Raw genomic sequence first — 72,089 nt, 5'->3', positions numbered from 1 at the left:
AACTATGTTGACTTTCACAAAATCCACTTTTGGCCTCTTCCAAGTCTGAAATGTATTTTAAGAGCAGAAAAGGCTGAGAATGTACCGTAAACCAGTAAAGGTGGGTAATCATCAGGTTCTAATGAAAACATCATGAAACTGAACTGCCCTGAGCCAGTTTTTTGATGAAAACCTTTGAAAGTATTTTGACTGTCACAAAATCCACTTTTTTTTTTTCTTCCAAGCCTGAAACATATTTTAAGAGCATAAAAGGCTACATTAAACCAGTAAAGGTGGGTACACATCAGGTTCTAATGAAAACATCATGAAACAATGAAATCAACTGCCCTGAGCCAGTTTTTTAAAGAACATCCTTGAAACTATGTTTACTTTCACAAAATCCACTTTTGGCCTCTTTCAAGGCTGAAATGTATTTTAAGAACATAAAAGGCTACATTAAACCAGTAAAGGTGGGTACGTATCAGGTTCTAATGAAAACATCATGAAACAATGAAATCAACTGCCCTGAGCCAGTTTTTTAAAGAACATCCTTGAAACTATGTTGACTTTGACAAAATCCACTTTTGGCCTCTTCCAAGCCTGAAACGTATTTTAAGAGCATAAAAGGCTGAGAATGTACCGTAAACCAGTAAAGGTGGGTAAGCAGGTTGTAATGAAAACATCATGAAACAGTGAAATCCACTGCCCTAAGCCAGTTTTTTGAAACTCTGTTTACTTTCACAAAATCCACTTTTGGCCATTTCCAAGCCTGAAACGTATTTTAAGAGCAGAAAAGGCTGAGAATGTACCGTAAACCAGTAAAGGTAGGTAATCATCAGGTTCTAATGAAAACATCATGAAACTGAACTGCCCTGAGCCAGTTTTTTGAAGAACATCCTTGAAACTATGTTGACTTTCACAAAATCCACTTTTGGCCTCTTCCAAGCCTGAAACGTATTTTAAGACCATAAAAGGCTACATTAAACCAGTAAAGGTGGGTAAGCATGTTGTAATGAAAACATCATGAAAGAGTGAAATCAACTGCCCTGAGCCAGTTTTTTGAAGAACATCTTTGAAACTATGTTGACTTTCACAAAATCCACTTTTGGCCTCTTCCAAGCCTGAAATATATTTTAAGAACATCAAAGGCTACATTAAACCAGTAAAGGTACGCATCAGGTTCTAATGAAAACATCATGAAACAATGAAATCAACTGCCCTGAGCCAGTGTTTTGAAGAACATCCTTGAAACTATGTTTACTTTCACAAAATCCACTTTTGGCCTTTTCCAAGCCTGAAACGTATTTTAAGAGCAGAAAAGGCTGAGAATGTACCGTAAACCAGTAAAGGTGGGTGAGCAGGTTGTAATGAAAACATCATGAAACAGTGAAATCAAGTGCCCTGAGCCAGTTTTTTAAAGAACATCCTTGAAACTATGTTGACTTTCACAAAATCCACTTTTGGCCTCTTCCAAGCCTGAAACGTATTTTAAGAGCATAAAAGGCTGAGAATGTACCGTAAACCAGAAAAGATGGGTAAGCAGGTTGTAATGAAAACATCACGAAAGAGTGAAATGCACTGCCCTAAGACAGTTTTTTAAAACTATGTTTACTTTCACAAAATCCACTTTTGGCCTCTTTCAAGCCTGAAACGTATTTTAACAACATAAAAGGCTACATTAAACCAGTAAAGGTAGGTACGCATCAGGTTCTAATGAAAACATCATGAAACAATGAAATCAACTGCCCTGAGCCAGTGTTTTGAAGAACATCCTTGAAACTATGTTTACTTTCACAAAATCCACTTTTGGCCTTTTCCAAGCCTCAAACGTATTTTAAGAGCAGAAAAGGCTGAGAATATACCGTAAACCAGTAAAGGTGGGTAATCATCAGGTTCTAATGAAAACATCATGAAACTGAACTGCCCTGAGCCAGTTTTTTGAAGAACATCCTTGAAACTATGTTTACTTTCACAAAATCCACTTTTGGCCTTTTCCAAGCCTGAAACGTATTCAGCAGAAAAGGCTGAGAATATACCGTAAACCAGTAAAGGTGGGTGAGCAGGTTGTAATGAAAACATCATGAAACAGTGAAATCAACTGCCCTGAGCCAGTTTTCTGAAACTATGTTGACTTTCACAAAATCCACTTTTGGCCTCTTTCAAGCCTGAAACGTATTTTAACAACATAAAAGGCTACATTAAACCAGTAAAGGTGGGTACGCATCAGGTTCTAATGAAAACATCATGAAACAATGAAATCAACTGCCCTGAGCCAGTGTTTTGAAGAACATCCTTGAAACTATGTTTACTTTCACAAAATCCACTTTTGGCCTCTTCCAAGCCTGAAATGTATTTTAAGAGCAGAAAAGGCTGAGAATGTACCGTAAACCAGTAAAGGTGGGTAAGAATCAGTTTCTTTCGAAAACATCATGAAACAGTGAAATCAACTGTCCTAAGCCAGTTTTTTGAAACTATGTTGACTTTCAGAAAATGCACTTTTGGCCTCTTCCAAGCTTGAAACGTATTTTAAGAGCATAAAAGGCTTAGAATGTACCGTAAACCAGTAAAGGTGGGTAAGCAGGTTGTAATGAAACAGTGAAATCAACTGCCCTGAGCCAGTTTTCTGAAACTATGTTGACTTTCACAAAATTCACTTTTGGCCTCTTCCAAGCTTGAAACGTATTTTAAGAGCATAAAAGGCTGAGAATGTACCGTAAACCAGTAAAGTTGGGTAAGCAGGTTGTAATGAAAACATCATGAAAAATTGAAATGCACTGCCCTAAGCCAGTTTTTTAAAACTATGTTTACTTTCACAAAATCCACTTTTGGCCTCTTTCAAGCCTGAAACGTATTTTAACAACATAAAAGGCTACATTAAACCAGTAAAGGTAGGTACGCATCAGGTTCTAATGAAAACATCATGAAACAATGAAATCAACTGCCCTGAGCCAGTTTTTTGAAGAACATCCTTGAAACTATGTTTACTTTCACAAAATCCACTTTTGGCCTTTTCCAAGCCTGAAACGTATTCAGCAGAAAAGGCTGAGAATATACCGTAAACCAGTAAAGGTGGGTGAGCAGGTTCTAATGAAAACATCATGAAACAGTGAAATCAACTGCCCTGAGCCAGTTTTTTAAAGAACATCCTTGAAACTATGTTGACTTTCACAAAATCCACTTTTGGCCTCTTCCAAGCCTGAAACGTATTTTAAGACCATAAAAGGCTGAGAATGTACCGTAAACCAGAAAAGATGGGTAAGCAGGTTGTTATGAAAACATCATGAAATAGTGAAATCCACTGCCCTAAGCCAGTTTTTTGAAACTATGTTTACTTTCACAAAATCCACTTTTGGCCTCTTCCAAGCCTGAAACGTATTTTAAGAGCATAAAAGGCTACATTAAACCAGTAAAGGTGGCTACGCATCAGGTTCTAATGAAAACATCATGAAACAATGAAATCAACTGCCCTGAGCCAGTTTTTTGAAGAACATCCTTGAAACTATGTTGACTTTCACAAAATCCACTTTTGGCCTCTTCCAAGCCTGAAACGTATTTTAAGAGCATAAAAGGCTGAGAATGTACCGTAAACCAGTAACGGTGGGTAATCATCAGGTTCTAATGAAAACATCATGAAACTGAACTGCCCTGAGCCAGTTTTTTGAAGAAAACCTTTGAAAGTATTTTAATTGTCACTAAATCCACTTTTTTTTTTCTTCCAAGCCTGAAACATATTTTAAGAGCATAAAAGGCTGAGAATATACCGTAAACCAGTAAAGGTGGGTGAGCAGGTTGTAATGAAAACATCATGAAACAGTGAAATCAACTGCCCTGAGCCAGTTTTCTGAAACTATGTTGACTTTCACAAAATCCACTTTTGGCCTTTTCCAAGCCTGAAACGTATTTTAAGAGCAGAAAAGGCTGAGAATATACCGTAAACCAGTAAAGGTGGGTGAGCAGGTTGTAATGAAAACATCATGAAACAATGAAATCAACTGCCCTGAGCCAGTGTTTTGAAGAACATCCTTGAAACTATGTTTACTTTCACAAAATCCACTTTTGGCCTCTTCCAAGCTTGAAACGTATTTTAAGAGCATAAAAGGCTTAGAATGTACCGTAAACCAGTAAAGGTGGGTAAGCAGGTTGTAATGAAACAGTGAAATCAACTGCCCTGAGCCAGTTTTCTGAAACTATGTTGACTTTCACAAAATCCACTTTTGGCCTCTTTCAAGCCTGAAACGTATTTTAACAACATAAAAGGCTACATTAAACCAGTAAAGGTAGGTACGCATCAGGTTCTAATGAAAACATCATGAAACAATGAAATCAACTGCCCTGAGCCAGTGTTTTGAAGAACATCCTTGAAACTATGTTTACTTTCACAAAATCCACTTTTGGCCTTTTCCAAGCCTCAAACGTATTTTAAGAGCAGAAAAGGCTGAGAATATACCGTAAACCAGTAAAGGTGGGTAATCATCAGGTTCTAATGAAAACATCATGAAACTGAACTGCCCTGAGCCAGTTTTTTGAAGAACATCCTTGAAACTATGTTTACTTTCACAAAATCCACTTTTGGCCTTTTCCAAGCCTGAAACGTATTCAGCAGAAAAGGCTGAGAATATACCGTAAACCAGTAAAGGTGGGTGAGCAGGTTGTAATGAAAACATCATGAAACAGTGAAATCAACTGCCCTGAGCCAGTTTTTTAAAGAACATCCTTGAAACTATGTTGACTTTCACAAAATCCACTTTTGGCCTCTTCCAAGCCTGAAACGTATTTTAAGACCATAAAAGGCTGAGAATGTACCGTAAACCAGAAAAGATGGGTAAGCAGGTTGTTATGAAAACATCATGAAATAGTGAAATCCACTGCCCTAAGCCAGTTTTTTGAAACTATGTTTACTTTCACAAAATCCACTTTTGGCCTCTTCCAAGCCTGAAACGTATTTTAAGAGCATAAAAGGCTACATTAAACCAGTAAAGGTGGCTACGCATCAGGTTCTAATGAAAACATCATGAAACAATGAAATCAACTGCCCTGAGCCAGTTTTTTGAAGAACATCCTTGAAACTATGTTGACTTTCACAAAATCCACTTTTGGCCTCTTCCAAGCCTGAAACGTATTTTAAGAGCATAAAAGGCTGAGAATGTACCGTAAACCAGTAACGGTGGGTAATCATCAGGTTCTAATGAAAACATCATGAAACTGAACTGCCCTGAGCCAGTTTTTTGAAGAAAACCTTTGAAAGTATTTTAATTGTCACTAAATCCACTTTTTTTTTTCTTCCAAGCCTGAAACATATTTTAAGAGCATAAAAGGCTGAGAATATACCGTAAACCAGTAAAGGTGGGTGAGCAGGTTGTAATGAAAACATCATGAAACAGTGAAATCAACTGCCCTGAGCCAGTTTTCTGAAACTATGTTGACTTTCACAAAATCCACTTTTGGCCTTTTCCAAGCCTGAAACGTATTTTAAGAGCAGAAAAGGCTGAGAATATACCGTAAACCAGTAAAGGTGGGTGAGCAGGTTGTAATGAAAACATCATGAAAGAGTGAAATGCACTGCCCTAAGCCAGTTTTTTAAAACTATGTTTACTTTCACAAAATCCACTTTTGGCCTCTTTCAAGCCTGAAACGTATTTTAACAACATAAAAGGCTACATTAAACCAGTAAAGGTAGGTACGCATCAGGTTCTAATGAAAACATCATGAAACAATGAAATCAACTGCCCTGAGCCAGTGTTTTGAAGAACATCCTTGAAACTATGTTTACTTTCACAAAATCCACTTTTGGCCTTTTCCAAGCCTCAAACGTATTTTAAGAGCAGAAAAGGCTGAGAATATACCGTAAACCAGTAAAGGTGGGTAATCATCAGGTTCTAATGAAAACATCATGAAACTGAACTGCCCTGAGCCAGTTTTTTGAAGAACATCCTTGAAACTATGTTTACTTTCACAAAATCCACTTTTGGCCTTTTCCAAGCCTGAAACGTATTCAGCAGAAAAGGCTGAGAATATACCGTAAACCAGTAAAGGTGGGTGAGCAGGTTGTAATGAAAACATCATGAAACAGTGAAATGCACTGCCCTAAGCCAGTTTTTTAAAACTATGTTTACTTTCACAAAATCCACTTTTGGCCTCTTTCAAGCCTGAAACGTATTTTAACAACATAAAAGGCTACATTAAACCAGTAAAGGTAGGTACGCATCAGGTTCTAATGAAAACATCATGAAACAATGAAATCAACTGCCCTGAGCCAGTGTTTTGAAGAACATCCTTGAAACTATGTTTACTTTCACAAAATCCACTTTTGGCCTTTTCCAAGCCTCAAACGTATTTTAAGAGCAGAAAAGGCTGAGAATATACCGTAAACCAGTAAAGGTGGGTAATCATCAGGTTCTAATGAAAACATCATGAAACTGAACTGCCCTGAGCCAGTTTTTTGAAGAACATCCTTGAAACTATGTTTACTTTCACAAAATCCACTTTTGGCCTTTTCCAAGCCTGAAACGTATTCAGCAGAAAAGGCTGAGAATATACCGTAAACCAGTAAAGGTGGGTGAGCAGGTTGTAATGAAAACATCATGAAACAGTGAAATCAACTGCCCTGAGCCAGTTTTTTAAAGAACATCCTTGAAACTATGTTGACTTTCACAAAATCCACTTTTGGCCTCTTCCAAGCCTGAAACGTATTTTAAGACCATAAAAGGCTGAGAATGTACCGTAAACCAGAAAAGATGGGTAAGCAGGTTGTTATGAAAACATCATGAAACAGTGAAATCCACTGCCCTAAGCCAGTTTTTTGAAACTATGTTTACTTTCACAAAATCCACTTTTGGCCTCTTCCAAGCCTGAAACGTATTTTAAGAGCATAAAAGGCTACATTAAACCAGTAAAGGTGGCTACGCATCAGGTTCTAATGAAAACATCATGAAACAATGAAATCAACTGCCCTGAGCCAGTTTTTTGAAGAACATCCTTGAAACTATGTTGACTTTCACAAAATCCACTTTTGGCCTCTTCCAAGCCTGAAACGTATTTTAAGAGCATAAAAGGCTGAGAATGTACCGTAAACCAGTAACGGTGGGTAATCATCAGGTTCTAATGAAAACATCATGAAACTGAACTGCCCTGAGCCAGTTTTTTGAAGAAAACCTTTGAAAGTATTTTAATTGTCACTAAATCCACTTTTTTTTTTCTTCCAAGCCTGAAACATATTTTAAGAGCATAAAAGGCTGAGAATATACCGTAAACCAGTAAAGGTGGGTGAGCAGGTTGTAATGAAAACATCATGAAACAGTGAAATCAACTGCCCTGAGCCAGTTTTCTGAAACTATGTTGACTTTCACAAAATCCACTTTTGGCCTTTTCCAAGCCTGAAACGTATTTTAAGAGCAGAAAAGGCTGAGAATATACCGTAAACCAGTAAAGGTGGGTGAGCAGGTTGTAATGAAAACATCATGAAACAGTGAAATCAACTGCCCTGAGCCAGTTTTCTGAAACTATGTTGACTTTCACAAAATCCACTTTTGGCCTCTTTCAAGCCTGAAACGTATTTTAACAACATAAAAGGCTACATTAAACCAGTAAAGGTGGGTACGCATCAGGTTCTAATGAAAACATCATGAAACTGAACTGCCCTGAGCCAGTTTTTTGAAGAAAACCTTTGAAAGTATTTTGATTGTCACTAAATCCACTTTTTTTTTTCTTCCAAGCCTGAAACATATTTTAAGAGCATAAAAGGCTAAGAATGTACCGTGAAGCAATAAAGGTGTGTAAGAATCAGTTTCTATCGAAAACATCATGAAACAGTGAAATCAACTGCCCTAAGCCAGTTTTTTGAAACTATGTTTACTTTCACAAAATCCACTTTTGGCCTCTTCCAAGCCTGAAACGTATTTTAAGAGCATATAAGGCTGAGAATGTACCGTGAACCAGTAAAGGCGTGTAAGAATCAGGTTCTAATGAAAACATCATGAAACTGAACTGCCCTGAGCCAGTTTTTTGAAGAAAACCTTTGAATGTATTTTGACTGTCACTAAATCCACTTTTTTTTTTTCTTCCAAGCCTGAAACGTATTTTAAGAGCATAAAAGGCTAAGAATGTACCGTGAACCAATAAAGGTGGGTAAGCAGGTTGTAATGAAAACATCATGAAAAAGTGAAATCCACTGCCCTAAGCCAGTTTTTTGAAACTATGTTTACTTTCACAAAATCCACTTTTGGCCTCTTCCAAGCCTGAAACGTATTTTAAGAGCATATAAGGCTGAGAATGTACCGTGAACCAGTAAAGGCGTGTAAGAATCAGGTTCTAATGAAAACATCATGAAACTGAACTGCCCTGAGCCAGTTTTTTGAAGAAAACCTTTGAATGTATTTTGACTGTCACTAAATCCACTTTTTTTTTTTCTTCCAAGCCTGAAACGTATTTTAAGAGCATAAAAGGCTAAGAATGTACCGTGAACCAATAAAGGTGGGTAAGCAGGTTGTAATGAAAACATCATGAAACAGTGAAATCAACTGACCTGAGCCAGTTTTTTGAAACTATGTTTACTTTCACAAAATCCACTTTTTTGAAGAAAATCTTTGAAACTGTGTTGACTTTCAGAAAATCCACTTTTGGCCTCTTTCAAGCCTGAAACGTATTTTAACAACATAAAAGGCTACCAGTAAAGGTAGGTACGCATCAGGTTCTAATGAAAACATCATGAAACAATGAAATCAATTGCCCTGAGCCAGTGTTTTGAAGAACATCCTTGAAACTATGTTTACTTTCACAAAATCCACTTTTGGCCTTTTCCAAGCCTGAAACGTATTTTAAGAGCATAAAAGGCTGAGAATGTACCGTAAACCAGTAAAGGTGGGTAAGCAGGTTGTAATGAAAACATCATGAAACAGTGAAATCAACTGCCCTGAGCCAGTTTTCTGAAACTATGTTTACTTTCACAAAATCCACTTTTGGCCTCTTTCAAGCCTGAAACGTATTTTAACAACATAAAAGGCTACATTAAACCAGTAAAGGTGGGTACGCATCAGGTTCTAATGAAAACATCATGAAACAATGAAATCAACTGCCCTGAGCCAGTGTTTTGAAGAACATCCTTGAAACTATGTTTACTTTCACAAAATCCACTTTTGGCCTCTTCCAAGCCTGAAACGTATTTTAAGAGCAGAAAAGGCTGAGAATGTACCGTAAACCAGTGAAGGTGGGTAAGAATCAGTTTCTATCGAAAACATCATGAAACAGTGAAATCAACTGCCCTAAGCCAGTTTTTTGAAACTATGTTGACTCTCAGAAAATGCACTTTTGGCCTCTTCCAAGCTTGAAACGTATTTTAAGAGCATAAAAGGCTTAGAATGTACCGTAAACCAGTAAAGGTGGGTAAGCAGGTTGTAATAAAAACATCATGAAACAGTGAAATCAACTGCCCTGAGCCAGTTTTCTGAAACTATGTTGACTTTCACAAAATCCACTTTTGGCCTCTTCCAAGGCTGAAACGTATTTTAACAACATAAAAGGCTACATTAAACCAGTAAAGGTGGGTACGCATCAGGTTCTAATGAAAACATCATGAAACAGTGAAATCAACTGCCCTGAGCCAGTTTTCTGAAACTATGTTGACTTTCACAAAATCCACTTTTGGCCTCTTCCAAGCCTGAAACGTATTTTAAGAGGTTAAAAGGCTGAGAATGTACCGTAAACCAGTAACGGTGGGTAATCATCAGGTTCTAATGAAAACATCATGAAACTGAACTGCCCTGAGCCAGTTTTTTGAAGAAAACCTTTGAAAGTATTTTGATTGTCACTAAATCCACTTTTTTTTTTCTTCCAAGCCTGAAACATATTTTAAGAGCATAAAAGGCTAAGAATGTACCGTGAACCAATAAAGGTGTGTAAGAATCAGTTTCTATCGAAAACATCATGAAACAGTGAAATCAACTGCCCTAAGCCAGTTTTTTAAAGAACATCCTTGAAACTATGTTGACTTTCACAAAATCCACTTTTGGCCTCTTCCAAGCCTGAAACGTATTTTAAGAGCATAAAAGGCTGAGAATGTACCGTAAACCAGAAAAGATGGGTAAGCAGGTTGTAATGAAAACATCATGAAACAGTGAAATCCACTGCCCTAAGCCAGTTTTTTGAAACTATGTTGACTTTCACAAAATCCACTTTTGGCCTCTTCCAAGCCTGAAACGTCTTTTAAGAGCATAAAAGGCTGAGAATGTACCGTAAACCAGTAAAGATGTGTAAGCATCAGCTTCTAATGAAAACATCATGAAACTGTGAAATCAACTGTCCTGAGCCAGTTTTTTGAAGAAAACCTTTGAAACTATGTTTACTTTCACAAAATCCACTTTTTAGAAGAAAATCTTTGAAACTATGTTTACTTTCACAAAATCCACTTTTTTGAAGAAAATCTTTGAAACTGTTTGCTTTCACACAATCCACTTTTGGCCTCCTCTCTGCTTGAAACGTCTTTTAAGAGCATAAAAAGTGAAAATGCATCTCTAGCCCTTGTGTTGTCCTGAAGAAATATTTTGCTGTCAAAATATGTTTTTTATTCATCAAATGGTCTGAAAATAATGGGGGGCGTTCGATACTATGCTCTTCATGATGAAAATAAATTTGAGGTAATTTGATTGAATTAACGGTGATTTATTGAATTGAATAACTTCTGTTGTCCTCTGGGGTCAAAAAGACCCCGCAGCACAAAGTGGCTCAATGAGGCAAGTTGTCACACCATACTGCTTTCCAAAACATCTTTGATCTTGGATGTTTGATGTGTGGGGTCAAGCAATGGTTATGACAATAAAAAAATAGGTCTTTTCTCACAGGTGTTGGGGCATTTCACATTTTAGAGAGAGACAGGCAGCACAATGAGGAGGCAGAAGCGCTATACTGCACAGGAGGCTTGTGAGGTAATTTTGAACTATGATGTGGAAAAGAATAACCAGGAGGACAATGCTGAACATAATGAGGAGGAAGAATCAACTGATGAGGACGATTCAGGGTCAGAAGAGACGGAAAATAATGATGAGGCGATGGATCCAACCTACAGACCACATGCTACTACTTCCTCTGAAGAAGCCCCCACATCGCCCGCTGAAATGGAAGAAGGGCATGAAGTGAAGGAAAATGATGACCATGATGAGGTAGAATCTGAAGCTGAAATGGAAGAAGTGTCAGAAGTGGAGAACTGCACTTATTATGATGAAGAGGAAGAATCAACTGATGAGGTAAAATCTGAAGCTGAAATGGAAGAAGTGTCAGAAGTGGAGGACTGCACTTATGATGAAGAAGAATATTTCCAGTCAAAGGATGAAAAAATGATCTGGTCTTCCATCCCTCCCAGTGACAGACGACGCATGTTGACAGTCGAGAGAGCAGAGAGAGAGACAAGCCACCATGGTCCAACCGCATATGCAAGGTCTCGTATTGATGACATAAAGTCCACTTTTGACCTGTTTCTGCCCAAGCCTATTGAAGAGGTGGTGCTGAACATGACAAACAAGGAGGGGCGACGTGTGTATGGCAACAAGTGGAGAAAGATGGATCGAATGGACCTGCAGGCATATGTGGGTTTGTTGATTCTCGCAGGCGTGTACCGATCCAGTAAAGAAGCTACATCTAGTTTATGGCATGCCGAGTCTGGTAGGGCAATTTTCCGTGCTACCATGACACTCAAGATGTTTCATAAAATCTCAAGAGTGATTCGATTTGATGATAAAGACACAAGAGAAGACCGCCGTGCACGAGACAAACTTGCTCACATTCGAGACGTATGGGACAAGTGGGTGTCTCTCCTGCCATTGATGTACGATCCAGGCACAAATGTGACTGTGGATGAGCGCCTGGTCCCCTTCAGAGGTCGCTGTCCATTCAAACAGTACATCCCGAGTAAACCAGGGAAATATGGGATCAAAATATGGGCAGCATGCGATGCCAGGTCCAGCTATGCATGGAACATGCAAATATACACTGGCAAACCTGCTGGTGCGCAGTCAGAAAAAAATCAGGGCATGCGAGTTGTCCTTGACATGACAGGAGGTCTCCAGGGGAAAACGATCACCTGTGACAACTTCTTCACTTCACATGCCCTTGGCCTGCAGCTGCTGAAAAGAAAGCTGTACATGATGGGAACAGTACGGAGGAATAAGCCTGAGCTTCCCCCTGCACTGGTGTCAAAAACGGACAGGGCTCTGTTCTCATCGAAGTTTGCCTTCACCGAGACCCATGCTCTGGTGTCCTATCACCCCAAAAAACAGAGAAATGTTCTTCTGATGAGCACTCTGCATCGGGATGCTGCTGTGAGCAACAGGGATGACAAAAGGCCAAAAATCATCGAAGATTACAATCACAACAAAGGGGGTGTCGATAACCTTGACAAGGTAATGCACATTTATTATTCATAATATTTATAATATTATATATGGAAAGGATAATGCATTGAATTTGTATGTAGGAAAATAAACCTACATTTCTGAATATTTGTTGGTTGTTTCTTTTGTTTCAGGTTACAGTGTGTACACGTGCAAAAGGAAGACAGCCCGTTGGCCCCTCGTTGTCTTCTTCAACATTCTCGACGTGTCTGCATACAACTCATTTGTCCTGTGGTCTGAGATCAAGCCAGCCTGGAATCAGGGGAAGTCCAACAGGAGGAGACTGTTCATGGAGGAGCTTGGGCGACAACTGGTGATACCTCACATCAAGCGACGCATGGTCAGCATTATGTTGCTCTTCCTTCTGTAGTGACCTCACAATTTGAACTATTTGTATTTGTACTGTGATTTGTTATAATAAAGTTTGACTTGACTTGACAGGTTATTCCCCGCACGCCAGCCGCTGCCAGAATGGTTATGTCTATCCAGCAGCTCTACTCCAGCTCTACCTCTGCAGCAGCTCCCCCTCGCCCAGCTGCCCCTCCATGCAAAAGGGGAAGGTGCCAATTGTGCCAGAGTGATCTCAAAACAACACAAACGTGCCAAAAATGCAATGCATACATCTGCAAAAGTCATGCCATTACAACCTGCCTTGCATGCATCTGATGTACGATACAGGCACACATTCACATTCAGACTGTTTTTTTCTGAAAAGTTAGTTTTGAAAAGTTAAATGTTTTGGAAATGAATGTTGACATGTTTTATGTCAGTAATGAGTTGGAATAAAGTTGACTAAAAAGTTGAAAACACAACTTCAACTAGTTCAACTAGTATTGAACTAGAACTAGTTCAATACACATTCACGTCATCAATTATATTCTTTTAAACAGAGAACACAGGACAACACAGGACAGGGTGATAATTTATACTTTATAAACAGTCAAACCAGACGGGGTCATTTTTGACGCCAGAGGACAACAGGTGTTATTATTTGCTGCCATTAAAAAAATTCAAATGATTCAAGAACAGCATCCTCACTAAACTTTGATATATACCTCTCTGTGATAAGTCAAACAGTCAAAAATAATATAAAGTCAAAATAATTCATTGTTTCATTGTATTTTCACTCAAAAACAGGGTATACTATTATGGAAACAAGGTCTATTGGGCCTAAATTCCAAAACGAAGGTGTTGGACTGAAGTAAGACTAAAGGTGTAAAACAGAATTGATTGACAATTTATACTATATGCTTTAAAAACAGTCAAACCAGGTGGGGTCATTTTTGACCCCAGAGGACAACAAGTGTATGGCAATCGGGAGGACAACACAAGGGCTAGCCAGCAAAGTGCTGAAAGCTGCAGATATTCATGAACATGACATCAGACTGTGAAATCAACTGTGCTGACGTAGTTTTTTGAAGAAAATCTTTGAAACTATGCTTACTTTCAGAAAATCAACTTTTGGCCTCCTCTCTGCCTGAAACGTCTTTTAAGAGCATAAAAAGTGAAAATGCATCTCTAGGCAGGAAAGTGCTGAAAGCTGCAGATATTCATGAACATGACATCAGACTGTTAAATCAACTGTTCTGACGTAGTTTTTTGAAGAAAATCTTTGAAACTATGCTTACTTTCACAAAATCAACTTTTGGCCTCCTGTCTACCTGAAACGTCTTTTAAGAGCATAAAAAGTGAAAATGCATCTCTAGGCAGGAAAGTGCTGAAAGCTGCAGATATTCATGAACATGACATCAGACTGTGAAATCAACTGTGCTGACGTAGTTTTTTGAAGAAAATCTTTGAAACTATGCTTACTTTCAGAAAATCAACTTTTGGCCTCCTGTCTACCTGAAACGTCTTTTAAGAGCATAAAAAGTGAAAATGCATCTCTAGGCAGGAAAGTGCTGAAAGCTGCAGATATTCATGAACATGACATCAGACTGTGAAATCAACTGTGTTGATGAATTTTTTTGAAGAAAATCTTTGAAACTATGCTTACTTTCACAAAATCAACTTTTGGCCTCCTCTCTGCCTGAAACGTCTTTTAAGAGCATAAAAAGTGAAAATGCATCTCTAGGCAGGAAAGTGCTGACAGCTGCAGATATTCATGAACATGACATCAGACTGTGAAATCAACTGTCTTGAGGAAGTTTTTTGAAGAAAATCTTTGAAACTATGCTTACTTTCACAAAATCAACTTTTGGCCTCCTCTCTGCCTGAAACGTCTTTTAAGAGCATAAAAAGTGAAAATGCATCTCTAGGCAGGAAAGTGCTGAAAGCTGCAGATATTCATGAACATGACATCAGACTGTGAAATCAACTGTGTTGATGAATTTTTTTGAAGAAAATCTTTGAAACTATGCTTACTTTCACAAAATCAACTTTTGGCCTCCTCTCTGCCTGAAACGTCTTTTAAGAGCATAAAAAGTGAAAATGCATCTCTAGGCAGGAAAGTGCTGAAAGCTGCAGATATTCATGAACATGACATCAGACTGTGAAATCAACTGTCTTGAGGAAGTTTTTTGAAGAAAATCTTTGAAACTATGCTTACTTTCACAAAATCAACTTTTGGCCTCCTCTCTGCCTGAAACGTCTTTTAAGAGCATAAAAAGTGAAAATGCATCTCTAGGCAGGAAAGTGCTGAAAGCTGCAGATATTCATGAACATGACATCAGACTGTGAAATCAACTGTCTTGAGGAAGTTTTTTGAAGAAAATCTTTGAAACTATGCTTACTTTCACAAAATCAACTTTTGGCCTCCTCTCTGCCTGAAACGTCTTTTAAGAGCATAAAAAGTGAAAATGCATCTCTAGGCAGGAAAGTGCTGAAAGCTGCAGATATTCATGAACATGACATCAGACTGTGAAATCAACTGTCTTGAGGAAGTTTTTTGAAGAAAATCTTTGAAACTATGCTTACTTTCACAAAATCAACTTTTGGCCTCCTCTCTGCCTGAAACGTCTTTTAAGAGCATAAAAAGTGAAAATGCATCTCTAGGCAGGAAAGTGCTGAAAGCTGCAGATATTCATGAACATGACATCAGACTGTGAAATCAACTGTCTTGAGGAAGTTTTTTGAAGAAAATCTTTGAAACTATGTTTTTTTCACAAAATCCACTTTTGGCCTCTTCCAAGCCTGCAACGTAATTTAAGAGCAGAAAAGGCTACATTAAACCAGTAAAGGTGGGTAAGCATGTTGTAATGAAAACATCATGAAAGAGTGAAATCAACTGCCCTGAGCCAGTTTTTTGAAGAAAATCTTTGAAACTATGTTGACTTTCACAAAATCCACTTTTGGCCTCTTCCAAGCCTGAAATGTATTTTAAGAACATAAAAGGCTACATTAAACCAGTAAAGGTACGCATCAGGTTCTAATGAAAACATCATGAAACAATGAAATCAACTGCCCTGAGCCAGTGTTTTGAAGAACATCCTTGAAACTATGTTTACTTTCACAAAATCCACTTTTGGCCTTTTCCAAGCCTGAAACGTATTTTAAGAGCATAAAAGGCTGAGAATGTACCGTAAACCATCATCAGGTTCTAATGAAAACATCATGAAACTGAACTGCCCTGAGCCAGTTTTTTGAAGAAAACCTTTGAATGTATTTTGACTGTCACAAAATCCACTTTTTTTCTTTTCTTCCAAGCCTGAAATGTATTTTAAGAGCATAAAAGGCTAAGAATGTACCGTAAACCAATAAAGGTGTGTCAGAATCAGTTTCTATCGAAAACATCATGAAACAGTGAAATCAACTGACCTGAGCCAGTTTTTTGAAACTATGTTTACTTTCACAAAATCCACTTTTGGCCTCTTCCAAGTCTGAAATGTATTTTAAGAGCAGAAAAGGCTGAGAATGTACCGTAAACCAGTAAAGGTGGGTAATCATCAGGTTCTAATGAAAACATCATGAAACTGAACTGCCCTGAGCCAGTTTTTTGATGAAAACCTTTGAAAGTATTTTGACTGTCACAAAATCCACTTTTTTTTTTTCTTCCAAGCCTGAAACATATTTTAAGAGCATAAAATGCTACATTAAACCAGTAAAGGTGGGTACGCATCAGGTTCTAATGAAAACATCATGAAACAATGAAATCAACTGCCCTGAGCCAGTGTTTTGAAGAACATCCTTGAAACTATGTTGACTTTCACAAAATCCACTTTTGGCCTTTTCCAAGCCTGAAACGTATTTTAAGAGCAGAAAAGGCTGAGAATGTACCGTAAACCAATAAAGGTGTGTAAGAATCAGTTTCTATCGAAAACATCATGAAACAGTGAAATCAACTGCCCTGAGCCAGTTTTTTGACATTATGTTGACTTTCACAAAATCCACTTTTGGCCTCTTCCAAGCCTGAAATGTATTTTAAGAGCATAAAAGGCTGATAATGTACCGTAAACCAGTAAAGGTGGGTAATCATCAGGTTCTAATGAAAACATCATGAAACTGAACTGCCCTGAGCCAGTTTTTTGAAGAACATCCTTGAAACTATGTTGACTTTCACAAAATCCACTTTTGGCCTCTTCCAAGCCTGAAACGTATTTTAAGAACATAAAAGGCTACATTAAACCAGTAAAGGTGGGTAAGCATGTTGTAATGAAAACATCATGAAAGAGTGAAATCAACTGCCCTGAGCCAGTTTTTTGAAGAAAATCTTTGAAACTATGTTGACTTTCACAAAATCCACTTTTGGCCTCTTCCAAGCCTGAAATGTAATTTAAGAACATCAAAGGCTACATTAAACCAGTAAAGGTACGCATCAGGTTCTAATGAAAACATCATGAAACAATGAAATCAACTGCCCTGAGCCAGTGTTTTGAAGAACATCCTTGAAACTATGTTTACTTTCACAAAATCCACTTTTGGCCTCTTCCAAGCCTGAAACGTATTTTAAGAGCAGAAAAGGCTGAGAATGTACCGTAAACCAGTAAAGGTGGGTAAGCAGGTTGTAATGAAAACATCATGAAACAGTGAAATCAACTGCCCTGAGCCAGTTTTCTGAAACTATGTTGACTTTCACAAAATCCACTTTTGGCCTCTTCCAAGTCTGAAATGTATTTTAAGAGCAGAAAAGGCTGAGAATGTACCGTAAACCAGTAAAGGTGGGTAATCATCAGGTTCTAATGAAAACATCATGAAACAGTGAAATCCACTGCCCTAAGCCAGTTTTTTGAAACTCTGTTTACTTTCACAAAATCCACTTTTGGCCTCTTTCAAGCATGAAACGTATTTTAACAACATAAAAGGCTACATTAAACCAGTACAGGTGGGTACGCATCAGGTTCTAATGAAAACATCATGAAACAATGAAATCAACTGCCCTGAGCCAGTTATTTGAAGAACATCTTTGAAACTATGTTGACTTTCACAAAATCCACTTTTGGCCTCTTTCAAGCATGAAACGTATTTTAACAACATAAAAGGCTACATTAAACCAGTAAAGGTGGGTACGCATCAGGTTCTAATGAAAACATCATGAAACAATGAAATCAACTGCCCTGAGCCAGTTTTTTGAAGAACATCCTTGAAACTATGTTGACTTTCACAAAATCCACTTTTGGCCTCTTCCAAGTCTGAAATGTATTTTAAGAGCAGAAAAGGCTGAGACTGTACCGTAAACCAGTAAAGGTGGGTAATCATCAGGTTCTAATGAAAACATCATGAAACTGAACTGCCCTGAGCCAGTTTTTTGATGAAAACCTTTGAAAGTATTTTGACTGTCACAAAATCCACTTTTTTTTCTTTTTCCAAGCCTGAAACATATTTTAAGAGCATAAAAGGCTACATTAAACCAGTAAAGGTGGGTACGCATCAGGTTCTAATGAAAACATCATGAAACAATGAAATCAACTGCCCTGAGCCAGTTTTTTAAAGAACATCCTTGAAACTATGTTGACTTTCACAAAATCCACTTTTGGCCTCTTCCAAGCCTGAAACGTATTTTAAGAGCATAAAAGGCTGAGAATGTACCGTAAACCAGTAAAGGTGGGTAAGCAGGTTGTAATGAAAACATCATGAAAGAGTGAAATCAACTGCCCTGAGCCAGTTTTTTGAAGAAAATCTTTGAAACTATGTTGACTTTCACAAAATCCACTTTTGGCCTCTTCCAAGCCTGAAATGTATTTTAAGAACATCAAAGGCTACATTAAACCAGTAAAGGTACGCATCAGGTTCTAATGAAAACATCATGAAACAATGAAATCAACTGCCCTGAGCCAGTTTTTTAAAGAACATCCTTGAAACTATGTTGACTTTCACAAAATCCACTTTTGGCCTCTTCCAAGCCTGAAACGTATTTTAAGAACATAAAAGGCTACATTAAACCAGTAAAGGTGGGTACGCATCAGGTTCTAATGAAAACATCATGAAACAATGAAATCAACTGCCCTGAGCCAGTTTTTTAAAGAACATCCTTGAAACTATGTTGACTTTCACAAAATCCACTTTTGGCCTCTTCCAAGCCTGAAACGTATTTTAAGAACATAAAAGGCTACATTAAACCAGTAAAGGTGGGTACGCATCAGGTTCTAATGAAAACATCATGAAACAATGAAATCAACTGCCCTGAGCCAGTTTTTTGAAGAAAATCTTTGAAACTATGTTGACTTTCACAAAATCCACTTTTGGCCTCTTCCAAGTCTGAAATGTATTTTAAGAGCAGAAAAGGCTGAGAATGTACCGTAAACCAGTAAAGGTGGGTAATCATCAGGTTCTAATGAAAACATCATGAAACTGAACTGCCCTGAGCCAGTTTTTTGATGAAAACCTTTGAAAGTATTTTGACTGTCACAAAATCCACTTTTTTTTTTTCTTCCAAGCCTGAAACATATTTTAAGACCATAAAAGGCTAAGAATGTACCGTAAACCAATAAAGGTGTGTAAGAATCAGTTTCTATCGAAAACATCATGAAACAGTGAAATCAACTGACCTGAGCCAGTTTTTTGACACTATGTTGACTTTCACAAAATCCACTTTTGGCCTCTTCCAAGCCTGAAATGTATTTTAAGAGCATAAAAGGCTGATAATGTACCGTAAAACAGTAAAGGTGGGTAATCATCAGGTTCTAATGAAAACATCATGAAACTGAACTGCCCTGAGCCAGTTTTTTGAAGAACATCCTTGAAACTATGTTGACTTTCACAAAATCCACTTTTGGCCTCTTCCAAGCCTGAAACGTATTTTAAGAGCAGAAAAGGCTGAGAATGTACCGTAAACCAGTAAAGGTGGGTAAGCAGGTTGTAATGAAAACATCATGAAACAGTGAAATCAACTGCCCTGAGCCAGTTTTCTGAAACTGTTTACTTTCACAAAATCCACTTTTGGCCTCTTCCAAGCCTGAAACGTATTTTAAGAGCATAAAAGGCTACATTAAACCAGTAAAGGTGGGTACGCATCAGGTTCTAATGAAAACATCATGAAACAATGAAATCAACTGCCCTGAGCCAGTGTTTTGAAGAACATCCTTGAAACTATGTTGACTTTCACAAAATCCACTTTTGGCCTTTTCCAAGCCTGAAACGTATTTTAAGAGCAGAAAAGGCTGAGAATGTACCGTAAACCAGTAAAGGTGGGTGAGCAGGTTGTAATGAAAACATCATGAAACAGTGAAATCAACTGCCCTGAGCCAGTTTTTTAAAGAACATCCTTGAAACTATGTTGACTTTCACAAAATCCACTTTTGGCCTCTTCCAAGCCTGAAACGTATATTAAGAGCATAAAAGGCTGAGAATGTACCGTAAACCAGAAAAGATGGGTAAGCAGGTTGTTATGAAAACATCATGAAACAGTGAAATCCACTGCCCTAAGCCAGTTTTTTGAAACTATGTTTACTTTCACAAAATCCACTTTTGGCCTCTTCCAAGCCTGAAACGTATTTTAAGAGCATAAAAGGCTACATTAAACCAGTAAAGGTGGCTACGCATCAGGTTCTAATGAAAACATCATGAAACAATGAAATCAACTGCCCTGAGCCAGTTTTTTGAAGAACATCCTTGAAACTATGTTGACTTTCACAAAATCCACTTTTGGCCTCTTCCAAGCCTGAAACGTATTTTAAGAGCATAAAAGTCTGAGAATGTACCGTAAACCAGTAACGGTGGGTAATCATCAGGTTCTAATGAAAACATCATGAAACTGAACTGCCCTGAGCCAGTTTTTTGAAGAAAACCTTTGAAAGTATTTTGATTGTCAATAAATCCACTTTTTTTTTTCTTCCAAGCCTGAAACATATTTTAAGAGCATAAAAGGCTGAGAATATACCGTAAACCAGTAAAGGTGGGTGAGCAGGTTGTAATGAAAACATCATGAAACAGTGAAATCAACTGCCCTGAGCCAGTTTTCTGAAACTATGTTGACTTTCACAAAATCCACTTTTGGCCTTTTCCAAGCCTGAAACGTATTTTAAGAGCAGAAAAGGCTGAGAATATACCGTAAACCAGTAAAGGTGGGTAATCATCAGGTTCTAATGAAAAAATCATGAAACTGAACTGCCCTGAGCCAGTTTTTTGAAGAACATCCTTGAAACTATGTTTACTTTCACAAAATCCACTTTTGGCCTTTTCCAAGCCTGAAACGTATTCAGCAGAAAAGACTGAGAATATACCGTAAACCAGTAAAGGTGGGTGAGCAGGTTGTAATGAAAACATCATGAAACAGTGAAATCAACTGCCCTGAGCCAGTTTTCTGAAACTATGTTGACTTTCACAAAATCCACTTTTGGCCTCTTTCAAGCCTGAAACGTATTTTAACAACATAAAAGGCTACATTAAACCAGTAAAGGTGGGTACGCATCAGGTTCTAATGAAAACATCATGAAACAATGAAATCAACTGCCCTGAGCCAGTGTTTTGAAGAACATCCTTGAAACTATGTTTACTTTCACAAAATCCACTTTTGGCCTCTTCCAAGCCTGAAACGTATTTTAAGAGCAGAAAAGGCTGAGAATGTACCGTAAACCAGTAAAGGTGGGTAAGAATCAGTTTCTATCGAAAACATCATGAAACAGTGAAATCAACTGCCCTAAGCCAGTTTTTTGAAACTATGTTGACTTTCAGAAAATGCACTTTTGGCCTCTTCCAAGCTTGAAACGTATTTTAAGAGCATAAAAGGCTGAGAATGTACCGTAAACCAGTAAAGGTGGGTAAGCAGGTTGTAATGAAACAGTGAAATCAACTGCCCTGAGCCAGTTTTCTGAAACTATGTTGACTTTCACAAAATCCACTTTTGGCCTCTTCCAAGCTTGAAACGTATTTTAAGTGCATAAAAGGCTGAGAATGTACCGTAAACCAGTAAAGGTGGGTGAGCAGGTTGTAATGAAAACATCATGAAAGAGTGAAATGCACTGCCCTAAGCCAGTTTTTTAAAGAACATCCTTGAAACTATGTTGACTTTCACAAAATCCACTTTTGGCCTCTTCCAAGCCTGAAACGTATTTTAAGACCATAAAAGGCTGAGAATATACCGTAAACCAGTAAAGGTGGGTGAGCAGGTTGTAATGAAAACATCATGAAACAGTGAAATCAACTGCCCTGAGCCAGTTTTCTGAAACTATGTTGACTTTCACAAAATCCACTTTTGGCCTCTTTCAAGCCTGAAACGTATTTTAACAACATAAAAGGCTACATTAAACCAGTAAAGGTGGGTACGCATCAGGTTCTAATGAAAACATCATGAAACAATGAAATCAACTGCCCTGAGCCAGTGTTTTGAAGAACATCCTTGAAACTATGTTTACTTTCACAAAATCCACTTTTGGCCTCTTCCAAGCCTGAAACGTATTTTAAGAGCAGAAAAGGCTGAGAATGTACCGTAAACCAGTAAAGGTGGGTTAGAATCAGTTTCAATCGAAAACATCATGAAACAGTGAAATCAACTGCCCTGAGCCAGTTTTCTGAAACTATGTTCACTTTCACAAAATCCACTTTTGGCCTCTTCCAAGCTTGAAACGTATTTTAAGAGCATAAAAGGCTGAGAATGTACCGTAAACCAGTAAAGGTGGGTAAGCAGGTTGTAATGAAAACATCATGAAAGAGTGAAATGCACTGCCCTAAGCCAGTTTTTTAAAACTATGTTTACTTTCACAAAATCCACTTTTGGCCTCTTTCAAGCCTGAAACGTATTTTAACAACATAAAAGGCTACATTAAACCAGTAAAGGTAGGTACGCATCAGGTTCTAATGAAAACATCATGAAACAATGAAATCAACTGCCCTGAGCCAGTGTTTTGAAGAACATCCTTGAAACTATGTTTACTTTCACAAAATCCACTTTTGGCCTTTTCCAAGCCTGAAACGTATTCAGCAGAAAAGGCTGAGAATATACCGTAAACCAGTAAAGGTGGGTAATCATCAGGTTCTAATGAAAACATCATGAAACTGAACTGCCCTGAGCCAGTTTTTTGAAGAACATCCTTGAAACTATGTTTACTTTTACAAAATCCACTTTTGGCCTTTTCCAAGCCTGAAACGTATTCAGCAGAAAAGGCTGAGAATGTACCGTAAACCAGTAAAGGTGGGTTAGAATCAGTTTCTATCGAAAACATCATGAAACAGTGAAATCAACTGCCCTAAGCCAGTTTTTTGAAACTATGTTGACTTTCAGAAAATGCACTTTTGGCCTCTTCCAAGCCTGAAACGTATTTTAAGAGCATAAAAGGCTGAGAATGTACCGTAAACCAGTAAAGGTGGGGAAGCAGGTTGTAATGAAAACATCATGAAACAGTGAAATCAACTGCCCTAAGCCAGTTTTTTGAAACTATGTTTACTTTCACAAAGTCCACTTTTGGCCTCTTCCAAGTCTGAAACGTATTTTAAGAGCATAAAAGGCTGAGAATGTACCGTAAACCAGTAAAGGTGGGTAAGCAGGTTGTAATGAAAACATCATGAAACAGTGAAATCAACTGCCCTGAGCCAGTTTTCTGAAACTATGTTGACTTTCACAAAATCCACTTTTGGCCTCTTCCAAGCCTGAAACGTATTTTAAGAGCATAAAAGGCTGAGAATGTACCGTAAACCAGTAAAGGTGGGTAATCATCAGGTTCTAATGAAAACATCATGAAACTGAACTGCCCTGAGCCAGTTTTTTGAAGAACATCCTTGAAACTATGTTGACTTTCACAAAATCCACTTTTGGCCTCTTTCAAGCCTGAAACGTATTTTAAGAACATAAAAGGCTACATTAAACCAGTAAAGGTGGGTACGCATCAGGTTCTAATGAAAACATCATGAAATAATGAAATCAACTGCCCTGAGCCAGTGTTTTGAAGAACATCCTTGAAACTATGTTTACTTTCACAAAATCCACTTTTGGCCTTTTCCAAGCCTCAAACGTATTTTAAGAGCAGAAAAGGCTGAGAATATACCGTAAACCAGTAAAGGTGGGTAATCATCAGGTTCTATTGAAAACATCATGAAACTGAACTGCCCTGAGCCAGTTTTTTGAAGAACATCCTTGAAACTATGTTTACTTTCACAAAATCCACTTTTTTGAGGAAAATCTTTTAAACTGTTTACTTTCACAAAATCCACTTTTTAGAAGAAAATCTTTGAAACTATGTTTACTTTAACAAAATCCACTTTTTTGAAGAAAATCTTTGAAACTGTTTGCTTTCACACAATCCACTTTTGGCCTCCTCTCTGCTTGAAACGTCTTTTAAGAGCATAAAAAGTGAAAATGCATCTCTAGCCCTTGTGTTGTCCTGAAGAAATATTTTGCTGTCAAAATATGTTTTTTATTCATCAAATGGTCTGAAAATAATGGGGGGCGTTCGATACTATGCTCTTCATGATTAAAATAAATTTGAGGTAATTTGATTGAATTAACGGTGATTTATTGAATTGAATAACTTCTGTTGTCCTCTGGGGTCAAAAAGACCCCGCAGCACAAAGTGGCTCAATGAGGCAAGTTGTCACACCATACTGCTTTCCAAAACATCTTTGATCTTGGATGTTTGATGTGTGGGGTCAAGCAATGGTTATGACAATAAAAAAATAGGTCTTTTCTCACAGGTGTTGGGGCATTTCACATTTTAGAGAGAGACAGGCAGCACAATGAGGAGGCAGAAGCGTTATACTGCACAGGAGGCTTGTGAGGTAATTTTGAACTATGATGTGGAAAAGAATAACCAGGAGGACAATGCTGAACATAATGAGGAGGAAGAATCAACTGATGAGGACGATTCAGGGTCAGAAGAGACGGAAAATAATGATGAGGCGATGGATCCAACCTACAGACCACATGCTACTACTTCCTCTGAAGAAGCCCCCACATCGCCCGCTGAAATGGAAGAAGGGCATGAAGTGAAGGAAAATGATGACCATGATGAGGTAGAATCTGAAGCTGAAATGGAAGAAGTGTCAGAAGTGGAGAACTGCACTTATTATGATGAAGAGGAAGAATCAACTGATGAGGTAAAATCTGAAGCTGAAATGGAAGAAGTGTCAGAAGTGGAGGACTGCACTTATGATGAAGAAGAATATTTCCAGTCAAAGGATGAAAAAATGATCTGGTCTTCCATCCCTCCCAGTGACAGACGACGCATGTTGACAGTCGAGAGAGCAGAGAGAGAGACAAGCCACCATGGTCCAACCGCATATGCAAGGTCTCGTATTGATGACATAAAGTCCACTTTTGACCTGTTTCTGCCCAAGCCTATTGAAGAGGTGGTGCTGAACATGACAAACAAGGAGGGGCGACGTGTGTATGGCAACAAGTGGAGAAAGATGGATCGAATGGACCTGCAGGCATATGTGGGTTTGTTGATTCTCGCAGGCGTGTACCGATCCAGTAAAGAAGCTACATCTAGTTTATGGCATGCCGAGTCTGGTAGGGCAATTTTCCGTGCTACCATGACACTCAAGATGTTTCATAAAATCTCAAGAGTGATTCGATTTGATGATAAAGACACAAGAGAAGACCGCCGTGCACGAGACAAACTTGCTCACATTCGAGACGTATGGGACAAGTGGGTGTCTCTCCTGCCATTGATGTACGATCCAGGCACAAATGTGACTGTGGATGAGCGCCTGGTCCCCTTCAGAGGTCGCTGTCCATTCAAACAGTACATCCCGAGTAAACCAGGGAAATATGGGATCAAAATATGGGCAGCATGCGATGCCAGGTCCAGCTATGCATGGAACATGCAAATATACACTGGCAAACCTGCTGGTGCGCAGTCAGAAAAAAATCAGGGCATGCGAGTTGTCCTTGACATGACAGGAGGTCTCCAGGGGAAAACGATCACCTGTGACAACTTCTTCACTTCACATGCCCTTGGCCTGCAGCTGCTGAAAAGAAAGCTGTACATGGTGGGAACAGTACGGAGGAATAAGCCTGAGCTTCCCCCTGCACTGGTGTCAAAAACGGACAGGGCTCTGTTCTCATCGAAGTTTGCCTTCACCGAGACCCATGCTCTGGTGTCCTATCACCCCAAAAAACAGAGAAATGTTCTTCTGATGAGCACTCTGCATCGGGATGCTGCTGTGAGCAACAGGGATGACAAAAGGCCAAAAATCATCGAAGATTACAATCACAACAAAGGGGGTGTCGATAACCTTGACAAGGTAATGCACATTTATTATTCATAATATTTATAATATTATATATGGAAAGGATAATGCATTGAATTTGTATGTAGGAAAATAAACCTACATTTCTGAATATTTGTTGGTTGTTTCTTTTGTTTCAGGTTACAGTGTGTACACGTGCAAAAGGAAGACAGCCCGTTGGCCCCTCGTTGTCTTCTTCAACATTCTCGACGTGTCTGCATACAACTCATTTGTCCTGTGGTCTGAGATCAAGCCAGCCTGGAATCAGGGGAAGTCCAACAGGAGGAGACTGTTCATGGAGGAGCTTGGGCGACAACTGGTGATACCTCACATCAAGCGACGCATGGTCAGCATTAAGCTACATTTATGTTGCTCTTCCTTCTGTAGTGACCTCACAATTTGAACTATTTGTATTTGTACTGTGATTTGTTATAATAAAGTTTGACTTGACTTGACAGGTTATTCCCCGCACGCCAGCCGCTGCCAGAATGGTTATGTCTATCCAGCAGCTCTACTCCAGCTCTACCTCTGCAGCAGCTCCCCCTCGCCCAGCTGCCCCTCCATGCAAAAGGGGAAGGTGCCAATTGTGCCAGAGTGATCTCAAAACAACACAAACGTGCCAAAAATGCAATGCATACATCTGCAAAAGTCATGCCATTACAACCTGCCTTGCATGCATCTGATGTACGATACAGGCACACATTCACATTCAGACTGTTTTTTTCTGAAAAGTTAGTTTTGAAAAGTTAAATGTTTTGGAAATGAATGTTGACATGTTTTATGTCAGTAATGAGTTGGAATAAAGTTGACTAAAAAGTTGAAAACACAACTTCAACTAGTTCAACTAGTATTGAACTAGAACTAGTTCAATACACATTCACGTCATCAATTATATTCTTTTAAACAGAGAACACAGGACAACACAGGACAGGGTGATAATTTATACTTTATAAACAGTCAAACCAGACGGGGTCATTTTTGACGCCAGAGGACAACAGGTGTTATTATTTGCTGCCATTAAAAAAATTCAAATGATTCAAGAACAGCATCCTCACTAAACTTTGATATATACCTCTCTGTGATAAGTCAAACAGTCAAAAATAATATAAAGTCAAAATAATTCATTGTTTCATTGTATTTTCACTCAAAAACAGGGTATACTATTATGTAAACAAGGTCTATTGGGCCTAAATTCCAAAACGAAGGTGTTGGACTGAAGTAAGACTAAAGGTGTAAAACAGAATTGATTGACAATTTATACTATATGCTTTAAAAACAGTCAAACCAGGTGGGGTCATTTTTGACCCCAGAGGACAACAAGTGTATGGCAATCGGGAGGACAACACAAGGGCTAGCCAGCAAAGTGCTGAAAGCTGCAGATATTCATGAACATGACATCAGATTGTGAAATCAACTGTCTTGAGGAAGTTTTTTGAAGAAAATCTTTGAAACTATGCTTACTTTCACAAAATCAACTTTTGGCCTCCTCTCTGCCTGAAACGTCTTTTAAGAGCATAAAAAGTGAAAATGCATCTCTAGGCAGGAAAGTGCTGAAAGCTGCAGATATTCATGAACATGACATCAGACTGTGAAATCAACTGTGCTGACGTAGTTTTTTGAAGAAAATCTTTGAAACTATGCTTACTTTCACAAAATCAACTTTTGGCCTCCTCTCTGCCTGAAACGTCTTTTAAGAGCATAAAAAGTGAAAATGCATCTCTAGGCAGGAAAGTGCTGAAAGCTGCAGATATTCATGAACATGACATCAGACTGTGAAATCAACTGTCTTGAGGAAGTTTTTTGAAGAAAATCTTTGAAACTATGTTTTTTTCACAAAATCCACTTTTGGCCTCTTCCAAGCCTGCAACGTAATTTAAGAGCAGAAAAGGCTACATTAAACCAGTAAAGGTGGGAAAGCATGTTGTAATGAAAACATCATGAAAGAGTGAAATCAACTGCCCTGAGCCAGTTTTTTGAAGAAAATCTTTGAAACTATGTTTTTTTCACAAAATCCACTTTTGGCCTCTTCCAAGCCTGAAATGTATTTTAAGAACATAAAAGGCTACATTAAACCAGTAAAGGTACGCATCAGGTTCTAATGAAAACATCATGAAACTGAACTGCCCTGAGCCAGTTTTTTGAAGAAAACCTTTGAATGTATTTTGACTGTCACAAAATCCACTTTTTTTCTTTTCTTCCAAGCCTGAAATGTATTTTAAGAGCATAAAAGGCTAAGAATGTACCGTAAACCAATAAAGGTGTGTAAGAATCAGTTTCTATCGAAAACATCATGAAACAGTGAAATCAACTGACCTGAGCCAGTTTTTTGACACTATGTTGACTTTCACAAAATCCACTTTTGGCCTTTTCCAAGCCTGAAACGTATTTTAAGAGCAGAAAAGGCTGAGAATGTACCGTAAACCAGTAAAGGTGGGTAAGCAGGTTGTAATAAAAACATCATGAAAGAGTGAAATCAACTGCCCTGAGCCAGTTTTTTGAAGAAAATCTTTGAAACTATGTTGACTTTCACAAAATCCACTTTTGGCCTCTTCCAAGCCTGAAATGTATTTTAAGAACATAAAAGGCTACATTAAACCAGTAAAGGTACGCATCAGGTTCTAATGAAAACATCATGAAACAATGAAATCAACTGCCCTGAGCCAGTGTTTTGAAGAACATCCTTGAAACTATGTTTACTTTCACAAAATCCACTTTTGGCCTTTTCCAAGCCTGAAACGTATTTTAAGAGCATAAAAGGCTGAGAATGTACCGTAAACCATCATCAGTTTCTATCGAAAACATCATGAAACAGTGAAATCAACTGCCCTGAGCCAGTTTTTTGACATTATGTTGACTTTCACAAAATCCACTTTTGGCCTCTTCCAAGCCTCAAACGTATTTTAAGAGCATAAAAGGCTGATAATGTACCGTAAACCAGTAAAGGTGGGTAATCATCAGGTTCTAATGAAAACATCATGAAACTGAACTGCCCTGAGCCAGTTTTTTGAAGAACATCCATGAAACTATGTTGACTTTCACAAAATCCACTTTTGGCCTCTTCCAAGCCTGAAACGTATTTTAAGAACATAAAAGGCTACATTAAACCAGTAAAGGTGGGTAAGCATGTTGTAATGAAAACATCATGAAAGAGTGAAATCAACTGCCCTGAGCCAGTTTTTTGAAGAAAATCTTTGAAACTATGTTGACTTTCACAAAATCCACTTTTGGCCTCTTCCAAGCCTGAAATGTATTTTAAGAACATCAAAGGCTACATTAAACCAGTAAAGGTACGCATCAGGTTCTAATGAAAACATCATGAAACAATGAAATCAACTGCCCTGAGCCAGTGTTTTGAAGAACATCCTTGAAACTATGTTTACTTTCACAAAATCCACTTTTGGCCTCTTCCAAGCCTGAAACGTATTTTAAGAGCAGAAAAGGCTGAGAATGTACCGTAAACCAGTAAAGGTGGGTAAGCAGGTTGTAATGAAAACATCATGAAACAGTGAAATCAACTGCCCTGAGCCAGTTTTCTGAAACTATGTTGACTTTCACAAAATCCACTTTTGGCCTCTTCCAAGTCTGAAATGTATTTTAAGAGCAGAAAAGGCTGAGAATGTACCGTAAACCAGTAAAGGTGGGTAATCATCAGGTTCTAATGAAAACATCATGAAACAGTGAAATCCACTGCCCTAAGCCAGTTTTTTGAAACTCTGTTTACTTTCACAAAATCCACTTTTGGCCTCTTTCAAGCATGAAACGTATTTTAACAACATAAAAGGCTACATTAAACCAGTAAAGGTGGGTACGCATCAGGTTCTAATGAAAACATCATGAAACAATGAAATCAACTGCCCTGAGCCAGTTATTTGAAGAACATCCTTGAAACTATGTTGACTTTCACAAAATCCACTTTTGGCCTCTTTCAAGCATGAAACGTATTTTAACAACATAAAAGGCTACATTAAACCAGTAAAGGTGGGTACGCATCAGGTTCTAATGAAAACATCATGAAACATGAAATCAACTGCCCTGAGCCAGTTTTTTGAAGAACATCCTTGAAACTATGTTGACTTTCACAAAATCCACTTTTGGCCTCTTCCAAGTCTGAAATGTATTTTAAGAGCAGAAAAGGCTGAGACTGTACCGTAAACCAGTAAAGGTGGGTAATCATCAGGTTCTAATGAAAACATCATGAAACTGAACTGCCCTGAGCCAGTTTTTTGATGAAAACCTTTGAAAGTATTTTGACTGTCACAAAATCCACTTTTTTTTCTTTTTCCAAGCCTGAAACATATTTTAAGAGCATAAAAGGCTACATTAAACCAGTAAAGGTGGGTACGCATCAGGTTCTAATGAAAACATCATGAAACAATGAAATCAACTGCCCTGAGCCAGTTTTTTAAAGAACATCCTTGAAACTATGTTGACTTTCACAAAATCCACTTTTGGCCTCTTCCAAGCCTGAAACGTATTTTAAGAGCATAAAAGGCTGAGAATGTACCGTAAACCAGTAAAGGTGGGTAAGCAGGTTGTAATGAAAACATCATGAAAGAGTGAAATCCACTGCCCTAAGCCAGTTTTTTGAAACTCTGTTTACTTTCACAAAATCCACTTTTGGCCTCTTTCAAGCATGAAACGTATTTTAACAACATAAAAGGCTACATTAAACCAGTAAAGGTGGGTACGCATCAGGTTCTAATGAAAACATCATGAAACAATGAAATCAACTGCCCTGAGCCAGTTTTTTAAAGAACATCCTTGAAACTATGTTTACTTTCACAAAATCCACTTTTGGCCTCTTTCAAGGCTGAAATGTATTTTAAGAACATAAAAGGCTACATTAAACCAGTAAAGGTGGGTACGCATCAGGTTCTAATGAAAACATCATGAAACAATGAAATCAACTGCCCTGAGCCAGTTTTTTAAAGAACATCCTTGAAACTATGTTGACTTTGACAAAATCCACTTTTGGCCTCTTCCAAGCCTGAAACGTATTTTAAGAGCATAAAAGGCTGAGAATGTACCGTAAACCAGTAAAGGTGGGTAAGCAGGTTGTAATGAAAACATCATGAAACAGTGAAATCCACTGCCCTAAGCCAGTTTTTTGAAACTCTGTTTACTTTCACAAAATCCACTTTTGGCCTTTTCCAAGCCTGAAACGTATTTTAAGAGCAGAAAAGGCTGAGAATGTACCGTAAACCAGTAAAGGTGGGTAATCATCAGGTTCTAATGAAAACATCATGAAACTGAACTGCCCTGAGCCAGTTTTTTGAAGAACATCCTTGAAACTATGTTGACTTTCACAAAATCCACTTTTGGCCTCTTCCAAGCCTGAAACGTATTTTAAGAACATAAAAGGCTACATTAAACCAGTAAAGGTGGGTAAGCATGTTGTAATGAAAACATCATGAAAGAGTGAAATCAACTGCCCTGAGCCAGTTTTTTGAAGAACATCTTTGAAACTATGTTGACTTTCACGAAATCCACTTTTGGCCTCTTCCAAGCCTGAAATGTATTTTAAGAACATCAAAGGCTATATTAAACCAGTAAAGGTACGCATCAGGTTCTAATGAAAACATCATGAAACAATGAAATCAACTGCCCTGAGCCAGTTTTTTAAAGAACATCCTTGAAACTATGTTGACTTTCACAAAATCCACTTTTGGCCTCTTCCAAGCCTGAAACGTATTTTAAGAGCATAAAAGGCTGAGAATGTACCGTAAACCAGTAAAGGTGGGTAAGCAGGTTGTAATGAAAACATCATGAAACAGTGAAATCCACTGCCCTAAGCCAGTTTTTTGAAACTCTGTTTACTTTCACAAAATCCACTTTTGGCCTCTTTCAAGCATGAAACGTATTTTAACAACATAAAAGGCTACATTAAACCAGTAAAGGTGGGTACGCATCAGGTTCTAATGAAAACATCATGAAACAATGAAATCAACTGCCCTGAGCCAGTTTTTTGAAGAACATCCTTGAAACTATGTTGACTTTCACAAAATCCACTTTTGGCCTCTTCCAAGCCTGAAACGTATTTTAAGAACATAAAAGGCTACATTAAACCAGTAAAGGTGGGTACGCATCAGGTTCTAATGAAAACATCATGAAACAATGAAATCAACTGCCCTGAGCCAGTTTTTTGAAGAAAATCTTTGAAACTATGTTGACTTTCACAAAATCCACTTTTGGCCTCTTCCAAGTCTGAAATGTATTTTAAGAGCAGAAAAGGCTGAGAATGTACCGTAAACCAGTAAAGGTGGGTAATCATCAGGTTCTAATGAAAACATCATGAAACTGAACTGCCCTGAGCCAGTTTTTTGATGAAAACCTTTGAAAGTATTTTGACTGTCACAAAATCCACTTTTTTTTTTTCTTCCAAGCCTGAAACATATTTTAAGAGCATAAAAGGCTACATTAAACCAGTAAAGGTGGGTACGCATCAGGTTCTAATGAAAACATCATGAAACAATGAAATCAACTGCCCTGAGCCAGTTTTTTGAAGAACATCCTTGAAACTATGTTGACTTTCACAAAATCCACTTTTGGCCTCTTCCAAGCCTGAAACGTATTTTAAGAACATAAAAGGCTACATTAAACCAGTAAAGGTGGGTACGCATCAGGTTCTAATGAAAACATCATGAAACAATGAAATCAACTGACCTGAGCCAGTTTTTTGACACTATGTTGACTTTCACAAAATCCACTTTTGGCCTCTTCCAAGCCTGAAATGTATTTTAAGAGCATAAAAGGCTGATAATGTACCGTAAACCAGTAAAGGTGGGTAATCATCAGGTTCTAATGAAAACATCATGAAACTGAACTGCCCTGAGCCAGTTTTTTGAAGAACATCCTTGAAACTATGTTGACTTTCACAAAATCCACTTTTGGCCTCTTCCAAGCCTGAAACGTATTTTAAGAACATAAAAGGCTACATTAAACCAGTAAAGGTGGGTAAGCATGTTGTAATGAAAACATCATGAAAGAGTGAAATCAACTGCCCTGAGCCAGTTTTTTGAAGAACATCTTTGAAACTATGTTGACTTTCACAAAATCCACTTTTGGCCTCTTCCAAGCCTGAAATATATTTTAAGAACATCAAAGGCTACATTAAACCAGTAAAGGTACGCATCAGGTTCGAATGAAAACATCATGAAACAATGAAATCAACTGCCCTGAGCCAGTGTTTTGAAGAACATCCTTGAAACTATGTTTACTTTCAGAAAATCCACTTTTGGCCTCTTCCAAGCATGAAACGTATTTTAAGAGCAGAAAAGGCTGAGAATGTACCGTAAACCAGTAAAGGTGGGTAAGCAGGTTGTAATGAAAACATCATGAAACAGTGAAATCAACTGACCTGAGCCAGTTTTCTGAAACTATGTTGACTTTCACAAAATCCACTTTTGGCCTCTTTCAAGCATGAAACGTATTTTAACAACATAAAAGGCTACATTAAACCAGTAAAGGTGGGTACGCATCAGGTTCTAATGAAAACATCATGAAACAATGAAATCAACTGCCCTGAGCCAGTGTTTTGAAGAACATCCTTGAAACTATGTTTACTTTCACAAAATCCACTTTTGGCCTTTTCCAAGCCTGAAACGTATTTTAAGAGCAGAAAAGGCTGAGAATGTACCGTAAACCAGTAAAGGTGGGTGAGCAGGTTGTAATGAAAACATCATGAAACAGTGAAATCAACTGCCCTGAGCCAGTTTTTTAAAGAACATCCTTGAAACTATGTTGACTTTCACAAAATCCACTTTTGGCCTCTTCCAAGCCTGAAACGTATTTTAAGAGCATAAAAGGCTGAGAATGTACCGTAAACCAGAAAAGATGGGTAAGCAGGTTGTTATGAAAACATCATGAAACAGTGAAATCCACTGCCCTAAGCCAATTTTTTGAAACTATGTTTACTTTCACAAAATCCACTTTTGGCCTCTTCCAAGCCTGAAACGTATTTTAAGAGCATAAAAGGCTACATTAAACCAGTAAAGGTGGCTACGCATCAGGTTCTAATGAAAACATCATGAAACAATGAAATCAACTGCCCTGAGCCAGTTTTTTGAAGAACATCCTTGAAACTATGTTGACTTTCACAAAATCCACTTTTGGCCTCTTCCAAGCCTGAAACGTATTTTAAGAGCATAAAAGGCTGAGAATGTACCGTAAACCAGTAACGGTGGGTAATCATCAGGTTCTAATGAAAACATCATGAAACTGAACTGCCCTGAGCCAGTTTTTTGAAGAAAACCTTTGAAAGTATTTTGATTGTCACTAAATCCACTTTTTTTTTTCTTCCAAGCCTGAAACATATTTTAAGAGCAGAAAAGGCTGAGAATATACCGTAAACCAGTAAAGGTGGGTGAGCAGGTTGTAATGAAAACATCATGAAACAGTGAAATCAACTGCCCTGAGCCAGTTTTCTGAAACTATGTTGACTTTCACAAAATCCACTTTTGGCCTCTTCCAAGCCTGAAACGTATTTTAAGAGCAGAAAAGGCTGAGAATGTACCGTAAACCAGTGAAGGTGGGTAAGAATCAGTTTCTATCGAAAACATCATGAAACAGTGAAATCAACTGCCCTAAGCCAGTTTTTTGAAACTATGTTGACTTTCAGAAAATGCACTTTTGGCCTCTTCCAAGCTTGAAACGTATTTTAAGAGCATAAAAGGCTTAGAATGTAACGTAAACCAGTAAAGGTGGGTAAGCAGGTTGTAATGAAAACATCACGAAAGAGTGAAATGCACTGCCCTAAGCCAGTTTTTTAAAACTATGTTTACTTTCACAAAATCCACTTTTGGCCTCTTTCAAGCCTGAAACGTATTTTAACAACATAAAAGGCTACATTAAACCAGTAAAGGTAGGTACGCATCAGGTTCTAATGAAAACATCATGAAACAATGAAATCAACTGCCCTGAGCCAGTGTTTTGAAGAACATCCTTGAAACTATGTTTACTTTCACAAAATCCACTTTTGGCCTTTTCCAAGCCTCAAACGTATTTTAAGAGCAGAAAAGGCTGAGAATATACCGTAAACCAGTAAAGGTGGGTAATCATCAGGTTCTAATGAAAACATCATGAAACTGAACTGCCCTGAGCCAGTTTTTTGAAGAACATCCTTGAAACTATGTTTACTTTCACAAAATCCACTTTTGGCCTTTTCCAAGCCTGAAACGTATTCAGCAGAAAAGGCTGAGAATATACCGTAAACCAGTAAAGGTGGGTGAGCAGGTTGTAATGAAAACATCATGAAACAGTGAAATCAACTGCCCTGAGCCAGTTTTCTGAAACTATGTTGACTTTCACAAAATCCACTTTTGGCCTCTTTCAAGCCTGAAATGTATTTTAACAACATAAAAGGCTACATTAAACCAGTAAAGGTGGGTACGCATCAGGTTCTAATGAAAACATCATGAAACAATGAAATCAACTGCCCTGAGCCAGTGTTTTGAAGAACATCCTTGAAACTATGTTTACTTTCACAAAATCCACTTTTGGCCTCTTCCAAGCCTGAAACGTATTTTAAGAGCAGAAAAGGCTGAGAATGTACCGTAAACCAGTAAAGGTGGGTAAGAATCAGTTTCTATCGAAAACATCATGAAACAGTGAAATCAACTGTCCTAAGCCAGTTTTTTGAAACTATGTTGACTTTCAGAAAATGCACTTTTGGCCTCTTCCAAGCTTGAAACGTATTTTAAGAGCATAAAAGGCTTAGAATGTACCGTAAACCAGTAAAGGTGGGTAAGCAGGTTGTAATGAAACAGTGAAATCAACTGCCCTGAGCCAGTTTTCTGAAACTATGTTGACTTTCACAAAATCCACTTTTGGCCTCTTCCAAGCTTGAAACGTATTTTAAGAGCATAAAAGGCTGAGAATGTACCGTAAACCAGTAAAGTTGGGTAAGCAGGTTGTAATGAAAACATCATGAAAGAGTGAAATGCACTGCCCTAAGCCAGTTTTTTAAAACTATGTTTACTTTCACAAAATCCACTTTTGGCCTCTTTCAAGCCTGAAACGTATTTTAACAACATAAAAGGCTACATTAAACCAGTAAAGGTAGGTACGCATCAGGTTCTAATGAAAACATCATGAAACAATGAAATCAACTGCCCTGAGCCAGTGTTTTGAAGAACATCCTTGAAACTATGTTTACTTTCACAAAATCCACTTTTGGCCTTTTCCAAGCCTCAAACGTATTTTAAGAGCAGAAAAGGCTGAGAATATACCGTAAACCAGTAAAGGTGGGTAATCATCAGGTTCTAATGAAAACATCATGAATCTGAACTGCCCTGAGCCAGTTTTTTGAAGAACATCCTTGAAACTATGTTTACTTTCACAAAATCCACTTTTGGCCTTTTCCAAGCCTGAAACGTATTCAGCAGAAAAGGCTGAGAATATACCGTAAACCAGTAAAGGTGGGTGAGCAGGTTGTAATGAAAACATCATGAAACAGTGAAATCAACTGCCCTGAGCCAGTTTTCTGAAACTATGTTGACTTTCACAAAATCCACTTTTGGCCTCTTTCAAGCCTGAAACGTATTTAAACAACATAAAAGGCTACATTAAACCAGTAAAGGTGGGTACGCATCAGGTTCTAATGAAAACATCATGAAACAATGAAATCAACTGCCCTGAGCCAGTGTTTTGAAGAACATCCTTGAAACTATGTTTACTTTCACAAAATCCACTTTTGGCCTCTTCCAAGCCTGAAACGTATTTTAAGAGCAGAAAAGGCTGAGAATGTACCGTAAACCAGTAAAGGTGGGTAAGAATCAGTTTCTATCGAAAACATCATGAAACAGTGAAATCAACTGCCCTAAGCCAGTTTTTTGAAACTATGTTGACTTTCAGAAAATGCACTTTTGGCCTCTTCCAAGCTTGAAACGTATTTTAAGAGCATAAAAGGCTTAGAATGTACCGTAAACCAGTAAAGGTGGGTAAGCAGGTTGTAATGAAACAGTGAAATCAACTGCCCTGAGCCAGTTTTCTGAAACTATGTTGACTTTCACAAAATCCACTTTTGGCCTCTTCCAAGCTTGAAACGTATTTTAAGAGCATAAAAGGCTGAGAATGTACCGTAAACCAGTAAAGTTGGGTAAGCAGGTTGTAATGAAAACATCATGAAAGAGTGAAATGCACTGCCCTAAGCCAGTTTTTTAAAACTATGTTTACTTTCACAAAATCCACTTTTGGCCTCTTTCAAGCCTGAAACGTATTTTAACAACATAAAAGGCTACATTAAACCAGTAAAGGTAGGTACGCATCAGGTTCTAATGAAAACATCATGAAACAATGAAATCAACTGCCCTGAGCCAGTGTTTTGAAGAACATCCTTGAAACTATGTTTACTTTCACAAAATCCACTTTTGGCCTTTTCCAAGCCTCAAACGTATTTTAAGAGCAGAAAAGGCTGAGAATATACCGTAAACCAGTAAAGGTGGGTAATCATCAGGTTCTAATGAAAACATCATGAATCTGAACTGCCCTGAGCCAGTTTTTTGAAGAACATCCTTGAAACTATGTTTACTTTCACAAAATCCACTTTTGGCCTTTTCCAAGCCTGAAACGTATTCAGCAGAAAAGGCTGAGAATATACCGAAAACCAGTAAAGGTGGGTGAGCAGGTTGTAATGAAAACATCATGAAACAGTGAAATCAACTGCCCTGAGCCAGTTTTTTAAAGAACATCCTTGAAACTATGTTGACTTTCACAAAATCCACTTTTGGCCTCTTCCAAGCCTGAAACGTATTTTAAGACCATAAAAGGCTGAGAATGTACCGTAAACCAGAAAAGATGGGTAAGCAGGTTGTTATGAAAACATCATGAAACAGTGAAATCCACTGCCCTAAGCCAGTTTTTTGAAACTATGTTTACTTTCACAAAATCCACTTTTGGCCTCTTCCAAGCCTGAAACGTATTTTAAGAGCATAAAAGGCTACATTAAACCAGTAAAGGTGGCTACGCATCAGGTTCTAATGAAAACATCATGAAACAATGAAATCAACTGCCCTGAGCCAGTTTTTTGAAGAACATCCTTGAAACTATGTTGACTTTCACAAAATCCACTTTTGGCCTCTTCCAAGCCTGAAACGTATTTTAAGAGCATAAAAGGCTACATTAAACCAGTAAAGGTGGCTACGCATCAGGTTCTAATGAAAACATCATGAAACAATGAAATCAACTGCCCTGAGCCAGTTTTTTGAAGAACATCCTTGAAACTATGTTGACTTTCACAAAATCCACTTTTGGCCTCTTCCAAGCCTGAAACGTATTTTAAGAGCATAAAAGGCTGAGAATGTACCGTAAACCAGTAACGGTGGGTAATCATCAGGTTCTAATGAAAACATCATGAAACTGAACTGCCCTGAGCCAGTTTTTTGAAGAAAACCTTTGAAAGTATTTTGATTGTCACTAAATCCACTTTTTTTTTTCTTCCAAGCCTGAAACGTATTTTAAGAGCATATAAGGCTGAGAATGTACCGTAAACCAGTAAAGGTGGGTAAGCAGGTTGTAATGAAAACATCATGAAAGAGTGAAATCCACTGCCCTAAGCCAGTTTTTTGAAACTATGTTTACTTTCACAAAATCCACTTTTGGCCTCTTCCAAGCCTGAAACGTATTTTAAGAGCATAAAAGGCTAAGAATGTACCGTGAACCAATAAAGGTGGGTAAGCAGGTTGTAATGAAAACATCATGAAACAGTGAAATCAACTGACCTGAGCCAGTTTTTTGAAACTATGTTTACTTTCACAAAATCCACTTTTTTGAAGAAAATCTTTGAAACTGTGTTGACTTTCAGAAAATCCACTTTTGGCCTCTTTCAAGCCTGAAACGTATTTTAACAACATAAAAGGCTACCAGTAAAGGTAGGTACGCATCAGGTTCTAATGAAAACATCATGAAACAATGAAATCAATTGCCCTGAGCCAGTGTTTTGAAGAACATCCTTGAAACTATGTTTACTTTCACAAAATCCACTTTTTTGAAGAAAATCTTTGAAACTGTGTTGACTTTCAGAAAATCCACTTTTGGCCTCTTTCAAGCCTGAAACGTATTTTAACAACATAAAAGGCTACCAGTAAAGGTAGGTACGCATCAGGTTCTAATGAAAACATCATGAAACAATGAAATCAACTGCCCTGAGCCAGTTTTCTGAAACTATGTTTACTTTCACAAAATCCACTTTTGGCCTCTTTCAAGCCTGAAACGTATTTTAACAACATAAAAGGCTACATTAAACCAGTAAAGGTGGGTACGCATCAGGTTCTAATGAAAACATCATGAAACAATGAAATCAACTGCCCTGAGCCAGTGTTTTGAAGAACATCCTTGAAACTATGTTTACTTTCACAAAATCCACTTTTGGCCTCTTCCAAGCCTGAAACGTATTTTAAGAGCTGAAAAGGCTGAGAATGTACCGTAAACCAGTGAAGGTGGGTAAGAATCAGTTTCTATCGAAAACATCATGAAACAGTGAAATCAACTGCCCTAAGCCAGTTTTTTGAAACTATGTTGACTTTCAGAAAATGCACTTTTGGCCTCTTCCAAGCTTGAAACGTATTTTAAGAGCATAAAAGGCTGAGAATATACCGTAAACCAGTAAAGGTGGGTAATCATCAGGTTCTAATGAAAACATCATGAAACTGAACTGCCCTGAGCCAGTTTTTTGAAGAACATCCTTGAAACTATGTTTACTTTCACAAAATCCACTTTTGGCCTTTTCCAAGCCTGAAACGTATTCAGCAGAAAAGGCTGAGAATATACCGTAAACCAGTAAAGGTGGGTGAGCAGGTTGTAATGAAAACATCATGAAACAGTGAAATCAACTGCCCTGAGCCAGTTTTTTAAAGAACATCCTTGAAACTATGTTGACTCTGAGAAAATGCACTTTTGGCCTCTTCCAAGCTTGAAACGTATTTTAAGAGCATAAAAGGCTGATAATGTACCGTAAACCAGTAAAGGTGGGTAAGCAGGTTGTAATGAAACAGTAAAATCAACTGCCCTGAGCCAGTTTTCTGAAACTATGTTGACTTTCACAAAATCCACTTTTGGCCTCTTCCAAGCTTGAAACGTATTTTAAGAGCATAAAAGGCTGAGAATGTACCGTAAACCAGTAAAGGTGGGTAAGCAGGTTGTAATGAAAACATCATGAAAGAGTGAAATGCACTGCCCTAAGCCAGTTTTTTAAAACTATGTTTACTTTCACAAAATCCACTTTTGGCCTCTTTCAAGCCTGAAACGTATTTTAACAACATAAAAGGCTACATTAAACCAGTAAAGGTAGGTACGCATCAGGTTCTAATGAAAACATCATGAAACAATGAAATCAACTGCCCTGAGCCAGTGTTTTGAAGAACATCCTTGAAACTATGTTTACTTTCACAAAATCCACTTTTGGCCTTTTCCAAGCCTGAAACGTATTCAGCAGAAAAGGCTGAGAATATACCGTAAACCAGTAAAGGTGGGTAATCATCAGGTTCTAATGAAAACATCATGAAACTGAACTGCCCTGAGCCAGTTTTTTGAAGAACATTTTTGAAACTATGTTTACTTTCACAAAATCCACTTTTGGCCTTTTCCAAGCCTGAAACGTATTCAGCAGAAAAGGCTGAGAATATACCGTAAACCAGTAAAGGTGGGTGAGCAGGTTGTAATGAAAACATCATGAAACAGTGAAATCAACTGCCCTGAGCCAGTTTTCTGAAACTATGTTGACTTTCACAAAATCCACTTTTGGCCTCTTTCAAGCCTGAAACGTATTTTAACAACATAAAAGGCTACATTAAACCAGTAAAGGTGGGTACGCATCAGGTTCTAATGAAAACATCATGAAACAATGAAATCAACTGCCCTGAGCCAGTGTTTTGAAGAACATCCTTGAAACTATGTTTACTTTCACAAAATCCACTTTTGGCCTTTTCCAAGCCTCAAACGTATTTGAAGAGCAGAAAAGGCTGAGAATATACCGTAAACCAGTAAAGGTGGGTAATCATCAGGTTCTAATGAAAACATCATGAAACTGAACTGCCCTGAGCCAGTTTTTTGAAGAACATCCTTGAAACTATGTTTACTTTCACAAAATCCACTTTTGGCCTTTTCCAAGCCTGAAACGTATTCAGCAGAAAAGGCTGAGAATATACCGTAAACCAGTAAAGGTGGGTGAGCAGGTTGTAATGAAAACATCATGAAACAGTGAAATCAACTGCCCTGAGCCAGTTTTCTGAAACTATGTTTACTTTCACAAAATCCACTTTTGGCCTCTTCCAAGTCTGAAATGTATTTTAAGAGCAGAAAAGGCTGAGAATGTACCGTAAACCAGTAAAGGTGGGTAATCATCAGGTTCTAATGAAAACATCATGAAACTGAACTGCCCTGAGCCAGTTTTTTGATGAAAACCTTTGAAAGTATTTTGACTGTCACAAAATCCACTTTTCTTTCTTTTTCCAAGCCTGAAACATATTTTAAGAGCATAAAAGGCTACATTAAACCAGTAAAGGTGGGTACGCATCAGGTTCTAATGAAAACATCATGAAACAATGAAATCAACTGCCCTGAGCCAGTTTTTTAAAGAACATCCTTGAAACTATGTTGACTTTCACAAAATCCACTTTTGGCCTCTTCCAAGCCTGAAACGTATTTTAAGAGCATAAAAGGCTGAGAATGTACCGTAAACCAGTAAAGGTGGGTAAGCAGGTTGTAATGAAAACATCATGAAAGAGTGAAATCAACTGCCCTGAGCCAGTTTTTTGAAGAAAATCTTTGAAACTATGTTGACTTTCACAAAATCCACTTTTGGCCTCTTCCAAGCCTGAAATGTATTTTAAGAACATCAAAGGCTACATTAAACCAGTAAAGGTACGCATCAGGTTCTAATGAAAACATCATGAAACAATGAAATCAACTGCCCTGAGCCAGTTTTTTAAAGAACATCCTTGAAACTATGTTGACTTTCACAAAATCCACTTTTGGCCTCTTCCAAGCCTGAAACGTATTTTAAGAGCATAAAAGGCTGAGAATGTACCGTAAACCAGTAAAGGTGGGTAAGCAGGCTGTAATGAAAACATCATGAAACAGTGAAATCCACTGCCCTAAGCCAGTTTTTTGAAACTCTGTTTACTTTCACAAAATCCACTTTTGGCCTCTTTCAAGCATGAAACGTATTTTAACAACATAAAAGGCTACATTAAACCAGTAAAGGTGGGTACGCATCAGGTTCTAATGAAAACATCATGAAACAATGAAATCAACTGCCCTGAGCCAGTTTTTTGAAGAACATCCTTGAAACTATGTTGACTTTCACAAAATCCACTTTTGGCCTCTTCCAAGTCTGAAATGTATTTTAAGAGCAGAAAAGGCTGAGAATGTACCGTAAACCAGTAAAGGTGGGTAATCATCAGGTTCTAATGAAAACATCATGAAACTGAACTGCCCTGAGCCAGTTTTTTGATGAAAACCTTTGAAAGTATTTTGACTGTCACAAAATCCACTTTTTTTTTTTCTTCCAAGCCTGAAACATATTTTAAGAGCATAAAAGGCTACATTAAACCAGTAAAGGTGGGTACACATCAGGTTCTAATGAAAACATCATGAAACAATGAAATCAACTGCCCTGAGCCAGTTTTTTGAAGAACATCTTTGAAACTATGTTGACTTTCACAAAATCCACTTTTGGCCTCTTCCAAGCCTGAAATATATTTTAAGAACATCAAAGGCTACATTAAACCAGTAAAGGTACGCATCAGGTTCTAATGAAAACATCATGAAACAATGAAATCAACTGCCCTGAGCCAGTGTTTTGAAGAACATCCTTGAAACTATGTTTACTTTCACAAAATCCACTTTTGGCCTTTTCCAAGCCTGAAACGTATTTTAAGAGCAGAAAAGGCTGAGAATGTACCGTAAACCAGTAAAGGTGGGTGAGCAGGTTGTAATGAAAACATCATGAAACAGTGAAATCAAGTGCCCTGAGCCAGTTTTTTAAAGAACATCCTTGAAACTATGTTGACTTTCACAAAATCCACTTTTGGCCTCTTCCAAGCCTGAAACGTATTTTAAGAGCATAAAAGGCTGAGAATGTACCGTAAACCAGAAAAGATGGGTAAGCAGGTTGTTATGAAAACATCATGAAACAGTGAAATCCACTGCCCTAAGCCAGTTTTTTGAAACTATGTTTACTTTCACAAAATCCACTTTTGGCCTCTTCCAAGCCTGAAACGTATTTTAAGAGCATAAAAGGCTACATTAAACCAGTAAAGGTGGCTACGCATCAGGTTCTAATGAAAACATCATGAAACAATGAAATCAACTGCCCTGAGCCAGTGTTTTGAAGAACATCCTTGAAACTATGTTTACTTTCACAAAATCCACTTTTGGCTTTCTTCCAAGCCTGAAACGTATTTTAAGAGCAGAAAAGGCTGAGAATGTACCGTAAACCAGTAAAGGTGGGTAAGAATCAGTTTCTTTCGAAAACATCATGAAACAGTGAAATCAACTGTCCTAAGCCAGTTTTTTGAAACTATGTTGACTTTCAGAAAATGCACTTTTGGCCTCTTCCAAGCTTGAAACGTATTTTAAGAGCATAAAAGGCTTAGAATGTACCGTAAACCAGTAAAGGTGGGTAAGCAGGTTGTAATGAAACAGTGAAATCAACTGCCCTGAGCCAGTTTTCTGAAACTATGTTGACTTTCACAAAATCCACTTTTGGCCTCTTCCAAGCTTGAAACGTATTTTAAGAGTATAAAAGGCTGAGAATGTACCGTAAACCAGTAAAGTTGGGTAAGCAGGTTGTAATGAAAACATCATGAAAGAGTGAAATGCACTGCCCTAAGCCAGTTTTTTAAAACTATGTTTACTTTCACAAAATCCACTTTTGGCCTCTTTCAAGCCTGAAACGTATTTTAACAACATAAAAGGCTACATTAAACCAGTAAAGGTAGGTACGCATCAGGTTCTAATGAAAACATCATGAAACAATGAAATCAACTGCCCTGAGCCAGTGTTTTGAAGAACATCCTTGAAACTATGTTTACTTTCACAAAATCCACTTTTGGCCTTTTCCAAGCCTCAAACGTATTTTAAGAGCAGAAAAGGCTGAGAATATACCGTAAACCAGTAAAGGTGGGTAATCATCAGGTTCTAATGAAAACATCATGAAACAGTGAAATCAACTGCCCTAAGCCAGTTTTTTGAAACTATGTTGACTCTCAGAAAATGCACTTTTGGCCTCTTCCAAGCTTGAAACGTATTTTAAGAGCATAAAAGGCTTAGAATGTACCGTAAACCAGTAAAGGTGGGTAAGCAGGTTGTAATAAAAACATCATGAAACAGTGAAATCAACTGCCCTGAGCCAGTTTTCTGAAACTATGTTGACTTTCACAAAATCCACTTTTGGCCTCTTCCAAGGCTGAAACGTATTTTAACAACATAAAAGGCTACATTAAACCAGTAAAGGTGGGTACGCATCAGGTTCTAATGAAAACATCATGAAACAGTGAAATCAACTGCCCTGAGCCAGTTTTCTGAAACTATGTTGACTTTCACAAAATCCACTTTTGGCCTCTTCCAAGCCTGAAACGTATTTTAAGAGGATAAAAGGCTGAGAATGTACCGTAAACCAGTAACGGTGGGTAATCATCAGGTTCTAATGAAAACATCATGAAACTGAACTGCCCTGAGCCAGTTTTTTGAAGAAAACCTTTGAAAGTATTTTGATTGTCACTAAATCCACTTTTTTTTTTCTTCCAAGCCTGAAACATATTTTAAGAGCATAAAAGGCTAAGAATGTACCGTGAACCAATAAAGGTGTGTAAGAATCAGTTTCTATCGAAAACATCATGAAACAGTGAAATCAACTGCCCTAAGCCAGTTTTTTAAAGAACATCCTTGAAACTATGTTGACTTTCACAAAATCCACTTTTGGCCTCTTCCAAGCCTGAAACGTATTTTAAGAGCATAAAAGGCTGAGAATGTACCGTAAACCAGAAAAGATGGGTAAGCAGGTTGTAATGAAAACATCATGAAACAGTGAAATCCACTGCCCTAAGCCAGTTTTTTGAAACTATGTTGACTTTCACAAAATCCACTTTTGGCCTCTTCCAAGCCTGAAACGTCTTTTAAGAGCATAAAAGGCTGAGAATGTACCGTAAACCAGTAAAGATGTGTAAGCATCAGCTTCTAATGAAAACATCATGAAACTGTGAAATCAACTGTCCTGAGCCAGTTTTTTGAAGAAAACCTTTGAAACTATGTTTACTTTCACAAAATCCACTTTTTAGAAGAAAATCTTTGAAACTATGTTTACTTTCACAAAATCCACTTTTTTGAAGAAAATCTTTGAAACTGTTTGCTTTCACACAATCCACTTTTGGCCTCCTCTCTGCTTGAAACGTCTTTTAAGAGCATAAAAAGTGAAAATGCATCTCTAGCCCTTGTGTTGTCCTGAAGAAATATTTTGCTGTCAAAATATGTTTTTTATTCATCAAATGGTCTGAAAATAATGGGGGGCGTTCGATACTATGCTCTTCATGATGAAAATAAATTTGAGGTAATTTGATTGAATTAACGGTGATTTATTGAATTGAATAACTTCTGTTGTCCTCTGGGGTCAAAAAGACCCCGCAGCACAAAGTGGCTCAATGAGGCAAGTTGTCACACCATACTGCTTTCCAAAACATCTTTGATCTTGGATGTTTGATGTGTGGCGTCAAGCAATGGTTATGACAATAAAAAAATAGGTCTTTTCTCACAGGTGTTGGGGCATTTCACATTTTAGAGAGAGACAGGCAGCACAATGAGGAGGCAGAAGCGCTATACTGCACAGGAGGCTTGTGAGGTAATTTTGAACTATGATGTGGAAAAGAATAACCAGGAGGACAATGCTGAACATAATGAGGAGGAAGAATCAACTGATGAGGACGATTCAGGGTCAGAAGAGACGGAAAATAATGATGAGGCGATGGATCCAACCTACAGACCACATGCTACTACTTCCTCTGAAGAAGCCCCCACATCGCCCGCTGAAATGGAAGAAGGGCATGAAGTGAAGGAAAATGATGACCATGATGAGGTAGAATCTGAAGCTGAAATGGAAGAAGTGTCAGAAGTGGAGAACTGCACTTATTATGATGAAGAGGAAGAATCAACTGATGAGGTAAAATCTGAAGCTGAAATGGAAGAAGTGTCAGAAGTGGAGGACTGCACTTATGATGAAGAAGAATATTTCCAGTCAAAGGATGAAAAAATGATCTGGTCTTCCATCCCTCCCAGTGACAGACGACGCATGTTGACAGTCGAGAGAGCAGAGAGAGAGACAAGCCACCATGGTCCAACCGCATATGCAAGGTCTCGTATTGATGACATAAAGTCCACTTTTGACCTGTTTCTGCCCAAGCCTATTGAAGAGGTGGTGCTGAACATGACAAACAAGGAGGGGCGACGTGTGTATGGCAACAAGTGGAGAAAGATGGATCGAATGGACCTGCAGGCATATGTGGGTTTGTTGATTCTCGCAGGCGTGTACCGATCCAGTAAAGAAGCTACATCTAGTTTATGGCATGCCGAGTCTGGTAGGGCAATTTTCCGTGCTACCATGACACTCAAGATGTTTCATAAAATCTCAAGAGTGATTCGATTTGATGATAAAGACACAAGAGAAGACCGCCGTGCACGAGACAAACTTGCTCACATTCGAGACGTATGGGACAAGTGGGTGTCTCTCCTGCCATTGATGTACGATCCAGGCACAAATGTGACTGTGGATGAGCGCCTGGTCCCCTTCAGAGGTCGCTGTCCATTCAAACAGTACATCCCGAGTAAACCAGGGAAATATGGGATCAAAATATGGGCAGCATGCGATGCCAGGTCCAGCTATGCATGGAACATGCAAATATACACTGGCAAACCTGCTGGTGCGCAGTCAGAAAAAAATCAGGGCATGCGAGTTGTCCTTGACATGACAGGAGGTCTCCAGGGGAAAACGATCACCTGTGACAACTTCTTCACTTCACATGCCCTTGGCCTGCAGCTGCTGAAAAGAAAGCTGTACATGATGGGAACAGTACGGAGGAATAAGCCTGAGCTTCCCCCTGCACTGGTGTCAAAAACGGACAGGGCTCTGTTCTCATCGAAGTTTGCCTTCACCGAGACCCATGCTCTGGTGTCCTATCACCCCAAAAAACAGAGAAATGTTCTTCTGATGAGCACTCTGCATCGGGATGCTGCTGTGAGCAACAGGGATGACAAAAGGCCAAAAATCATCGAAGATTACAATCACAACAAAGGGGGTGTCGATAACCTTGACAAGGTAATGCACATTTATTATTCATAATATTTATAATATTATATATGGAAAGGATAATGCATTGAATTTGTATGTAGGAAAATAAACCTACATTTCTGAATATTTGTTGGTTGTTTCTTTTGTTTCAGGTTACAGTGTGTACACGTGCAAAAGGAAGACAGCCCGTTGGCCCCTCGTTGTCTTCTTCAACATTCTCGACGTGTCTGCATACAACTCATTTGTCCTGTGGTCTGAGATCAAGCCAGCCTGGAATCAGGGGAAGTCCAACAGGAGGAGACTGTTCATGGAGGAGCTTGGGCGACAACTGGTGATACCTCACATCAAGCGACGCATGGTCAGCATTATGTTGCTCTTCCTTCTGTAGTGACCTCACAATTTGAACTATTTGTATTTGTACTGTGATTTGTTATAATAAAGTTTGACTTGACTTGACAGGTTATTCCCCGCACGCCAGCCGCTGCCAGAATGGTTATGTCTATCCAGCAGCTCTACTCCAGCTCTACCTCTGCAGCAGCTCCCCCTCGCCCAGCTGCCCCTCCATGCAAAAGGGGAAGGTGCCAATTGTGCCAGAGTGATCTCAAAACAACACAAACGTGCCAAAAATGCAATGCATACATCTGCAAAAGTCATGCCATTACAACCTGCCTTGCATGCATCTGATGTACGATACAGGCACACATTCACATTCAGACTGTTTTTTTCTGAAAAGTTAGTTTTGAAAAGTTAAATGTTTTGGAAATGAATGTTGACATGTTTTATGTCAGTAATGAGTTGGAATAAAGTTGACTAAAAAGTTGAAAACACAACTTCAACTAGTTCAACTAGTATTGAACTAGAACTAGTTCAATACACATTCACGTCATCAATTATATTCTTTTAAACAGAGAACACAGGACAACACAGGACAGGGTGATAATTTATACTTTATAAACAGTCAAACCAGACGGGGTCATTTTTGACGCCAGAGGACAACAGGTGTTATTATTTGCTGCCATTAAAAAAATTCAAATGATTCAAGAACAGCATCCTCACTAAACTTTGATATATACCTCTCTGTGATAAGTCAAACAGTCAAAAATAATATAAAGTCAAAATAATTCATTGTTTCATTGTATTTTCACTCAAAAACAGGGTATACTATTATGTAAACAAGGTCTATTGGGCCTAAATTCCAAAACGAAGGTGTTGGACTGAAGTAAGACTAAAGGTGTAAAACAGAATTGATTGACAATTTATACTATATGCTTTAAAAACAGTCAAACCAGGTGGGGTCATTTTTGACCCCAGAGGACAACAAGTGTATGGCAATCGGGAGGACAACACAAGGGCTAGCCAGCAAAGTGCTGAAAGCTGCAGATATTCATGAACATGACATCAGATTGTGAAATCAACTGTCTTGAGGAAGTTTTTTGAAGAAAATCTTTGAAACTATGCTTACTTTCACAAAATCAACTTTTGGCCTCCTCTCTGCCTGAAACGTCTTTTAAGAGCATAAAAAGTGAAAATGCATCTCTAGGCAGGAAAGTGCTGAAAGCTGCAGATATTCATGAACATGACATCAGACTCTTAAATCAACTGTTCTGACGTAGTTTTTTGAAGAAAATCTTTGAAACTATGCTTACTTTCACAAAATCAACTTTTGGCCTCCTGTCTACCTGAAACGTCTTTTAAGAGCATAAAAAGTGAAAATGCATCTCTAGGCAGGAAAGTGCTGAAAGCTGCAGATATTCATGAACATGACATCAGACTGTGAAATCAACTGTGCTGACGTAGTTTTTTGAAGAAAATCTTTGAAACTATGCTTACTTTCAGAAAATCAACTTTTGGCCTCCTCTCTGCCTGAAACGTCTTTTAAGAGCATAAAAAGTGAAAATGCATCTCTAGGCAGGAAAGTGCTGAAAGCTGCAGATATTCATGAACATGACATCAGACTGTTAAATCAACTGTTCTGACGTAGTTTTTTGAAGAAAATCTTTGAAACTATGCTTACTTTCACAAAATCAACTTTTGGCCTCCTCTCTGCCTGAAACGTCTTTTAAGAGCATAAAAAGTGAAAATGCATCTCTAGGCAGGAAAGTGCTGAAAGCTGCAGATATTCATGAACATGACATCAGACTGTGAAATCAACTGTCTTGAGGAAGTTTTTTGAAGAAAATCTTTGAAACTATGCTTACTTTCACAAAATCAACTTTTGGCCTCCTCTCTGCCTGAAACGTCTTTTAAGAGCATAAAAAGTGAAAATGCATCTCTAGGCAGGAAAGTGCTGAAAGCTGCAGATATTCATGAACATGACATCAGACTGTGAAATCAACTGTGTTGATGAATTTTTTTGAAGAAAATCTTTGAAACTATGCTTACTTTCACAAAATCAACTTTTGGCCTCCTCTCTGCCTGAAACGTCTTTTAAGAGCATAAAAAGTGAAAATGCATCTCTAGGCAGGAAAGTGCTGAAAGCTGCAGATATTCATGAACATGACATCAGACTGTGAAATCAACTGTGCTGACGTAGTTTTTTGAAGAAAATCTTTGAAACTATGCTTACTTTCACAAAATCAACTTTTGGCCTCCTCTCTGCCTGAAACGTCTTTTAAGAGCATAAAAAGTGAAAATGCATCTCTAGGCAGGAAAGTGCTGAAAGCTGCAGATATTCATGAACATGACATCAGACTGTGAAATCAACTGTCTTGAGGAAGTTTTTTGAAGAAAATCTTTGAAACTATGCTTACTTTCACAAAATCAACTTTTGGCCTCCTCTCTGCCTGAAACGTCTTTAAAGAGCATAAAAAGTGAAAATGCATCTCTAGGCAGGAAAGTGCTGAAATCTGCAGATATTCATGAACATGACATCAGACTGTGAAATCAACTGTGCTGACGTAGTTTTTTGAAGAAAATCTTTGAAACTATGCTTACTTTCACAAAATCAACTTTTGGCCTCCTCTCTGCCTGAAACGTCTTTTAAGAGCATAAAAAGTGAAAATGCATCTCTAGGCAGGAAAGTGCTGAAAGCTGCAGATATTCATGAACATGACATCAGACTGTTAAATCAACTGTGCTGACGTAGTTTTTTGAAGAAAATCTTTGAAACTATGCTTACTTTCACAAAATCAACTTTTGGCCTCCTCTCTGCCTGAAACGTCTTTTAAGAGCATAAAAAGTGAAAATGCATCTCTAGGCAGGAAAGTGCTGAAAGCTGCAGATATTCATGAACATGACATCAGACTGTGAAATCAACTGTCTTGAGGAAGTTTTTTGAAGAAAATCTTTGAAACTATGCTTACTTTCACAAAATCAACTTTTGGCCTCCTCTCTGCCTGAAACGTCTTTTAAGAGCATAAAAAGTGAAAATGCATCTCTAGGCAGGAAAGTGCTGAAAGCTGCAGATATTCATGAACATGACATCAGACTGTGAAATCAACTGTCTTGAGGAAGTTTTTTGAAGAAAATCTTTGAAACTATGCTTACTTTCACAAAATCAACTTTTGGCCTCCTCTCTGCCTGAAACGTCTTTTAAGAGCATAAAAAGTGAAAATGCATCTCTAGGCAGGAAAGTGCTGAAAGCTGCAGATATTCATGAACATGACATCAGACTGTGAAATCAACTGTCTTGAGGAAGTTTTTTGAAGAAAATCTTTGAAACTATGCTTACTTTCACAAAATCAACTTTTGGCCTCCTCTCTGCCTGAAACGTCTTTTAAGAGCATAAAAAGTGAAAATGCATCTCTAGGCAGGAAAGTGCTGAAAGCTGCAGATATTCATGAACATGACATCAGACTGTGAAATCAACTGTGCTGACGTAGTTTTTTGAAGAAAATCTTTGAAACTATGCTTACTTTCACAAAATCAACTTTTGGCCTCCTCTCTGCCTGAAACGTCTTTTAAGAGCATAAAAAGTGAAAATGCATCTCTAGGCAGGAAAGTGCTGAAAGCTGCAGATATTCATGAACATGACATCAGACTGTGAAATCAACTGTCTTGAGGAAGTTTTTTGAAGAAAATCTTTGAAACTATGCTTACTTTCACAAAATCAACTTTTGGCCTCCTCTCTGCCTGAAACGTCTTTAAAGAGCATAAAAAGTGAAAATGCATCTCTAGGCAGGAAAGTGCTGAAATCTGCAGATATTCATGAACATGACATCAGACTGTGAAATCAACTGTGCTGACGTAGTTTTTTGAAGAAAATCTTTGAAACTATGCTTACTTTCACAAAATCAACTTTTGGCCTCCTCTCTGCCTGAAACGTCTTTTAAGAGCATAAAAAGTGAAAATGCATCTCTAGGCAGGAAAGTGCTGAAAGCTGCAGATATTCATGAACATGACATCAGACTGTTAAATCAACTGTGCTGACGTAGTTTTTTGAAGAAAATCTTTGAAACTATGCTTACTTTCACAAAATCAACTTTTGGCCTCCTCTCTGCCTGAAACGTCTTTTAAGAGCATAAAAAGTGAAAATGCATCTCTAGGCAGGAAAGTGCTGAAAGCTGCAGATATTCATGAACATGACATCAGACTGTGAAATCAACTGTCTTGAGGAAGTTTTTTGAAGAAAATCTTTGAAACTATGCTTACTTTCACAAAATCAACTTTTGGCCTCCTCTCTGCCTGAAACGTCTTTTAAGAGCATAAAAAGTGAAAATGCATCTCTAGGCAGGAAAGTGCTGAAAGCTGCAGATATTCATGAACATGACATCAGACTGTTAAATCAACTGTGCTGACGTAGTTTTTTGAAGAAAATCTTTGAAACTATGCTTACTTTCACAAAATCAACTTTTGGCCTCCTCTCTGCCTGAAACGTCTTTTAAGAGCATAAAAAGTGAAAATGCATCTCTAGGCAGGAAAGTGCTGAAAGCTGCAGATATTCATGAACATGACATCAGACTGTGAAATCAACTGTCTTGAGGAAGTTTTTTGAAGAAAATCTTTGAAACTATGCTTACTTTCACAAAATCAACTTTTGGCCTCCTCTCTGCCTGAAACGTCTTTTAAGAGCATAAAAAGTGAAAATGCATCTCTAGGCAGGAAAGTGCTGAAAGCTGCAGATATTCATGAACATGACATCAGACTGTGAAATCAACTGTCTTGAGGAAGTTTTTTGAAGAAAATCTTTGAAACTATGCTTACTTTCACAAAATCAACTTTTGGCCTCCTCTCTGCCTGAAACGTCTTTTAAGAGCATAAAAAGTGAAAATGCATCTCTAGGCAGGAAAGTGCTGAAATCTGCAGATATTCATGAACATGACATCAGACTGTGAAATCAACTGTGCTGACGTAGTTTTTTGAAGAAAATCTTTGAAACTATGCTTACTTTCAGAAAATCAACTTTTGGCCTCCTCTCTGCCTGAAACGTCTTTTAAGAGCATAAAAAGTGAAAATGCATCTCTAGGCAGGAAAGTGCTGAAAGCTGCAGATATTCATGAACATGACATCAGACTGTTAAATCAACTGTGCTGACGTAGTTTTTTGAAGAAAATCTTTGAAACTATGCTTACTTTCACAAAATCAACTTTTGGCCTCCTCTCTGCCTGAAACGTCTTTTAAGAGCATAAAAAGTGAAAATGCATCTCTAGGCAGGAAAGTGCTGAAAGCTGCAGATATTCATGAACATGACATCAGACTGTGAAATCAACTGTGCTGACGTAGTTTTTTGAAGAAAATCTTTGAAACTATGCTTACTTTCACAAAATCAACTTTTGGCCTCCTCTCTGCCTGAAACGTCTTTTAAGAGCATAAAAAGTGAAAATGCATCTCTAGGCAGGAAAGTGCTGAAAGCTGCAGATATTCATGAACATGACATCAGACTGTGAAATCAACTGTCTTGAGGAAGTTTTTTGAAGAAAATCTTTGAAACTATGCTTACTTTCACAAAATCAACTTTTGGCCTCCTCTCTGCCTGAAACGTCTTTTAAGAGCATAAAAAGTGAAAATGCATCTCTAGGCAGGAAAGTGCTGAAAGCTGCAGATATTCATGAACATGACATCAGACTGTGAAATCAACTGTCTTGAGGAAGTTTTTTGAAGAAAATCTTTGAAACTATGCTTACTTTCACAAAATCAACTTTTGGCCTCCTCTCTGCCTGAAACGTCTTTTAAGAGCATAAAAAGTGAAAATGCATCTCTAGGCAGGAAAGTGCTGAAAGCTGCAGATATTCATGAACATGACATCAGACTGTGAAATCAACTGTGCTGACGTAGTTTTTTGAAGAAAATCTTTGAAACTATGTTTACTTTCACAAAATCAACTTTTGGCCTCCTCTCTGCCTGAAACGTCTTTTAAGAGCATAAAAAGTGAAAATGCATCTCTAGGCAGGAAAGTGCTGAAAGCTGCAGATATTCATGAACATGACATCAGACTGTGAAATCAACTGTCTTGAGGAAGTTTTTTGAAGAAAATCTTTGAAACTATGTTTTTTTCACAAAATCCACTTTTGGCCTCTTCCAAGCCTGCAACGTAATTTAAGAGCAGAAAAGGCTACATTAAACCAGTAAAGGTGGGTAAGCATGTTGTAATGAAAACATCATGAAAGAGTGAAATCAACTGCCCTGAGCCAGTTTTTTGAAGAAAATCTTTGAAACTATGTTGACTTTCACAAAATCCACTTTTGGCCTCTTCCAAGCCTGAAATGTATTTTAAGAACATAAAAGGCTACATTAAACCAGTAAAGGTACGCATCAGGTTCTAATGAAAACATCATGAAACAATGAAATCAACTGCCCTGAGCCAGTGTTTTGAAGAACATCCTTGAAACTATGTTTACTTTCACAAAATCCACTTTTGGCCTTTTCCAAGCCTGAAACGTATTTTAAGAGCATAAAAGGCTGAGAATGTACCGTAAACCATCATCAGGTTCTAATGAAAACATCATGAAACTGAACTGCCCTGAGCCAGTTTTTTGAAGAAAACCTTTGAATGTATTTTGACTGTCACAAAATCCACTTTTTTTCTTTTCTTCCAAGCCTGAAATGTATTTTAAGAGCATAAAAGGCTAAGAATGTACCGTAAACCAATAAAGGTGTGTCAGAATCAGTTTCTATCGAAAACATCATGAAACAGTGAAATCAACTGACCTGAGCCAGTTTTTTGACACTATGTTTACTTTCACAAAATCCACTTTTGGCCTTTTCCAAGCCTGAAACGTATTTTAAGAGCATAAAAGGCTGAGAATGTACCGTAAACCAGTAAAGGTGGGTAAGCAGGTTGTAATGAAAACATCATGAAATAGTGAAATCAACTGCCCTGAGCCAGTTTTCTGAAACTATGTTTACTTTCACAAAATCCACTTTTGGCCTCTTCCAAGTCTGAAATGTATTTTAAGAGCAGAAAAGGCTGAGAATGTACCGTAAACCAGTAAAGGTGGGTAATCATCAGGTTCTAATGAAAACATCATGAAACTGAACTGCCCTGAGCCAGTTTTTTGAAGAACATCCTTGAAACTATGTTGACTTTCACAAAATCCACTTTTGGCCTCTTCCAAGCCTGAAACGTATTTTAAGAACATAAAAGGCTACATTAAACCAGTAAAGGTGGGTAAGCATGTTGTAATGAAAACATCATGAAAGAGTGAAATCAACTGCCCTGAGCCAGTTTTTTGAAGAAAATCTTTGAAACTATGTTGACTTTCACAAAATCCACTTTTGGCCTCTTCCAAGCCTGAAATGTATTTTAAGAACATCAAAGGCTACATTAAACCAGTAAAGGTACGCATCAGGTTCTAATGAAAACATCATGAAACAATGAAATCAACTGCCCTGAGCCAGTGTTTTGAAGAACATCCTTGAAACTATGTTTACTTTCACAAAATCCACTTTTGGCCTCTTCCAAGCCTCAAACGTATTTTAAGAGCATAAAAGGCTGATAATGTACCGTAAACCAGTAAAGGTGGGTAATCATCAGGTTCTAATGAAAACATCATGAAACTGAACTGCCCTGAGCCAGTTTTTTGAAGAACATCCATGAAACTATGTTGACTTTCACAAAATCCACTTTTGGCCTCTTCCAAGCCTGAAACGTATTTTAAGAACATAAAAGGCTACATTAAACCAGTAAAGGTGGGTAAGCATGTTGTAATGAAAACATCATGAAAGAGTGAAATCAACTGCCCTGAGCCAGTTTTTTGAAGAAAATCTTTGAAACTATGTTGACTTTCACAAAATCCACTTTTGGCCTCTTCCAAGCCTGAAATGTATTTTAAGAACATCAAAGGCTACATTAAACCAGTAAAGGTACGCATCAGGTTCTAATGAAAACATCATGAAACAATGAAATCAACTGCCCTGAGCCAGTGTTTTGAAGAACATCCTTGAAACTATGTTTACTTTCACAAAATCCACTTTTGGCCTCTTCCAAGCCTGAAACGTATTTTAAGAGCAGAAAAGGCTGAGAATGTACCGTAAACCAGTAAAGGTGGGTAAGCAGGTTGTAATGAAAACATCATGAAACAGTGAAATCAACTGCCCTGAGCCAGTTTTCTGAAACTATGTTGACTTTCACAAAATCCACTTTTGGCCTCTTCCAAGTCTGAAATGTATTTTAAGAGCAGAAAAGGCTGAGAATGTACCGTAAACCAGTAAAGGTGGGTAATCATCAGGTTCTAATGAAAACATCATGAAACTGAACTGCCCTGAGCCAGTTTTTTGATGAAAACCTTTGAAAGTATTTTGACTGTCACAAAATCCACTTTTTTTTCTTTTTCCAAGCCTGAAACATATTTTAAGAGCATAAAAGGCTACATTAAACCAGTAAAGGTGGGTACGCATCAGGTTCTAATGAAAACATCATGAAACAATGAAATCAACTGCCCTGAGCCAGTTTTTTAAAGAACATCCTTGAAACTATGTTGACTTTCACAAAATCCACTTTTGGCCTCTTCCAAGCCTGAAACGTATTTTAAGAGCATAAAAGGCTGAGAATGTACCGTAAACCAGTAAAGGTGGGTAAGCAGGTTGTAATGAAAACATCATGAAAGAGTGAAATCAACTGCCCTGAGCCAGTTTTTTGAAGAAAATCTTTGAAACTATGTTTACTTTCACAAAATCAACTTTTGGCCTCCTCTCTGCCTGAAACGTCTTTTAAGAGCATAAAAAGTGAAAATGCATCTCTAGGCAGGAAAGTGCTGAAAGCTGCAGATATTCATGAACATGACATCAGACTGTGAAATCAACTGTCTTGAGGAAGTTTTTTGAAGAAAATCTTTGAAACTATGTTTTTTTCACAAAATCCACTTTTGGCCTCTTCCAAGCCTGCAACGTAATTTAAGAGCAGAAAAGGCTACATTAAACCAGTAAAGGTGGGTAAGCATGTTGTAATGAAAACATCATGAAAGAGTGAAATCAACTGCCCTGAGCCAGTTTTTTGAAGAAAATCTTTGAAACTATGTTGACTTTCACAAAATCCACTTTTGGCCTCTTCCAAGCCTGAAATGTATTTTAAGAACATAAAAGGCTACATTAAACCAGTAAAGGTACGCATCAGGTTCTAATGAAAACATCATGAAACAATGAAATCAACTGCCCTGAGCCAGTGTTTTGAAGAACATCCTTGAAACTATGTTTACTTTCACAAAATCCACTTTTGGCCTTTTCCAAGCCTGAAACGTATTTTAAGAGCATAAAAGGCTGAGAATGTACCGTAAACCATCATCAGGTTCTAATGAAAACATCATGAAACTGAACTGCCCTGAGCCAGTTTTTTGAAGAAAACCTTTGAATGTATTTTGACTGTCACAAAATCCACTTTTTTTCTTTTCTTCCAAGCCTGAAATGTATTTTAAGAGCATAAAAGGCTAAGAATGTACCGTAAACCAATAAAGGTGTGTCAGAATCAGTTTCTATCGAAAACATCATGAAACAGTGAAATCAACTGACCTGAGCCAGTTTTTTGACACTATGTTTACTTTCACAAAATCCACTTTTGGCCTTTTCCAAGCCTGAAACGTATTTTAAGAGCATAAAAGGCTGAGAATGTACCGTAAACCAGTAAAGGTGGGTAAGCAGGTTGTAATGAAAACATCATGAAATAGTGAAATCAACTGCCCTGAGCCAGTTTTCTGAAACTATGTTTACTTTCACAAAATCCACTTTTGGCCTCTTCCAAGTCTGAAATGTATTTTAAGAGCAGAAAAGGCTGAGAATGTACCGTAAACCAGTAAAGGTGGGTAATCATCAGGTTCTAATGAAAACATCATGAAACTGAACTGCCCTGAGCCAGTTTTTTGATGAAAACCTTTGAAAGTATTTTGACTGTCACAAAATCCACTTTTTTTTTTTCTTCCAAGCCTGAAACATATTTTAAGAGCATAAAATGCTACATTAAACCAGTAAAGGTGGGTACGCATCAGGTTCTAATGAAAACATCATGAAACAATGAAATCAACTGCCCTGAGCCAGTGTTTTGAAGAACATCCTTGAAACTATGTTTACTTTCACAAAATCCACTTTTGGCCTTTTCCAAGCCTGAAACGTATTTTAAGAGCAGAAAAGGCTGAGAATGTACCGTAAACCAATAAAGGTGTGTAAGAATCAGTTTCTATCGAAAACATCATGAAACAGTGAAATCAACTGCCCTGAGCCAGTTTTTTGACATTATGTTGACTTTCACAAAATCCACTTTTGGCCTCTTCCAAGCCTGAAACGTATTTTAAGAACATAAAAGGCTACATTAAACCAGTAAAGGTGGGTAAGCATGTTGTAATGAAAACATCATGAAAGAGTGAAATCAACTGCCCTGAGCCAGTTTTTTGAAGAAAATCTTTGAAACTATGTTGACTTTCACAAAATCCACTTTTGGCCTCTTCCAAGCCTGAAATGTATTTTAAGAACATCAAAGGCTACATTAAACCAGTAAAGGTACGCATCAGGTTCTAATGAAAACATCATGAAACAATGAAATCAACTGCCCTGAGCCAGTGTTTTGAAGAACATCCTTGAAACTATGTTTACTTTCACAAAATCCACTTTTGGCCTCTTCCAAGCCTCAAACGTATTTTAAGAGCATAAAAGGCTGATAATGTACCGTAAACCAGTAAAGGTGGGTAATCATCAGGTTCTAATGAAAACATCATGAAACTGAACTGCCCTGAGCCAGTTTTTTGAAGAACATCCATGAAACTATGTTGACTTTCACAAAATCCACTTTTGGCCTCTTCCAAGCCTGAAACGTATTTTAAGAACATAAAAGGCTACATTAAACCAGTAAAGGTGGGTAAGCATGTTGTAATGAAAACATCATGAAAGAGTGAAATCAACTGCCCTGAGCCAGTTTTTTGAAGAAAATCTTTGAAACTATGTTGACTTTCACAAAATCCACTTTTGGCCTCTTCCAAGCCTGAAATGTATTTTAAGAACATCAAAGGCTACATTAAACCAGTAAAGGTACGCATCAGGTTCTAATGAAAACATCATGAAACAATGAAATCAACTGCCCTGAGCCAGTGTTTTGAAGAACATCCTTGAAACTATGTTTACTTTCACAAAATCCACTTTTGGCCTCTTCCAAGCCTGAAACGTATTTTAAGAGCAGAAAAGGCTGAGAATGTACCGTAAACCAGTAAAGGTGGGTAAGCAGGTTGTAATGAAAACATCATGAAATAGTGAAATCAACTGCCCTGAGCCAGTTTTCTGAAACTATGTTGACTTTCACAAAATCCACTTTTGGCCTCTTCCAAGTCTGAAATGTATTTTAAGAGCAGAAAAGGCTGAGAATGTACCGTAAACCAGTAAAGGTGGGTAATCATCAGGTTCTAATGAAAACATCATGAAACTGAACTGCCCTGAGCCAGTTTTTTGATGAAAACCTTTGAAAGTATTTTGACTGTCACAAAATCCACTTTTTTTTCTTTTTCCAAGCCTGAAACATATTTTAAGAGCATAAAAGGCTACATTAAACCAGTAAAGGTGGGTACGCATCAGGTTCTAATGAAAACATCATGAAACAATGAAATCAACTGCCCTGAGCCAGTTTTTTAAAGAACATCCTTGAAACTATGTTGACTTTCACAAAATCCACTTTTGGCCTCTTCCAAGCCTGAAACGTATTTTAAGAGCATAAAAGGCTGAGAATGTACCGTAAACCAGTAAAGGTGGGTAAGCAGGTTGTAATGAAAACATCATGAAAGAGTGAAATCAACTGCCCTGAGCCAGTTTTTTGAAGAAAATCTTTGAAACTATGTTGACTTTCACAAAATCCACTTTTGGCCTCTTCCAAGCCTGAAATGTATTTTAAGAACATCAAAGGCTACATTAAACCAGTAAAGGTACGCATCAGGTTCTAATGAAAACATCATGAAACAATGAAATCAACTGCCCTGAGCCAGTTTTTTAAAGAACATCCTTGAAACTATGTTGACTTTCACAAAATCCACTTTTGGCCTCTTCCAAGCCTGAAACGTATTTTAAGAGCATAAAAGGCTGAGAATGTACCGTAAACCAGTAAAGGTGGGTAAGCAGGTTGTAATGAAAACATCATGAAACAGTGAAATCCACTGCCCTAAGCCAGTTTTTTGAAACTCTGTTTACTTTCACAAAATCCACTTTTGGTCTCTTTCAAGCATGAAACGTATTTTAACAACATAAAAGGCTACATTAAACCAGTAAAGGTGGGTACGCATCAGGTTCTAATGAAAACATCATGAAACAATGAAATCAACTGCCCTGAGCCAGTTTTTTGAAGAAAATCTTTGAAACTATGTTGACTTTCACAAAATCCACTTTTGGCCTCTTCCAAGTCTGAAACGTATTTTAAGAGCAGAAAAGGCTGAGAATGTACCGTAAACCAGTAAAGGTGGGTAAGCAGGTTGTAATGAAAACATCATGAAACAGTGAAATCCACTGCCCTAAGCCAGTTTTTTGAAACTCTGTTTACTTTCACAAAATCCACTTTTGGCCTTTTCCAAGCCTGAAACGTATTTTAAGAGCAGAAAAGGCTGAGAATGTACCGTAAACCAGTAAAGGTGGGTAATCATCAGGTTCTAATGAAAACATCATGAAACTGAACTGCCCTGAGCCAGTTTTTTGAAGAAAACCTTTGAATGTATTTTGACTGTCACAAAATCCACTTTTTTTCTTTTCTTCCAAGCCTGAAACGTATTTTAAGAGCATAAAAGGCTAAGAATGTACCGTAAACCAATAAAGGTGTGTAAGAATCAGTTTCTATCGAAAACATCATGAAACAGTGAAATCAACTGCCCTGAGCCAGTTTTTTGAAGAACATCCTTGAAACTATGTTGACTTTCACAAAATCCACTTTTGGCCTCTTCCAAGCCTGAAACGTATTTTAAGAACATAAAAGGCTACATTAAACCAGTGAAGGTGGGTAAGCATGTTGTAATGAAAACATCATGAAAGAGTGAAATCAACTGCCCTGAGCCAGTTTTTTGAAGAAAATCTTTGAAACTATGTTGACTTTCACAAAATCCACTTTTGGCCTCTTCCAAGTCTGAAACGTATTTTAAGAGCAGAAAAGGCTGAGAATGTACCGTAAACCAGTAAAGGTGGGTAATCATCAGGTTCTAATGAAAACATCATGAAACTGAACTGCCCTGAGCCAGTTTTTTGATGAAAACCTTTGAAAGTATTTTGACTGTCACAAAATCCACTTTTTTTTCTTCTTCCAAGCCTGAAACATATTTTTAGAGCATAAAAGGCTACATTAAACCAGTAAAGGTGGGTACGCATCAGGTTCTAATGAAAACATCATGAAACAATGAAATCAACTGCCCTGAGCCAGTTTTTTAAAGAACATCCTTGAAACTATGTTGACTTTCACAAAATCCACTTTTGGCCTCTTCCAAGCCTGAAACGTATTTTAAGAGCATAAAAGGCTGAGAATGTACCGTAAACCAGTAAAGGTGGGTAAGCAGGTTGTAATGAAAACATCATGAAACAGTGAAATCCACTGCCCTAAGCCAGTTTTTTGAAACTCTGTTTACTTTCACAAAATCCACTTTTGGCCTCTTCCAAGCCTGAAACGTATTTTAAGAACATAAAAGGCTACATTAAACCAGTAAAGGTGGGTACGCATCAGGTTCTAATGAAAACATCATGAAACAATGAAATCAACTGCCCTGAGCCAGTTTTTTGAAGAAAATCTTTGAAACTATGTTGACTTTCACAAAATCCACTTTTGGCCTCTTCCAAGTCTGAAATGTATTTTAAGAGCAGAAAAGGCTGAGAATGTACCGTAAACCAGTAAAGGTGGGTAATCATCAGGTTCTAATGAAAACATCATGAAACTGAACTGCCCTGAGCCAGTTTTTTGATGAAAACCTTTGAAAGTATTTTGACTGTCACAAAATCCACTTTTTTTTTTTCTTCCAAGCCTGAAACATATTTTAAGAGCATAAAAGGCTACATTAAACCAGTAAAGGTGGGTACACATCAGGTTCTAATGAAAACATCATGAAACAATGAAATCAACTGCCCTGAGCCAGTTTTTTAAAGAACATCCTTGAAACTATGTTTACTTTCACAAAATCCACTTTTGGCCTCTTTCAAGGCTGAAATGTATTTTAAGAACATAAAAGGCTACATTAAACCAGTAAAGGTGGGTACGCATCAGGTTCTAATGAAAACATCATGAAACAATGAAATCAACTGCCCTGAGCCAGTTTTTTAAAGAACATCCTTGAAACTATGTTGACTTTGACAAAATCCACTTTTGGCCTCTTCCAAGCCTGAAACGTATTTTAAGAGCATAAAAGGCTGAGAATGTACCGTAAACCAGTAAAGGTGGGTAATCATCAGGTTCTAATGAAAACATCATGAAACTGAACTGCCCTGAGCCAGTTTTTTGAAGAAAACCTTTGAATGTATTTTGACTGTCACAAAATCCACTTTTTTTCTTTTCTTCCAAGCCTGAAACGTATTTTAAGAGCATAAAAGGCTAAGAATGTACCGTAAACCAATAAAGGTGTGTAAGAATCAGTTTCTATCGAAAACATCATGAAACAGTGAAATCAACTGACCTGAGCCAGTTTTTTGACACTATGTTGACTTTCACAAAATCCACTTTTGGCCTCTTCCAAGCCTGAAATATATTTTAAGAGCATAAAAGGCTGATAATGTACCGTAAACCAGTAAAGGTGGGTAATCATCAGGTTCTAATGAAAACATCATGAAACTGAACTGCCCTGAGCCAGTTTTTTGAAGAACATCCTTGAAACTATGTTGACTTTCACAAAATCCACTTTTGGCCTCTTCCAAGCCTGAAACGTATTTTAAGAACATAAAAGGCTACATTAAACCAGTAAAGGTGGGTAAGCATGTTGTAATGAAAACATCATGAAAGAGTGAAATCAACTGCCCTGAGCCAGTTTTTTGAAGAACATCTTTGAAACTATGTTGACTTTCACGAAATCCACTTTTGGCCTCTTCCAAGCCTGAAATGTATTTTAAGAACATCAAAGGCTATATTAAACCAGTAAAGGTACGCATCAGGTTCTAATGAAAACATCATGAAACAATGAAATCAACTGCCCTGAGCCAGTTTTTTAAAGAACATCCTTGAAACTATGTTGACTTTCACAAAATCCACTTTTGGCCTCTTCCAAGCCTGAAACGTATTTTAAGAGCATAAAAGGCTGAGAATGTACCGTAAACCAGTAAAGGTGGGTAAGCAGGTTGTAATGAAAACATCATGAAACAGTGAAATCCACTGCCCTAAGCCAGTTTTTTGAAACTCTGTTTACTTTCACAAAATCCACTTTTGGCCTCTTTCAAGCATGAAACGTATTTTAACAACATAAAAGGCTACATTAAACCAGTAAAGGTGGGTAAGCATGTTGTAATGAAAACATCATGAAAGAGTGAAATCAACTGCCCTGAGCCAGTTTTTTGAAGAACATCTTTGAAACTATGTTGACTTTCACAAAATCCACTTTTGGCCTCTTCCAAGCCTGAAATGTATTTTAAGAACATCAAAGGCTACATTAAACCAGTAAAGGTACGCATCAGGTTCTAATGAAAACATCATGAAACAATGAAATCAACTGCCCTGAGCCAGTTTTTTAAAGAACATCCTTGAAACTATGTTGACTTTCACAAAATCCACTTTTGGCCTCTTCCAAGCCTGAAACGTATTTTAAGAGCATAAAAGGCTGAGAATGTACCGTAAACCAGTAAAGGTGGGTAAGCAGGTTGTAATGAAAACATCATGAAACAGTGAAATCCACTGCCCTAAGCCAGTTTTTTGAAACTCTGTTTACTTTCACAAAATCCACTTTTGGCCTCTTTCAAGCATGAAACGTATTTTAACAACATAAAAGGCTACATTAAACCAGTAAAGGTGGGTACGCATCAGGTTCTAATGAAAACATCATGAAACAATGAAATCAACTGCCCTGAGCCAGTTTTTTGAAGAACATCCTTGAAACTATGTTGACTTTCACAAAATCCACTTTTGGCCTCTTCCAAGCCTGAAACGTATTTTAAGAACATAAAAGGCTACATTAAACCAGTAAAGGTGGGTACGCATCAGGTTCTAATGAAAACATCATGAAACAATGAAATCAACTGCCCTGAGCCAGTTTTTTGAAGAAAATCTTTGAAACTATGTTGACTTTCACAAAATCCACTTTTGGCCTCTTCCAAGTCTGAAATGTATTTTAAGAGCAGAAAAGGCTGAGAATGTACCGTAAACCAGTAAAGGTGGGTAATCATCAGGTTCTAATGAAAACATCATGAAACTGAACTGCCCTGAGCCAGTTTTTTGATGAAAACCTTTGAAAGTATTTTGACTGTCACAAAATCCACTTTTTTTTTTTCTTCCAAGCCTGAAACATATTTTAAGAGCATAAAAGGCTACATTAAACCAGTAAAGGTGGGTACGCATCAGGTTCTAATGAAAACATCATGAAACAATGAAATCAACTGCCCTGAGCCAGTTTTTTGAAGAACATCCTTGAAACTATGTTGACTTTCACAAAATCCACTTTTGGCCTCTTCCAAGCCTGAAACGTATTTTAAGAACATAAAAGGCTACATTAAACCAGTAAAGGTGGGTACGCATCAGGTTCTAATGAAAACATCATGAAACAATGAAATCAACTGCCCTGAGCCAGTTTTTTGAAGAAAATCTTTGAAACTATGTTGACTTTCACAAAATCCACTTTTGGCCTCTTCCAAGTCTGAAATGTATTTTAAGAGCAGAAAAGGCTGAGAATGTACCGTAAACCAGTAAAGGTGGGTAATCATCAGGTTCTAATGAAAACATCATGAAACTGAACTGCCCTGAGCTAGTTTTTTGATGAAAACCTTTGAAAGTATTTTGACTGTCACAAAATCCACTTTTTTTTTTTCTTCCAAGCCTGAAACATATTTTAAGAGCATAAAAGGCTACATTAAACCAGTAAAGGTGGGTACACATCAGGTTCTAATGAAAACATCATGAAACAATGAAATCAACTGCCCTGAGCCAGTTTTTTAAAGAACATCCTTGAAACTATGTTTACTTTCACAAAATCCACTTTTGGCCTCTTTCAAGGCTGAAATGTATTTTAAGAACATAAAAGGCTACATTAAACCAGTAAAGGTGGGTACGCATCAGGTTCTAATGAAAACATCATGAAACAATGAAATCAACTGCCCTGAGCCAGTTTTTTAAAGAACATCCTTGAAACTATGTTGACTTTGACAAAATCCACTTTTGGCCTCTTCCAAGCCTGAAACGTATTTTAAGAGCATAAAAGGCTGAGAATGTACCGTAAACCAGTAAAGGTGGGTAAGCAGGTTGTAATGAAAACATCATGAAACAGTGAAATCCACTGCCCTAAGCCAGTTTTTTGAAACTCTGTTTACTTTCACAAAATCCACTTTTGGCCTCTTTCAAGCATGAAACGTATTTTAAGAACATAAAAGGCTACATTAAACCAGTAAAGGTACGCATCAGGTTCAAATGAAAACATCATGAAACTGAACTGCCCTGAGCCAGTTTTTTGAAGAAAACCTTTGAATGTATTTTGACTGTCACAAAATCCACTTTTTTTCTTTTCTTCCAAGCCTGAAACGTATTTTAAGAGCATAAAAGGCTAAGAATGTACCGTAAACCAATAAAGGTGTGTAAGAATCAGTTTCTATCGAAAACATCATGAAACAGTGAAATCAACTGACCTGAGCCAGTTTTTTGACACTATGTTGACTTTCACAAAATCCACTTTTGGCCTCTTCCAAGCCTGAAACGTATTTTAAGAACATAAAAGGCTACATTAAACCAGTAAAGGTGGGTAAGCATGTTGTAATGAAAACATCATGAAAGAGTGAAATCAACTGCCCTGAGCCAGTTTTTTGAAGAACATCTTTGAAACTATGTTGACTTTCACAAAATCCACTTTTGGCCTCTTCCAAGCCTGAAATATATTTTAAGAACATCAAAGGCTACATTAAACCAGTAAAGGTACGCATCAGGTTCGAATGAAAACATCATGAAACAATGAAATCAACTGCCCTGAGCCAGTGTTTTGAAGAACATCCTTGAAACTATGTTTACTTTCAGAAAATCCACTTTTGGCCTCTTCCAAGCATGAAACGTATTTTAAGAGCAGAAAAGGCTGAGAATGTACCGTAAACCAGTAAAGGTGGGTAAGCAGGTTGTAATGAAAACATCATGAAACAGTGAAATCAACTGACCTGAGCCAGTTTTCTGAAACTATGTTGACTTTCACAAAATCCACTTTTGGCCTCTTTCAAGCATGAAACGTATTTTAACAACATAAAAGGCTGAGAATGTACCGTAAACCAGTAACGGTGGGTAATCATCAGGTTCTAATGAAAACATCATGAAACTGAACTGCCCTGAGCCAGTTTTTTGAAGAAAACCTTTGAAAGTATTTTGATTGTCACTAAATCCACTTTTTTTTTTCTTCCAAGCCTGAAACATATTTTAAGAGCAGAAAAGGCTGAGAATATACCGTAAACCAGTAAAGGTGGGTGAGCAGGTTGTAATGAAAACATCATGAAACAGTGAAATCAACTGCCCTGAGCCAGTTTTCTGAAACTATGTTGACTTTCACAAAATCCACTTTTGGCCTCTTTCAAGCCTGAAACGTATTTTAACAACATAAAAGGCTACATTAAACCAGTAAAGGTGGGTACGCATCAGGTTCTAATGAAAACATCATGAAACAATGAAATCAACTGCCCTGAGCCAGTGTTTTGAAGAACATCCTTGAAACTATGTTTACTTTCACAAAATCCACTTTTGGCCTCTTCCAAGCCTGAAACGTATTTTAAGAGCAGAAAAGGCTGAGAATGTACCGTAAACCAGTAAAGGTGGGTAAGAATCAGTTTCTATCGAAAACATCATGAAACAGTGAAATCAACTGCCCTAAGCCAGTTTTTTGAAACTATGTTGACTTTCAGAAAATGCACTTTTGGCCTCTTCCAAGCTTGAAACGTATTTTAAGAGCATAAAAGGCTTAGAATGTACCGTAAACCAGTAAAGGTGGGTAAGCAGGTTGTAATGAAACAGTGAAATCAACTGCCCTGAGCCAGTTTTCTGAAACTATGTTGACTTTCACAAAATCCACTTTTGGCCTCTTCCAAGCTTGAAACGTATTTTAAGAGCATAAAAGGCTGAGAATGTACCGTAAACCAGTAAAGTTGGGTAAGCAGGTTGTAATGAAAACATCATGAAACAGTGAAATGCACTGCCCTAAGCCAGTTTTTTAAAACTATGTTTACTTTCACAAAATCCACTTTTGGCCTCTTTCAAGCCTGAAACGTATTTTAACAACATAAAAGGCTACATTAAACCAGTAAAGGTAGGTACGCATCAGGTTCTAATGAAAACATCATGAAACAATGAAATCAACTGCCCTGAGCCAGTGTTTTGAAGAACATCCTTGAAACTATGTTTACTTTCACAAAATCCACTTTTGGCCTTTTCCAAGCCTGAAACGTATTCAGCAGAAAAGGCTGAGAATATACCGAAAACCAGTAAAGGTGGGTGAGCAGGTTGTAATGAAAACATCATGAAACAGTGAAATCAACTGCCCTGAGCCAGTTTTTTAAAGAACATCCTTGAAACTATGTTGACTTTCACAAAATCCACTTTTGGCCTCTTCCAAGCCTGAAACGTATTTTAAGACCATAAAAGGCTGAGAATGTACCGTAAACCAGAAAAGATGGGTAAGCAGGTTGTTATGAAAACATCATGAAACAGTGAAATCCACTGCCCTAAGCCAGTTTTTTGAAACTATGTTTACTTTCACAAAATCCACTTTTGGCCTCTTCCAAGCCTGAAACGTATTTTAAGAGCATAAAAGGCTACATTAAACCAGTAAAGGTGGCTACGCATCAGGTTCTAATGAAAACATCATGAAACAATGAAATCAACTGCCCTGAGCCAGTTTTTTGAAGAACATCCTTGAAACTATGTTGACTTTCACAAAATCCACTTTTGGCCTCTTCCAAGCCTGAAACGTATTTTAAGAGCATAAAAGGCTACATTAAACCAGTAAAGGTGGCTACGCATCAGGTTCTAATGAAAACATCATGAAACAATGAAATCAACTGCCCTGAGCCAGTTTTTTGAAGAACATCCTTGAAACTATGTTGACTTTCACAAAATCCACTTTTGGCCTCTTCCAAGCCTGAAACGTATTTTAAGAGCAGAAAAGGCTGAGAATGTACCGTAAACCAGTAACGGTGGGTAATCATCAGGTTCTAATGAAAACATCATGAAACTGAACTGCCCTGAGCCAGTTTTTTGAAGAAAACCTTTGAAAGTATTTTGATTGTCACTAAATCCACTTTTTTTTTTCTTCCAAGCCTGAAACATATTTTAAGAGCATAAAAGGCTGAGAATATACCGTAAACCAGTAAAGGTGGGTGAGCAGGTTGTAATGAAAACATCATGAAACAGTGAAATCAACTGCCCTGAGCTAGTTTTCTGAAACTATGTTGACTTTCACAAAATCCACTTTTGGCCTTTTCCAAGCCTGAAACGTATTTTAAGAGCAGAAAAGGCTGAGAATATACCGTAAACCAGTAAAGGTGGGTGAGCAGGTTGTAATGAAAACATCATGAAACAGTGAAATCAACTGCCCTGAGCCAGTTTTCTGAAACTATGTTGACTTTCACAAAATCCACTTTTGGCCTCTTTCAAGCCTGAAACGTATTTTAACAACATAAAAGGCTACATTAAACCAGTAAAGGTGGGTACGCATCAGGTTCTAATGAAAACATCATGAAACAATGAAATCAACTGCCCTGAGCCAGTGTTTTGAAGAACATCCTTGAAACTATGTTTACTTTCACAAAATCCACTTTTGGCCTCTTCCAAGCCTGAAACGTATTTTAAGAGCAGAAAAGGCTGAGAATGTACCGTAAACCAGTAAAGGTGGGTAAGAATCAGTTTCTATCGAAAACATCATGAAACAGTGAAATCAACTGCCCTAAGCCAGTTTTTTGAAACTATGTTGACTTTCACAAAATCCACTTTTGGCCTCTTCCAAGCCTGAAACGTATTTTAAGAGCATATAAGGCTGAGAATGTACCGTAAACCAGTAAAGGTGGGTAAGCAGGTTGTAATGAAAACATCATGAAAAAGTGAAATCCACTGCCCTAAGCCAGTTTTTTGAAACTATGTTTACTTTCACAAAATCCACTTTTGGCCTCTTCCAAGCCTGAAACGTATTTTAAGAGCATAAAAGGCTAAGAATGTACCGTGAACCAATAAAGGTGGGTAAGCAGGTTGTAATGAAAACATCATGAAACAGTGAAATCAACTGACCTGAGCCAGTTTTTTGAAACTATGTTTACTTTCACAAAATCCACTTTTTTGAAGAAAATCTTTGAAACTGTGTTGACTTTCAGAAAATCCACTTTTGGCCTCTTTCAAGCCTGAAACGTATTTTAACAACATAAAAGGCTACCAGTAAAGGTAGGTACGCATCAGGTTCTAATGAAAACATCATGAAACAATGAAATCAATTGCCCTGAGCCAGTGTTTTGAAGAACATCCTTGAAACTATGTTTACTTTCACAAAATCCACTTTTGGCCTTTTCCAAGCCTGAAACGTATTTTAAGAGCATAAAAGGCTGAGAATGTACCGTAAACCAGTAAAGGTGGGTAAGCAGGTTGTAATGAAAACATCATGAAACAGTGAAATCAACTGCCCTGAGCCAGTTTTCTGAAACTATGTTTACTTTCACAAAATCCACTTTTGGCCTCTTTCAAGCCTGAAACGTATTTTAACAACATAAAAGGCTACATTAAACCAGTAAAGGTGGGTACGCATCAGGTTCTAATGAAAACATCATGAAACAATGAAATCAACTGCCCTGAGCCAGTGTTTTGAAGAACATCCTTGAAACTATGTTTACTTTCACAAAATCCACTTTTGGCCTCTTCCAAGCCTGAAACGTATTTTAAGAGCAGAAAAGGCTGAGAATGTACCGTAAACCAGTGAAGGTGGGTAAGAATCAGTTTCTATCGAAAACATCATGAAACAGTGAAATCAACTGCCCTAAGCCAGTTTTTTGAAACTATGTTGACTTTCAGAAAATGCACTTTTGGCCTCTTCCAAGCTTGAAACGTATTTTAAGAGCATAAAAGGCTTAGAATGTACCGTAAACCAGTAAAGGTGGGTAAGCAGGTTGTAATGAAACAGTGAAATCAACTGCCCTGAGCCAGTTTTCTGAAACTATGTTGACTTTCACAAAATCCACTTTTGGCCTCTTCCAAGCTTGAAACGTATTTTAAGAGCATAAAAGGCTGAGAATGTACCGTAAACCAGTAAAGTTGGGTAAGCAGGTTGTAATGAAAACATCATGAAAGAGTGAAATGCACTGCCCTAAGCCAGTTTTTTAAAACTATGTTTACTTTCACAAAATCCACTTTTGGCCTCTTTCAAGCCTGAAACGTATTTTAACAACATAAAAGGCTACATTAAACCAGTAAAGGTAGGTACGCATCAGGTTCTAATGAAAACATCATGAAACAATGAAATCAACTGCCCTGAGCCAGTGTTTTGAAGAACATCCTTGAAACTATGTTTACTTTCACAAAATCCACTTTTGGCCTTTTCCAAGCCTGAAACGTATTCAGCAGAAAAGGCTGAGAATATACCGTAAACCAGTAAAGGTGGGTGAGCAGGTTGTAATGAAAACATCATGAAACAGTGAAATCAACTGCCCTGAGCCAGTTTTCTGAAACTATGTTGACTTTCACAAAATCCACTTTTGGCCTCTTTCAAGCCTGAAACGTATTTTAACAACATAAAAGGCTACATTAAACCAGTAAAGGTGGGTACGCATCAGGTTCTAATGAAAACATCATGAAACAATGAAATCAACTGCCCTGAGCCAGTGTTTTGAAGAACATCCTTGAAACTATGTTTACTTTCACAAAATCCACTTTTGGCCTTTTCCAAGCCTCAAACGTATTTGAAGAGCAGAAAAGGCTGAGAATATACCGTAAACCAGTAAAGGTGGGTAATCATCAGGTTCTAATGAAAACATCATGAAACTGAACTGCCCTGAGCCAGTTTTTTGAAGAACATCCTTGAAACTATGTTTACTTTCACAAAATCCACTTTTGGCCTTTTCCAAGCCTGAAACGTATTCAGCAGAAAAGGCTGAGAATATACCGTAAACCAGTAAAGGTGGGTGAGCAGGTTGTAATGAAAACATCATGAAACAGTGAAATCAACTGCCCTGAGCCAGTTTTTTAAAGAACATCCTTGAAACTATGTTGACTCTCAGAAAATGCACTTTTGGCCTCTTCCAAGCTTGAAACGTATTTTAAGAGCATAAAAGGCTGATAATGTACCGTAAACCAGTAAAGGTGGGTAAGCAGGTTGTAATGAAACAGTAAAATCAACTGCCCTGAGCCAGTTTTCTGAAACTATGTTGACTTTCACAAAATCCACTTTTGGCCTCTTCCAAGCTTGAAACGTATTTTAAGAGCATAAAAGGCTGAGAATGTACCGTAAACCAGTAAAGGTGGGTGAGCAGGTTGTAATGAAAACATCATGAAAGAGTGAAATGCACTGCCCTAAGCCAGTTTTTTAAAACTATGTTTACTTTCACAAAATCCACTTTTGGCCTCTTTCAAGCCTGAAACGTATTTTAACAACATAAAAGGCTACATTAAACCAGTAAAGGTAGGTACGCATCAGGTTCTAATGAAAACATCATGAAACAATGAAATCAACTGCCCTGAGCCAGTGTTTTGAAGAACATCCTTGAAACTATGTTTACTTTCACAAAATCCACTTTTGGCCTTTTCCAAGCCTGAAACGTATTCAGCAGAAAAGGCTGAGAATATACCGTAAACCAGTAAAGGTGGGTAATCATCAGGTTCTAATGAAAACATCATGAAACTGAACTGCCCTGAGCCAGTTTTTTGAAGAACATCCTTGAAACTATGTTTACTTTCACAAAATCCACTTTTGGCCTTTTCCAAGCCTTAAACGTATTCAGCAGAAAAGGCTGAGAATATACCGTAAACCAGTAAAGGTGGGTAATCATCAGGTTCTAATGAAAACATCATGAAACTGAACTGCCCTGAGCCAGTTTTTTGAAGAACATTTTTGAAACTATGTTTACTTTCACAAAATCCACTTTTGGCCTTTTCCAAGCCTGAAACGTATTCAGCAGAAAAGGCTGAGAATATACCGTAAACCAGTAAAGGTGGGTGAGCAGGTTGTAATGAAAACATCATGAAACAGTGAAATCAACTGCCCTGAGCCAGTTTTCTGAAACTATGTTGACTTTCACAAAATCCACTTTTGGCCTCTTTCAAGCCTGAAACGTATTTTAACAACATAAAAGGCTACATTAAACCAGTAAAGGTGGGTACGCATCAGGTTCTAATGAAAACATCATGAAACAATGAAATCAACTGCCCTGAGCCAGTGTTTTGAAGAACATCCTTGAAACTATGTTTACTTTCACAAAATCCACTT

The sequence above is a fragment of the Anarhichas minor genome, unplaced genomic scaffold, assembly GCF_050575085.1.
Source record: "Anarhichas minor isolate MPS153535 unplaced genomic scaffold, ASM5057508v1 ptg000036l, whole genome shotgun sequence".
NCBI classification, from domain to species: domain Eukaryota; kingdom Metazoa; phylum Chordata; class Actinopteri; order Perciformes; family Anarhichadidae; genus Anarhichas; species Anarhichas minor.
Note: the sequence above shows the minus strand (reverse complement) of the source record.